This window comes from Euprymna scolopes, chromosome 14, assembly GCF_053919585.1.
Source record: "Euprymna scolopes isolate OS-2025 chromosome 14, ASM5391958v1, whole genome shotgun sequence".
NCBI lineage: Eukaryota > Metazoa > Mollusca > Cephalopoda > Sepiida > Sepiolidae > Euprymna > Euprymna scolopes.
The window spans coordinates 137,376,402-137,441,401 of NC_136495.1; the positions used below are offsets into that span (position 1 = coordinate 137,376,402).

At 33.1% G+C, this 65,000-nt stretch overlaps 2 protein-coding genes across 2 annotated transcripts; both read right to left on the minus strand.

Moving 5' to 3' along the window:
* Positions 1–26,498: 26,498 nt before the first annotated feature.
* Positions 26,499–27,617, minus strand: LOC145292810 (uncharacterized). Its single transcript, XM_080138850.1, has one exon. It carries the CDS (start codon positions 27,615–27,617, stop codon positions 26,499–26,501), a length of 1,119 nt encoding a protein of 372 aa, XP_079994976.1.
* Positions 27,618–29,345: 1,728 nt separating this feature from the next.
* On the minus strand, positions 29,346–30,299 carry LOC145292811 (uncharacterized). Its single transcript, XM_080138851.1, has one exon. The coding sequence runs from the start codon at positions 30,297–30,299 to the stop codon at positions 29,346–29,348; it is 954 nt and encodes a 317-aa protein (XP_079994977.1).
* Positions 30,300–65,000: the final 34,701 nt, after the last annotated feature.

A 65,000-nucleotide genomic window follows, 5' to 3' on the forward strand; every position in this document is an offset into this window, starting at 1 on the left:
TAATATATGTATTTATATGTATATGCATATATATATATATGTATATATATATATATATATATATATATATATATATGTAGGTATGTATTATAAACGTACACTAATATATATATACGGATTTGTATACATACATTCAAATACGCACGCACACACACATTCATATACATATATATATATATATATATATATATATATATATATGTATGTGTGTGTGTATGTGTGTTGGTGTGTGTATCACAGCTTTCCCCTCTGGAACAAATTACCGTAGGTTTACAACATATGATGTCACGTACAAATTTATTATGACCCCACCATTTGCTACGATCTGATTTAACTATATAAGGCCAGTTTGGACACATTCATTCTTCATAATGAGCCTTGAATTTCCTCCCAGTAGTAATATAATCACCCTACAGACAAGTAGATCCCAAGTTTTCACTTAATTACAAACTATACATCATACATATGTATATATATATATATATACATATATATATATATATATATATATATATATATATATATATATATATATATAGAGAGAGAGAGAGAGAGAGAGAGAGAGAAACGTTGTTTTAATTTGAATACAATAAATTACGCTCTAAATTCGCTTACAACAAAAATTACAACGTAATATAAGGAAATAAACATATATTCTATTTGTTGTAAATTTATATCAAATATATTTTCGGAGAAAACAACACACGGAGGATGGTATAACTTTCAATCAAGTAAAATGTTCGTTCATTTACTTATATTAATGTCATGATTTGTAAACATCAATCTGAAGGGAATTATGTAAAAGCTAGTTTGGAAACAAAATTCAAATCATTAAAAGATGTTAAATTAAAATAAATGGCTTAAAAACCAATATAATATTAAATTTAAATATGAACATTTGGGCACCTTTATAATTTATAAAATGATAAAATCATTTTATTTACTTTTTGTTTTGTTGAAATCCGAATTCTCGCCAAGTTTCATGGCTGCATCAAAGAGGGTAATCCGATGTAGTTTTCTTTTCTTTTTTTCCTGATGTTATTATTTAGAGGTCGTTTTATTTTGTGTTCAATAAATATATTTATGAATTGAAAAAATTGCTATACATTTTTTGGGGGGTGAACTATTGCTAGACATCAAGTTTGTTGAAAATTTACAAGTATATTCTTTCCGTTTTTTTGTTGTTTTTTGCAAAGTTATTAATAACCCTAAAATTAAGTTCACTATATCGACAAGTTCGGCCTCTGTTAGACGATTGCCACTCTGTAAACTGTCTCATTTTTGATCGAATATACTTTTCTATGAGCTTCATTTTCGAGAAAGAGCGCTCACTGCTGACAACGCGTATAGCTCGGGAAAGAGAAACGCGCAGTTAGATCACAATATTAAAGACGGAATCTCTGTATAAAGTTCAAAACTTACAGAGGTCCATTGATTTTCTCTTTTTCTTAAACTTTCACAAAATACTGCAATCACTTCCTTTCGGCAAATAATTTATCTTTTTATCTATCTTCCCCCGCTTCACCAAGCTGACAATAATCATTATCATCACACATATTTAACGGTGTAAAAAATGCGTATTTACTCGCAAGATTTTAGCTTTGTTGAAATCTGCCAGATATTTCTTTACTCAACTCTCTATGACTGACGGCATTTCCGTCTCCACTCAGTATCAACCCCCAGTGCTGCATGAGTAAATTGTTCACATCCTATTCGTTTCTTTTTTCAGATAGGATGATCTATGCTTATCTCCATTTAAGAGCAGAGATTTTTTGACTCGTCTACTGTAGTGTCCACCATCTTTTCTCTATTCTGAAGAAGGCAATCTCTCAACGGCGTCAGCCTGACAGAACGTTCTTGCCGATCCAGCCAGTTTTCCTGAAGATACTTCTGCACATCATTGACTTCTGGAAGAATAGTTTACCAAAGGCTACGAAATAGAAACGACAATACCGAGTTGAGAATAAAAGATTAATCTAATCTCATGGTTGCTGCTTCTTTTTTTTCTGTTAGCTGTTCCATGGTAATGACGACTTCCAATAATTTTAACAGAACATTTACAGCATTTGTTCGATTACTCCACCTAATTTCTTCAGTCCGCTTACTTAGGCCTGTCAACTGAATCGAGATGCCCCAGCGATTTTTCGATACAGAACAGAAATTAATATTTAAAGTAAAATAAAGAGCGTTCAAAACTACGTTAAAACACCAACAAATGATTAGAGGTAGGTTGCAAAGAGATGTTTATAGTGAATGGGAACATATATTTGTTGTATATTTTATCTTTTACTACTTTTTCGAATCTCCCTGTATTGTAAAGCTAACCTTAAAAGATAACCCAAACCCTATTACCAGAATTTATTCATCATAATAAACTTCGGTTTTATCATAAATACGTCAGTGATTATAACATTTTGTGAATAGCTTGAAAAAAACAATTACCTCTTGATTGTTTAAAACTTGACAGAAATTCGGCAGTATTTAAATTATCAAATAGAAACGCACTTAAATTGTAGTTGAGGTGTAGCATTTTGTTCCCATCTAAATAACATACCCTGATATAACAATCAGAAATTCGGTTACAATCGATTTTTGTTCCGTACTTTCTACAATTAAAAAATTACTTTTTATTTACTTTTATGATTTTTCGTTGTATCCTTTAATCCTCAGTCATTTACAATAATTGTTTTCTTGATAAACATGTGTTGTACAATTTTTACACATTTTTTTGAAAATGTAAATCAACTGCTTTCTTTGAAAAGTTACCTAGAGAATTTATGCCACCTGGTTTCAAACATTGTTTTACAAATAAAATAAATTGACATCGTATTTTGATGGCCCTATCATTTTAGTTTTAGTTATAGCTTAAAAACAATACATATGTATCATTAGTACCAACAATGAAAAATTAAATTTTAAATTTTAAGCAATCGGTTTTGAAATCGTAAATTATGGACAGGTATTTTCCGATTCCGATACCTCCAAAAGTTCCAATTTTTTTATTTTTTTTTTTTTACAAAATTTTCGGTTAAAAATTTCAAGTTTTTTTTGTCATCTTTTATTTAGTTTTATTTTTTTTCTCTATTTTTACCTTCTCAAAATGCCGCCCTAAGATGGGTCGTTCGTAAAATAGAGACATATTTTCTGAATCCGATACCTTGAAAATTTCAGAGTTTTAAACATTTTCGGTAAAAATTTGAAATTTTTTGTTAGTTTTTATTTATTTTTTCTATTTTGTTTTTAACCTTACAAAATGCCGCCTCTGACACGTGCCGCTCATTAAACAGGGATATATTTTTGGGATTCCTATATTTCTAAAAGCCCGTTGTTTTACAACCTATTCATGATATTTCATGATATCTCAGATTTTTGTTAACTTTCATTTAATTTAATTTATTTTTATCCTCTAAAAATGCCGTCTCTGGCACGTGCCGCCAGGGTCAGACCTTCCACTCAACGTTGCTACTAAACTGGCTAGATCAACACACAATTAACTAATCAACAGGACAAAATTGAGTGTCGATATTTGTAAAATCTTTCTTCGTTTTACCAGTTTTAGGCCATGCAGCATACGAATATCACATTAAGATTTTCCGCAATTAAGTATATTTCTAGATATTAAGCAATGCACCTGTAACGTATTATAAATTTATACATGAGATAAGTGGTTGCGATTAACGTACCGAATAAAAGATTAAGCTACATTAAAACCGAAAAGTTCTATAGTCAGATAGGCGAGTAATTTGTCATGATGTTGTGACATTTTTGTCAGTTGGCATCTCTAAACCGAACCCCCCAGAAAGATCAATTGTTATTTTTCATTTTTTTTTAAATTAACCTAGTTCTTGGAATACAAATTTTTTCTACATTATTTTTGTTGTGGTGAAAAGTGACATAACGTCAACAATTTATTGCAGTCATTAAAGATATATATATATATATATATATATATATATATATATATATATATATATTAAATACACAAAAGCCGTTTGTTGTCATTTTCTTCGCATAGCATTCCTGATTGCCGTCCCTATATAAATTTCTAAATACAACTTTAAGATTAACTATTTTTAGTCCCAGAGACTGGTCAGTAACCAGTAAACATTATAACAACTTAAATTGCTTTTTTGTGTCTTTTTTCATGCACGGTGCAAGTAAAACACCCTCAAAATATGAAAACACCGAATTTATAAGACCTACCATAAAACCCCACCAAGCAACACATGAGAGGAGAAACAAAAATGTTACTCTGAACCGTTCGTGATCATTTTTAGCATTTGCCAACTTGATTGCACTCGAACATACTTATATATATATATATATATATATATATATATATATATATATATATATATATATATATATGTATATATATATATATATATATATATATATATATATATATATAGTAGACATGGTAATTAATAAAAACTGAAGAAAGTAGTCAATACCGCTGTAGAGCATATATTTATTTGCCCGGGTGTTTAGAGGTGTATGCTGAGCAAAAAAAACGGGGGTAATTTTTTAAACTTTGACCCCTATTATGACCCCTGAAGATTTATTGTTTTGGCCTCAAATAATTTTATTACGTTAGATCCATGTCCACGGAACCTATATCTAAAATTTCAAGGGTGTAGACCTAAAATTTTCGGAGGAGTTTGGTAGAGTTCTTAAAGGTCAAATCGTTGAAATTTGACCCCTTAACAGCCAAATTCCTGGCTGACACCCGTCACATCGATTTTCCCAAATCTCAGTACCCGGTATTTCAAATTTCGAGTCTATAGACTAAAAATTGACAGAGTTATTGCGTAGGGAAATGTACACAGACAGACAGACACACAGACACACAGACAGCCAGACAGACATACACGTTCACTTTTATAGATATATATATATATACATATATATATATATATATGTGTGTGTTTGTGTGTTTGTGTGTGTGTGTTCTTTCACTGCACCGATGAAACTGAAGGATCGATCAAAAATATGTATCTGTAAAAAAAGTGTTTTAATGTTTTTTTTTCATAATATCATTTTTTTTATTCCTGCACGCCCTCAATTGAAAACGAAGAAAGAAAGGTTATAAGCTATTATACGTTTCGTATTCTTTTTTATACATTTCCATTAATATAAATATATATATATATATATACATAGATATATATATATATATATATATATATATATATATATATATATAGCTGTACCCGGCCACGCGTTGCTGTGTCTCAGTTTGTAAAAATGGAACACATTCGTCAATCACAATTGCATTGTGTTAGTTTATTTACTTTTATTATTTTTTGCAAATTGCACGGTTTTTTAAAAACAAATTTGGCAGTAAACATTTCTTTTTGAAAACGCATATTTTCTGATAAAAATACCAGGTGAATGTTTTACATGAACACTGTAGTTAGGTGACAGTAGAGAAAATTTGATTTGACGTGTCGAATGTGAACGATGAGTTGGACGTAATGTAAAAATGCACCGAATTTAAAAGGGAACGAAATTCAAATTTCCGTTCCATTTTTACAACATACAACATACAAATGTTACCTAACTTACTGTAGTAATGCTATTTTTTAAGCAAAAAAAAAACCCAAATATTTAGGTTTGGCTATAAATTCCTAAACTCATTTCACCCTAAAAAATTAAGGTGACTGAGATAGGAATCTAATTGAATATGTAATTTCCTGAATAGTATGCGAGAAATTCGTTTTTCTTCGACTTATATCGACTTCATTAATGCGGACTTTACGGACTTTTTTTCGTAACGTTCCTGTAAAAAATAGTTTTTATTGTAAAAATTACGATGCTTTATTTATATAAAAAAGCAAAAATAAATGCTTGCGTGTTTTATTTACTACTGAACACCATCACTTTAGTAATGACATTTTTGTTTAATCAAAATAAAAAAAAATCCACTAAGAGTTAAGTAACAATAATTCGTTCATTATATTTTGAGATGATTATTTGATAAATACTGAAATTTTCATTTAAATTGGTTAATTTTATGATTTTTGGTGAATTTTTAAGTAAAAGAAGGGGTCAAAATGTGTATACATTTTGAGCGTCGGCATTCATTCTGTCTTTACCTACAATTTTTCGATGAATATTTGATAGGAAAGCGATCACGTGTGGTTAATTTAAATTTCAATCACATGGTTACATTATCAATAATCATGTGATAAAACCCATTTAAAATGTACCAATATTGTAAAACATTCTGTGTAGTGGCGAGACCAAAATATCCTTTTAGTGATACCACATGGTGTTGGCAACTGAGATTTAAAAAACACGCGAGATAAGTGGAAAGGAATCCCCAGAAAATCGCAAGATTTTTAACTTTTAACGTCTGAAATTAGCAAAAATCGCTGATTTACGTCCCCCCAAAATTCGATATTTATCTTCCTACAGTACCAAATTATAAATATAGTATATTCAATATATTATCTCACCATATGGTTCTGGAATTATATTGAAGCTATTCGCTCACCAAAAAACTTACATATTTTATCAGCTACTTTTAGCTGTTTTTGCAGAGAGGGTATTTTTTTTTTGCAAGAAACAAATCATAAACTCAAGTATTTTAATAATGAATGTTAAATTGAAATATACTGTAAATTAAACATCACAATAATTATGCACACATATTTTGAAATTAGGAAAATAAAAAAAAAATAAAAACTTTTATTTTAGCATGTTAAATGTATTTAGCTTGGAAGATAATTAAATTCTACTGTATTGGTATTAGTTTTGTTTTTTTTTTGCTGTTGTTTCTTGGTTTTAACATTTTCGACTAAATACTTATAAGTTAAGCGGGGTTGCTTTGATGGTATTTTAAGGTACACTTCGGAGGTTGGAATGCCCCCTCTTCATCTAAAATGTACTTGGAAAAATCCATTTTATAGCGAAATTTAAGAACGGTTTGCCGAGAAAAAGGTGAAAAACAAAACAAATAATCAATAAATAACTGTTACCATTAAATGCTACTTTTTTACTAGCATAAATGAGTTCCTTTTATCTTTTAAGTAGTTTCAAGCGCTTTTCTTTATCTTTAATCTAAAATTGCGGGTGCGTGGGTGCCAAATATCTCCAGATTTTCTAGAATTCCCCGCTAGATTGCAAGCGAAATCTCCAGATCTAGCAGGAAAACCGCTGAATATGAAACAATGGTCACGTTACGGGAAGCGGTAATACATAATTGCCCCTAAATAAAAAAATGGCCTATCGGTAAAAAGAAAACCATATATTTATTATAGAAAAATTAGGTATAATGTTATAATTAAAAAGAAATATATAAAAACACACATGGATATAGTAAACCTATTATACCAAAACGTTGAAGCCATCCGTCCAGTTGTTCTTTAGACTATTAATTGCGGACGAACCAAGAGTTACATTTATTTATATATATATATATATATATATATATATATATATATATATATATATATATATATATATATATATATATATATATATATATATATATATATATATACTAGCATAGATGTCCGGTGTGGCCCGGGTATTTAGAGGTGTATGTTGCGCAAAAAACAAAAACAAAAAAACAAAGCGGTATTTTTTTTTACTTGGACCCTTATTATTGACCCTTAATATTTACTCTTTTGGGGTTAAATTCAGTTACTATGTAAGATCCATGGCCAGGGAACCAATATCTAAAATGTGAAGGGTTTAGACCAAAAATTGTCGAAGGAGTTTGGTAAAATCCTCAAAGGTCAACTCTTTTAACTTTGACACATTAAAAGCTGCATTTCTGGCCAAAAACGATCACATCGATTTTTCAGTATCTCAGTACCTTGTATCTCACATGTGTATGTTCAGCAAAAAAAGTAGTAGTAGGAAGACAGGCTGCAATCCGTAACGCAAACGAAAAAAAAACGGGGTAAAAGCAAACGTTCAAACGGGAAGCGAAATTATTTTTAAATTAAGGCTAGACAATCTAAAGGAGAGGATTACTTTTAAAATTATCGGCGAAAAAGTGACCCCCTACCCGTCCTGTGTGGAGAAGACTAGTATAAGGGGAACATATTAATTAGGGAGAAAACTTTAAAAAAAATAATACACAAAGAAATAAAAAAAATAGGCCTAAAGCAGACGTATCAGCCAACATAAAAATAAAAAAAACTTTATGTACGTCACGTTAAACATAGATAAAACACATATGAATCATACTTAAAAGATAACGCTACTCCAATTTACGTAAAACCTAAGTCCAATCACCCACCATCAATTATAAAACACATTCCTAACTCGATCGTAAGTAGACTCAGTAATAACTCAAGCAATGAAAATGCATTAAACACGTCAACCAATATCTACCGAACAGCTCTAAAAATAGTGGATAAAAACATATCGAGATCAAATATAAGCAACAAAATGCCAATAACTATAATAAAATTAAAAAATAGAAGAAAAAGAAATATAATTTGGTATACGGCCCCATACCATCAAATGTTAAAACAACACTTGGCAATACATTTCTGGATCCTATTCAATAACACTTTCTCGCAACCAACCCCTTACACAAAATTTTAAATAAAAATACCTTGAAATTATCTTACAGTTGTTGCGAAAATTTGGAGATGAGAATATAAGCACATAATAACAGAATACTAAATGGAAACAATGTAAACAACAACAAAATAAACAATAAAAAGTAGACACTATGACAAAAATAAAATGAACACTAGCAGAAATAATAATAATAATAATAATAATAATAATAATAATAATAATAATAATAATAATAATAATAATAACAACAAAAAATAATAATAATAACAAACCAACCACGGAGAAGAACAACCATACTATAAATAAAAAATACTAATAACGAACAAGATAAATGCAACTGTAGACACCGTACATTTTGCCCAGTAATATTAAATGTCTAACAAAAATTGTAGTTTATCAAGCAAAAATATTTGCGAAGGAAACCCCGAATAACAAGAAATATTACGTAGGCATGACTTCTTTAGATGTCAAAACCCGATACTCTGACCACAAAAGTACATTCAACAATAAAAAAACCCGTATAAAAACAACACTTGCGAATAAATACTCGGAACTCACAGAAAGCGGGCATTCGCCGGTAGTCGAATGGAAAATAATAAGACAAGCTACCACATGTAGGCATTTAGACGACCCATGTAGATTATGCCTTCATGAAAAAATTTGCTATCCTGTACTTTAAAGAAGCCCAAAATCTATTGAACTGTAGATGAGAAATAGCAAATAACTGTTTTCACAAAATAAAATGTACTCTAGGATTGCGATACAAAATAGTTTTAAAACTAACAAAAACATAGAAAATAAACAAACAAATAAATTAAATATACATGAATATACATAAACGAAACAGATCATTTGTTCGATAAAATGCATACCCATTGGCTGATAGGAAGGGTAGCGGTTGATACTAGAAAGCTGATTGGCTAACTAAATCCTCAATAGAAGAGGACTATATAAAAATGATAAACAACCACAGAATTCGCGCATAAGCCTGAGGCATCCTAGAGTGGACGAACGCCGAATATTCAGTGTAGCTTAATCGCCATATGTATTTTATAAATTACTATATATATATATATATATATATATATATATATATATATATATATATATATATACACTTGTGCCCGATATTATTCATACCCCTCGGATCTTTGAGATTTCTATAAGAATATTGCTTAAACCAGAAGGTAGACAATATTAAAGGGATTTCAAACAATAAATCAAGCATAAGCATTTAATTTAAACTCAACAAATAAATAAATTATGCAAGTTTGAAACATTATACAAAGAAAAACAATAATGCCACTAGTTCAAAATTATTCATACCTCTCTTACTAATAGTCAATAGCATGCCCTTTATTCTTAATAACTGCCTGTAACCGTTTTGGATATTTATCAACAAGGTTTTTACAAGCATCAACACTGTTTTTGACCATTCTTCAATGCAGTAGTTCTCCAAATCCCTCACATTTCTAGGTTTCCGCTTTTTAACCTCAGTTTTCAATATGTGCCAGAGGTTTTCGATAGGATCCAGGTCGGGACTCTGGCTAGGCCATTCCAAAACATTAATTTGATATTCCTCAAACCATTTCTTGACTATTTTGGCAGTATGTTTTGGATCATTATCCTGTTGAAGGACCCAGTTTGGTCCTAAATGGAGCTTCTCCGCATCCTGTCTAATGTTTTTCTGGAGTATCTCCAAATATTGCTCCTTCTCTATGGTTCCATCTATCTTGGCCAAACTACCTGGACCACTAGCCGAAAAGGAGCCCCAAAACATTAGGCTACCACCACCATGTTTCACCGTGGGTATGGTGTTCTTTGGGTTGTAAGCTTCTCCTTTCTTCCTCCAAACGTAAGAAGCATCCATATGGCCAAACAATTCAATTTTTGTTTCGTCAGTCCACAAAATACTTGAGAAAACGGACTCTGGAGAATTCACATGGGTCCTAGCAAACTTTAGACGTGCTGCAAGGTGTTTTCCGGTGTGCAATGGAGTCCTTCTTGGTCTTCTTCCTTTCAGACCATTTTCAGTCCTTTGCAATGTTTGCCTTGATATTCTTATGCCAGAAGACTCCAGGTTTTCTAAAATGTTCTTAGTAGTGGTGGTTGGATTTGCATTAACACTTCTTACAATATTCCTGGTGGCTCTAGCAGACAGTTTCCTTTTCCTTCCTCTACCAATCAAGTTGTTTGTTGTGTGGTGGCTCTGGAATTTTTTGATGATGCTCTGTACTGTTGCTGTAGGGACCTCAAATTTCTTGGAAATTGACTTGTAACCTAAACCATCCTTATGTGAATTCACAATTTTAGTCCTAAGATCATTACTAAGCTATTTTTTCTTCCCTATTCTAATAATTTTTATTCTTTTATTGGTTTTCAGTTGATATCATTTTAATTTCTGAAAAATGCAAAAACGAAATGAAATTAATCAAAGGTTGTATAAAAACATTCAAAATAAGAATCAAACAGGAAACAAACAGTCAGAAACTCGATTAATACTGAAAAAATAAGGGGGTATGATTATTTTTGAACATTGCAGATTTTATAAATAGCTGTATATTTCTTTTATTACAAGTATCCCGAGATTTTAAAATGACGAAAATGATCAGAAGAGGTTTATTAAGAATATGTATCAATATGGACGTAAACAATAAATTCTTACAAAGTTACACCTAATAAACTCAATTTTCAAGGGGGGGTATGAATAATATCGGGCACAAGTGTATATATATATATATATATATATATATATATATATATATATATATATAATAGCAATAGTACCCAGCGTTGACTTGGTTCAAAAACAGCCTACAGAAAATCGATTTTGATTTATGACAGTATTATAGGTTATGAAAAGGTAGGTTTTAATTTGGGGGTATCAAATCCAAAGCAAAATATGATGAAAGTAAAAATAAAATAGATAAACTCCATAATTTATTACACCATACCTGTTCACACTGAAACACTTACCACAATATTCTTTGGCTCTATATTAAAACACCTTATTAAACTTTTTGGGCATATTCCCATTCTATGGATGACAGGCGCGAACCAACACTCCATAATTTAATCATATAATATTTCTTTAAACGGAAACATAATTACCAAAGTATACTTACGCAGATAGATATGAAAAGTCTTGATTAAAGTGTGCGTATGTTTCCATTGCAGAGGCCAGGCGCGAACGCAAGCCCCACAATTTTATTATACCATACCTATTTTAGTTGAAACATACTTACCAAATATTCCTATGTGCAGCTATATCAAAACACTTGTAAATGTTTTTTTTTCATTTTTTTTCCATACTTTGTGGACCAAGCGCGAACGCAGACCCCACAATGTCTATGAACCACCGTTCTGCCAGATCAAACATACCCATCCCTATGTCTCGATACATCATCTATCATTATACGTAATCAGTTTTTTTTTTAAATAGTCAGCCATATAGGAGCCTATTCGTGACCAGACATTCACATACACAGATATACATTCAACTGTATATTATAATATATATATATATATATATATATATATATATATATATATATATATATATATAGAGAGAGAGAGAGAGAGAGAGAGACAGACAGACATACAGACAGACAGACACACAGATAGACAGGCAGGCAGAGACAGAGATACAACGTTCAAATTGCGGTCCTATCATGTATAACGTTACACAATGTTCCACGAGCGAGAGTGCACATGCGCCGAGGTTAAAACCACGCACTTTACTGATCCAAGTTATAACAACAGGGCAATTTCCAACACCTTTAAAAGGGAATACTGAGGTTCAACAGTTAAAAACAGAGGGCAACGAAGTTTTCGGCAATGGTTATGGCTTTGGTGTAGTTTTAAGTGAGTCTTTCCTCATTCCACCTCTCATATTTTAAGTTGGCTGGAATATAAACCCCAAGTATACCTGGATGTGCTGTAGAGATGGGTGATCTACTGGTTCCATCGGATGGCTGCAGACAGGTATTTGAAATTACTGCATGACTCGGCGCCAGGCATCAAGTATAAAAAAACGCAGACTTGTCTTCAGAAAGAGCGTTAAGAATCTGTAACTTTCTCTTTGTCCATATTCCCCTTGACCTAAACTTGTTCTCCTACTTCGTTTGGTTCTACCTAGCGAATAGCAGTAGCATAATCTCCCACAATATTAAATCAGCTTGATCCTTTCCCTCAGACGAATATTTTCCGGGCTGCTGCTGGCGCTTATGAATGGACACTCTTCCAGTTCTGGAGAGGGATGGAAGAGATGATTAAAGTTGCATTGAATAGATGTAAGCTCCAGTTGATACGCATTGTTCCTGAATTTATTTTATCAATAAAAGTTTAAAAATAAAATGTAGTTTTCTTGAGAGCGACAAATATTTCGTTCCACCTAATATATATATATATATATATATATATATATATATATATATATATATGTATATATATATATGTATATGTATGTATGTATATATATATATATATTTTATATATATATATATATGTGTATATATATATATATATATATATATATATATATATATATATATATATGTATACATGCACACTAAAGTAAACGAGAGAATGGGTCCGAAATATATTCTTGAAAATAAAAAATTGTATTTTTTAATACTATTATCACGTATTGCTGTACGCCCCAACAGATAACAAATAAAGAAAAGTTAGTATATTTTAATTGCAGAGCTTTATTGAAAAGGGAGTGTGTGTTAATATTCAAAATTTTGGACGGATTGATATGTTACTCAATAATTTGTAGTAAAAACTAAAACAGATACGCTATACTAGTGTATGGATTATCAACAAACATTGTGTTTTAAAAAAAAGGTAAATAATTCAGATTTAAATGCGTTTACTTTTAGCAGACTGCATTTGCGGTTCATACAATTTGGATATTTTATTTTTATTAAATAAATAAATTTTATTAAGCAATCATATATGTTTATATATTGTTTTTAATTTCCTTTTATGTAAAACCTCATTAATATAACATATTTTCTTTAATTAGAAATTTAGTGGAACTATTCACCTTTTTTCTCTATTGGAGTTTTATTTTGTTTCTCGAAACTATTGATAACATGTTGAGATTCAGAAAGATTTCTATTCCTTTGAAAATATTTGAAAATAAATGACAACTTGTATATTTCATTGTAAATTAACTATTTAAAAATTCTATTGCATCGAATTGCACATATTCCATGTAAACAACATGTTCCGACACAGTAGACTGTCCTTTTACTGTTTTATATTTCTGAAGGTAAAATTACGTTTGCATGTGTAAAACCGAAAATTTTACCAGCAAGTATTTATCATATAATAATAGATTTATTCTTAGATATTCATAAATTTATTTATTGCTCTCTCGTATTTTAGTCTCGATTAACTTTAACTTATTCTAAACAAAGCTATGTTTATCGACTTCCTGTAATGTGCCGACATTATATTTGCATTTGTAAGAATTCTGTGTGAGAAAAAATATCAAATTTCAGAAACCTTAGAAATAAAACCGTTATGGATTCGACCCGGGGAATCGGGCAAATTATTTTCTGGATATGGCCCGGATTCAACGAGGAAATTTTACGGAATCAAATAGACTTAGATATCAATAACTATCTGGTAAATTTGACTATGAATATTTGTAAAAAAACTTTATAAGCTAAATAAAATTAAATTAATGATACAGAAAAGGATCCGTTGAATGCATTCTTTAGAGAATGATAATGCCCACTGGGGAGCATCATTATGTGCAATCGATCATTGTGTACGAGGGTGTGTGGCAAAAACATTGACATAAACGTAATTTTTAATTGAAGTAAACAGAAACTACATATTTCTAATAGTATTTTTCTTTAGGCCATTAGGCACGCGGAGTTCGAAACCCACCTTAAGACAGTACAAATCCAACAGCAATTGATCAGCGTTCTCATAACACATGCAACAGAATAATTAGAACCCCACGAATGGAAAATAAATTCACTAAACTATTGTTTCAACTACATTTTCTATAGAGTAGTCGAAAACTCACGCACGCACAAAAAAGAAATTTAATAATCCAGCATTTCCATAACAATAGCAATACAAACATTCGAGGAATTTTTTTTTTTCACGTGGTAACCCCAAAGAATAAATAACTCTGTTAATTGACTTTAAAAAATTAACGGGGTAAAAAAACTTACCGGGTAGATATAAATTAATTAAAACGTATAAGAGTGTTAAGTACAACGAATATTATTTTTCAAACGTATTTTTCTCAACTCTTTCTATTAATATGCAAATAATCATGATCTCCTGCCTGTTATTTGTAAGAAGAGAAAATAAAAAGGCGAACTATTAAAATTCTCTTTCGAGTTGAAAAGAATAACTATATGTGTACTTTTTTTCTCTCTGAACTAAACAACGAGATATGACGTAGGAGCTCAGGTCAGCTTTGTGTCAGTTAACAAAACCGAACAATGGACAATACAGATGCAAAAAGGCTTATTGATGAAATGGGAAGAAAAGCAGGAAATGATGGCACAGCTTAAACAAAAGCATGTAGGAACAAGTTGAATTAGTGAAACAATCATCCGAATAATCAATGGGCAATCAAAAACAATGGCCTGAGAAACTAATGGAAACAAAAAAAAAATCGTCCGAGTGAAACAATTACAGATAATCTACTGACGAAAATTTGTAAGAGAAACGCTCACGCGGAAAATGATCCAGCTATTTCCAAAAAAACACATATGGTCCGCAATAGAAGACTGCAAGTAAGAAGATGAAAAATCATTCGCAGCTTATTTGAAACTTTTTCGGCTCCGATGGATACATGAGTTTAACTGTGGGACTTATCCTTCGCAAAATGTTACAAAAACATAGAAGCCTGCCTAAGCAAACTGATGAATTTATAATTAGCTTTAAAAAAATAATTCCTAGATGTTTTAACCCCTGGTCTTGAGAGGTGTACAAAAATGACCAGTGATTTTTAGCTGAAATCGGGAACACAATCGACTTAAGAAGGAAAGAAAACGCAACGCCCGTTTCGCATCCATAAACACGATAATTCAGAAACTGGACGGATTGAAAAAAGCGGTGGACTTTCTTAAATTTAATATAGTGAGTATTCGGCGCCGGCAGTCTACGTAAAATAAGGTCCGGGGAAATGTATATTTCAGCTAAGTTCTCGAGTGGACTCAACGGGTCGTTAGAAAAACTTCTCTATCCCTTAAACAGCCTGAAAGAAGTGTTCACAAATAAAATGGCCGCAAGTTTTTTTCTTAGATCCTCCCCGTGCTTATTAACAAATTCCGGTAAAAAAGAACCCCCCCCTCTGTATTAATATTCATCATTATTTGCAGAGATACGAAACGCTCGCATTGCAGGTCAAGTTTGCGACTGCTATATTCCAACAGGTAAAGTTTACCATGCTGGGCAACATGGACAGTGCCATCACATATGTCGATTACATCGTTTTAGTGAGCAAAAGTATGGAGGAACTCTCAAACGATATCAAACAAGCATTCAGTCGAATACAATATTATGGTTTTAACGTCAAAAAGAAAAGTGAATTATTCTTACAAAAAAAAAACAAGTATCTAGAACATATCATTGATAAAGAAGCCGATATATAAAAGTGAAAAAAATAGAAAATGATGAGAAATAATTTGGGTGACCTATTCTTTAAACAAAAACATCAGAAATGTATTGTAATATTTATTGTCGTGTATTATTCTCGTGAGACGTTAGTTTAATTTAATATAATAAACGCGTTCTGCATTACAAAAATCAGACGCGCTCACGTTCTTAATGTGTAATCATAAGCCAGGCAAGAGAAAAGAAAAAGTAAGGGGCCAAGACCCCCTGAACTGTTTTTCGTCTGTTCCTATGACAACATCTGCAGCATGTCCGTCAACGGATTATGATAGGATTCGCCAGTATAATCTTCATTTATTTATAAAGAACACTACAGAGAAAATAATTTATAATATATTAAATCTACAATTATATATATATGGGTGTGTGTGTGTGTGTGTGTGTGTGTAAATGTGCAAGCTTTCGCTCTTTGTCTAAGAAACTGTACTGGATAACCAGAAATGAAAGATAATAAACTCGTAAATTAATGCATTGGCTGCTCGAATGAACTATTACGTAAACGCATCCTCATTTATTTACTTCAAATGATACCAAAATTAATGAATAGCAGTAAAGTATCATTGATTTAGTTTAATGAATTCCAAAGTTTAGCTGAGGTTTCCAGGAGCATATGCGACTTCCTCCAAGTTAATTGGATAGATCAATCTCTTAAAGAAATTTAAGAGTTCCACCCATTACACGAGTGGCTAAACTATAATTTGCTAAATTACAGAAAAATGATATTAAAAAAAATAGGTAGGCAGGTTTTCGAGGAAAAAGATTCTAACTCAATATTTAAGATTATTTTATTTGCAACTTCCTAGAAATCTAGGCAAATCTATAAGGGTTACTTTGTAATGAATTTCGATTTAAGAGAAATACAACAATAAAATTAAACATAGATTAAATTATGTGCACGATATGTAACCAAGCACACTGTTTTTTTTACCAACCTTCACCCCAAACAAGGTATTGTCATTTGAACGTAAGGGGCTACTAAGTTGGCCATGACTAAGAAAGATAAGATGTTTATATATGTTACATTTGAACTTCTCCATATAAGTACCATTTCGAAAGCTGGAAGAAAAATCTAAATCTAGCCGACTATGGAACGAAGTTATGAGAGAAAGCAAATTTGTAAAATCTAGGTACAGTAACGATGTTAGGGGGGATGCTATTGCTAAACGGATTTTTCATAGTTTTGTACATCGAGTTGCCAACAAACGCAATGACTAAACTAGAACACATTCCATTAAATATATGTAAAACTGGAATCGCGATGCAATACTGTGGCGATGTGACAACGGTTTGAGTTTATTTGACAGTTGCATTAATTAGATACCCTGTTTAAACCCTTATCAAAGAGTAATAAACCTGATGTATATGCAGCATCTCAGATGTGAAAACAATCCGCCATGCTGAGTGACTAGTTTTCTTGTAAATGAACATGATACTCTCAGGTTAGCAGTTTTCTAGCACGATAGATGGAACCCTCCTTCATTTCAGTAAACTTCGAAATATCCTGAAGTTATTTATCTTTGTTCATATTTTCTGTGAATGTAAAACCGAGTAGTTAGAAGGAATAATACTTCGGTCAGGATGTATTTGTAATGGATATTGGTGGATGGAAAGGTTTCTTGTAATTGTTAAAAGGGAGAAGCCAGGCTTACTAGCATAAAAAATACTTTCAATTTATATCCCTATTCCACTATTGTGGAAGTAATTTTCTAAGAAGTCAGGCATTTTCTTGGATGTGTACATCAGATCTTCCCTCATGCATGTTAGTGAGCGTTGTGTAATCAGCAAATATTATCATCATCACCTTTCGGGACTCAGCGTAGATAGAACTCACTACACCTTTCCAGTATTCTTTATCTGCCATAGCACCTAAAAGATATTCCTTGAGATGAATGCATCTAGTGTTTTCTTATCTGTATATGTTAACTTAAGTGAAGAATTGTGGTGTGATGGGTAGTAGTTGTAATATATTTTACCTTATACACACACGCCCACCAACACCCACATACACAAACATATATATATATATATATATATATATATATATATATATATATATATACATATAGATAGATAGATAGGTAGTTATATATATATATATATATATATATATTATATATATCTGGGGGCTTAGTTGTGTGTGTACGACACAATCCCTTTCACGCACCGGTTCTTCGCCAAATCACCGAAGTAAAGCTAAGCTAAGCGTGGAAAGTACCAGGTTGTTTACCATTTTAAAGGCTAGGCGCTGGATGTACCTTCTGGTTTGTTGAGAGTTGGGTATCGCGCTCATCCCGCAAAAAGAACTCACCACAAAAGCATCTAGCAAGATATACATGGTGTATGCCACTACAAAGTTCAAATATATGTGTAGATTGATTGAAAACTATATATAGTCCAAACTTTAAGTAAGGGTATGTAATTGAAAGAATTACTATTTATTGATAATTATGCCAAGCAAATGCACTACGTTTTGTTTAATCATCTAATGATTCATAAACGAAAAGATTTAGACAAAATACAAGATCTTATGTAAATTGAAATTGAAAAGTAAATTGCAAATTGAGATTCATTATGAATAACGTAATACTACAGACTTCCTCTAAGAGTTCTGCGAATATTTTGTTGGCGAGCAAATGATGTTCTTGTTAGTGTGAAACGAGAATAAAGAAAATATACATACGATCGAATTAGATTAAATAGATTATTTGTCTGACACCTCGAAAATGGAATCTATCAGTGTGAACTACAAGAAGATAATTATCTGATGAATGCCACCTTAAAAATAATAAATATTATATATTATTCAAATGTATATTTTCTATTGGTTCCAATTACGTAAAAAGAATAATATTAGCACTGTTATCAAGATATGAATAGGCTAAATTGTTTATATATATATATATATATATATATATATATATATATATATATATATATATATATATATACATATATATATATATATATATACATGGCAGTAATATTAATTTTTCATTAGGTGATACAGTGTATTTTTGATAACCAATTATTTGGTTTTGTCAGTTTTTTATAAATATGTTTGATAATAACAAAAACGTTATTGCAAAATACCCAACAAAAGTTAAGTTATTTAATCAAAAATACTTATATACTGAATATTGTATTCCAAACAAATATATGGATGTTGTATACAGATTAGCTATTTGTAAATGTACATAAAATTTTATCGAGAAACAGTCATGACTTTGTGTTTAGGAAGCTTGTTAAGTACGATATATACGGTCTGTACATTTTCCTTTTCTTCACTTTGTACCACCGCTTATGAAGACCTGAACGTAATCTTAGAAGCTCCTTCCAAGATGTGAAAACAATACGTACTCCACCTCAGGGCGTACTTGACTCTGGTATATGTAGACACACTTCGTACTTCCTATCTGAATCTCCAATACAGATACGACTACTTTCAATTGACCATCAATTGACCATACTTTTGTTGTAGGAGAAGCATATCTGTGTGTATGTGATTTTCACTAGATAACTTGATATGATAGATATGCGGTCGAAATAAATATTCTGTTTACAACAACATAAAGTAATGATATTCGGCGTTTTTCATTTTAAACTTTTATTGAAGCCACTAAACAAATCAAAAGTGGATTTTTCACTATTCAATGTAGACTGAAATTTTATGTAGATGTATTTACATTAATTGGGGGAGGGGTTCTAGGTCCTCAACTAGAGCCGTCGGTCAATCGATATGATGTAAACATGTGACATGTTACCGATTGGATATCAATGAAAACTTCGATAATCATTATACATTACCGAGCAACGTGGTGCAAACTTGCTAATATGATTATATCTTTAAAAGTTTTAGTTTTATCCGTGCGATGCTCATATTATCGCCTACTTTTTTCTATTAAATATTAGAAACGGACTCTATTAAACAGTAAGACGTAAAGTAATTTTCATATAAAAAACCCTTCCATTAATTTATTAACCATTCCGTTAATTAATTAATAATTTTTCGTGATTTCTTTCATTTACCTAATTTCAACTGATTTACAAGAGACAATTTAACTTAAACGTTTGCTTTGCAAGAAATGACGTAAATAACAGGCTAAAACTATATCGTTACATTAATGGCTTAATTCCGACCGATTTAAAATATGACCGATACATAAATACCTCCGGCGGAAAATACTGTGAACAATTCCGCTTCTTTTTTCCCTCGACCAAAACACAACTTTAATACGTAAAAAGCGGCCAAGGAACTCATGATATATAGAACAAAATACAAGTTGGCCCCAATATCGTTTTTTGATGCAAACTATTATGCCTTTTTTTTACAGTGTTTCAATGCAAAATTTTGCTTATTTTACAAACATCTCAATTGGTCAATATGTTTTTGACAATTTTTTTTTATCTTTATGCTCAAAAAGTAGTTTAGTTTTATAACACGGTGCATTTGTACAATGTAGACAGAAAACAGACGCACACACCTATATATATATATATATATATATATATATATATATATAATCATCGATATACAGTCCTGTTTCGTTGTATCACAACTCAACAGTGCCGCTTGACTAGCACCTCTTCCAAGCCTAGGATTGAACCTAGAACCACCGCGTTGAGCGTCAGCAGTTCCTCCGGTCGACCTACGGGAGCGGCGCCCGTAAATTATCGTGTCAAATGTCTATTTGATCATTATATATATATATATATATATATATATATATATATATAGTTGATAACATAAATTATGACACCCCTCACATTTTACAGTATATCCCTTGATGTAACAAAATAACGTACTCTTTGTTCAGCTTATAATAAATCTATTTTTTTCTGAAGATAACTCAAAACATAACCATTAAAATCTAAACCACTGCCAACTAAATTAGATCCGACCTTAGGGAACTGTGTCAATATCAATATACTCCATGCCAACGGTTAAAATCTACTACCATTATTTTCAGTACTGCTTATAGGCATAGTTAAGTAGAGCTCCACATATAGCAACTTGAACGGTCTTTTACTTCTCTATGATGACTTCGCGGGGCTGACGGATATTTGAGATTTTGCACACTACTACTTATAGCTTGGAGACTCCCTAAACATAATCTGTAAGTGTCAATCCTGGATACATCTTGACCAGTACATCAGTATTACTCTCAGCTTCTTCAGTAAATTAGTGGCCGTATTGAGAGTTGTTTTGGCGTAACTTTTGTCCTGGAATACCGCCATTCGACCCAATATCTTGATGAGTGATCATGCTCTTTTGCAGTATTTCATAGTGCATTTTAGAGTTGGTTTCCCCTAATGAAATTAAACTCTCCAACAACTGCAGAGCATGCCACTCCCACAGTTATGTTTTACTGTATAGCATGACACTTGTTTATGTGTACTCCTTGAATATACACGCCCAACTTGTCGAAGCTGTCGGAACCAAGAGCATTAATCTTCCTTTCGTCAAGCCATAAAACATGGTTCCAATAAGCCAAGTGTCTTGTTGACCAATCTTCAGTAAACTGTTTGCGAGATTAATTAAATATCATCTCTAGAATGTCTCCCTCCTAATGTTGAAGCCATGAACATTAATTTGATGTAGAGTGCATCGTATTTTGGAGCACTAAAAGGCGTATCGCAAAATTCTCTGCAACAACGTTTACCGCGCTTCTACGCTGATCTTCTAAAGGAAACAATTCGGTGTTAGACTTAGCACGTACGCTCGACTACTTAGGAATACATAGGCGAGTCCTGTTTTGAGTTGATAATTCCCTTTTTAACTGGTACATGATATAAGCAGTTGAGTTTCAGCTCGGTTTCCGGGGAAATGCAATATTCTAGTTGTAGTCATTTTATGATTGTAAGTATGTTCTTTGTCACCTAGAGCCATGTTGGGATTTCTGTAGTCATTATGATACTGTATGAGAGCTGCACGGAATCTTGAACATACCTGATCCTTATCCACACATTGGCCGAAGTATGCTAATTATCCCTGTGGGATTTTCGAGACGTCTCAATGTGGGCATTTAGGGTTATAATTTTCTGGTGGTATACTTACTTTTGTTTGCCGTGGTTTATGTTTAATGATAAGGATTTGTGATATTTAGAAAGAGCAATAAATTCCCTTTATTACAAAAGCTACACGTACTAGTTTTCCTTGAGTCCAAGTGTACTTTCGCCAGTGTTGTCCTGCGGAGTGTTATAATTAAACATCTGCAAAAATGTATGGGCTGTACCTGCTACTGTTATACAGCCTATACGTATTTTATTCAAGAAATATTTTAATTTATATTTCAATATTGAATGAAAACAATGTGTAAAAAAGATAGTGTTCTTAAGTGTTTTCTCATTTTTGTATTTCAGGTGTGTATATGTGTGTGTATGTATTGTTATACATAAACACATATAGTGGGTCATAAAATGAGATCACCACTCACATTTTCAAGTATTTTAGTATGTCTCATAATGGGACGACACTGAAAAGATGTCTTTTTGGACGCAATGATAAGTAGTCTATATGCAGCATACATAACAGATTTAATTAGGTTGCCTTCAAAATTACTCAAAATCTTTTGTCTGCAGGGATTTAGCTTTTGACTTAGTCTTGTCCCATGGAGAAATATATTAAATATGTAGAGAGAAATGATGGGCCATCTCACTTTTGTGATACACTGTATATATCACATGTAATAAAATGGCTTCAGAAATGTCTTTCTGGACCAAAGTAGCACGGTTTTCCTACCACTAATCTAGATAGAAATGCAATATATAGGATAATAAACAATATCTTATGTAACTTGCAACACTATTGTATACATAATTTGTCATTATAATAAAACGCTACATTGAAGCAACACTATCACAATCGGAGCATTGTTAGAATCAGGAGTCGCTATTTTTCTCTATAAATATATAGTCTTACCACTGCTACCTGTTGTAAACGTAACTTTTTCGAAACGTTCCCCCGATTCTCTGATTACAACTGACTATTAAATATATAGACCTGCAATAATGTTTCACATTTCCTATACATAAATAATAATTGCTTTTCTGCGAAGTCTGTCAATTCTGATTGGCTGAGCCATGAAAATTCTCATATTTCGGAATCCAATCTCTCGCTTTTAAAACAAACACTTACTAACCTTAAGTATTTCCCTCCCAAAGAGATATATCAAGATGTCTTCCTCCAAAAAACAGCATCATTGGCCATCCTTTGCGAGCGAATTTTAGACAAATAAACACATAGCTTTGATATTAGTGATGTTTGAAATCGACATATTCCACATGTATTTATGTATTGAAGATCGTAGCTCCCCAAAATGTGAGACTTTTCATTAAGATATCTAGAAAAAATACAATAAAAATATGCAGACATTTATTTGTAAATGAGTATATATTTTCCATACGATTGGACGACATCCATAGGTAAAAATACGGAAGAAATTAAACACATTTTTTACACAACTATTAATTTTTGCAACATATTGTATTTAATGTCATTCCGTAATTATTACAGAACTTATCGTACTAATTAACACGCGATTATTTTCAAGCTAATATCTATGATATATATACCTATATACACACATATATATATACTTGTATACATACATACATATATATGATGATTGCAACGTCTTGTCAGACGAGTGCCACTCCCTCAGACATTAAAAATCCATGATCCCAAATGTCTGAGGGAGTATCCATACAAATATGATGTTACAGAGTCTTAGCTTTGTACAACAGCTAACTCTCTCTATCTCTCTCTCTCTCTCTCTCTCTCGGTTCAAAATGTTGAGATCCAGCAACAAGCAAGAGCAAGATAGCCAGCAACAAATTAAACTGCAGACCAGCTTAATGCGGGTACTGGTCTTCCGCTTTATGGTTTTTTAAATCAGAGATTCCCTTCTCCTAGAAAGGTTGCCTTCATCACGGCTTACGAGAGCCCTCTCTACCCCAATACACATATACAAACACGCAAATATGCACGGTGCTAGTTGGCCGTTGACCCAGAAAAAGAGGTCATTCGCCCTTTGGAAGGTCTTGTTTTTAATCCTTCAGGGAGACTAACCGCCCTCCTCACCAAACAAGTCTTGGGGGGCAGTTTAGTCGCTGGTGACCCGACCATGAGGCAGGTAGTACTGAGTTACATGGTACCAGTAGCATATGACATGCCCTGACATATATATATATACTTATATACACACATACATACACACACGTATATATATATACACACATATATATATATATATATATATATATATATATATATATATATATATATATATATATAAAATACTTCGTTTTAAAATGTCACAAATCAACGAAACAGAAAGAATATATCTATAATTACGTGTAATTTACTCTGGGGTCAATTGAAACTGTTTGGTTTTACACATTTGCTTTGTTAAAACTACTATGCTCACCCAAAGAAATACAGAAGTTTATTGAACGAAGTACGATTACCAACAATATGAAAGTTTATTGAACGAAACACGACTGACAAAAATGAAATTTACGCAACATATTTTTTTTTAATAAAATTCCGTTATTTTTTTTTTTACTTTTGATAAATGCGTCTTTTTAAAACATAGCAATCTATTGAAGTACATAAAATATTACTATCTTAAAGGGTTAAGTTATCTGGGCTAAATTGAATAGGGTAGCTCTCACACATTAGAGTTGTTGTCGTCGTCGTCGTCGTTGTTGTTGTTGTTGTTATTATTATTATTATTATTATTATTATTATGATGATGATGAAGAAGAAGAAGAAGAAATACGTAAATAAATTGAACGAAATAAAATGAAGTTATTTATTGACGACTTTACTTTGACAACATATTCTTGTATTAAATTTCCAGATAAAAAAAAAAAATAAAATAAAATAAATAAATGTTAGCCTCCAAATATTTGCGTGTTTCTCTTATAATGTCGAAACAAAAATAAGGAAGATTATTAAACGGAATAAAACGAATTTTTTTGCCAACGGTTTTATTTCCAAAATATAGATTTTTTTTAAATAAAAGACCGACTTGTTCGGAACATATCGTAATAAAAAAACATGCGATTGTTTTGAAGCTAAGCCTTTTAATAAATAAATGTATTTACAATAATGCGAATTTACACCGGGTGGTTGGCCAATTTTTGCCTATTTTCTTTAACATTAAATATTTTATATGTATTAGAGTATTGCAACAAATATAAACGTGTTTATAGAATCTTAAAACACACACATAACTTTCATATAAAAAATAAAATAAAATAAAAAATTGGGTGACATAAACAATTCTGCCCCTACTATTTATTTTTTTTATTTTTAACTTATGCGTAAACTTTACAGGCGATTATCAGCGATCACAGATCATAATTATTAAGTAAACGTATATTAATACTACAGCTACTACTACTACTATTGCTGCTGTTGTTGCTATTACTACGGTTGACACTCATTTTCTAGCACTGAAGTTGTAAATGCTGCCAATCGCATTTAGATTTTTGTTTTTCAGTTTATGCCATATATCTCTGCGTTTACCATGGATTACAAGCATAACTTTCTCATAATTAAAATACTTTGAAAAAAATGTATACAGCTTACCCACATAAATGAAAACATTTAAAGGCTTGGAAAAGCATAAAAACTGACGTGACAAAATATATGTCTAATTTATATAAACATTATAATTGCAAATTGAGCACGACTATTACAGTCATTATTGTCGGATTTTAACCGACTGAAGGGGGGGAGGCGTTTCTGCAACTCAACGGCTAAGCCTGAACTCGACGTAGAAGGAAAAGACAATGAAACTCTTAACTTGTGTGGAGAATCCTTCTCGGCTTTTCTCGGCTAACTGGAGTTGCAACGTATTGCCTCGTTGCTTACAACGAAAAATTGTCTTTGTAATAGTAACTGTGAAACGTGTAACTTGACTAAACAAAAAAGTCCAACTAACACATCAACGATAGGGGTGTTTTTATAACCCACAAGTTGATGCTACGCAAAGTTCAGTCCGACCCACGTGGTGGACAACAAAAACTACTACTACTATAAAATCAGTCGACCAAGCACTTTTTTATACCTTTTGCTTGAACGACTGCCTCCCAGAATTCCACTGCCTCCCCCCTCCACATCGAGTTCCGGTCAGTAATAATTACCACACATTCCCATATCAAAAAAAGAAAAATGAAAAAAAGAAAAATGTCTTTTACGGGATGTGAGATAGGGAAAAGAGAAGGGAATTCATCTTTTAGTTACAGTTTTTAAGGTCTTGCCTGATACCTTCACCTGAAATTTCTGGTTCTTTTTAGACCCCTAACAAACTGGGTCTACCCCGACGCCTTGTTCTACAAGTTGGACAATACCATTGTTCTTCTTGGGGTGCATCTACCAGGCCCACACAACCAAAGTGGAACCAGTCATTACACTGATCACAAGCCACCATTGGTCTGAAATCTTCTGGTTTATCACATGCAGGGCAAATCCAGATTCTAACACTCTCATCAGGTCGGGACGATATATTTTGATCTGGCTCATCCTCTGGTTCATGATGAATTTCATTATCCACATTTTCAGAAAGAGAATTAATCTCCAGAGGAAATAAATGGTTGATTGAATGGGTTAATGTAGCTCCATTTCCTTTTCTCACTCTTGCTGAACGAACCAACCCATCCTTTCCTTCAATCAACTCCAGGACTTCACCTATATACCAAAATGGTCTAGTTTTAAGAGGGTGCTTTATTAACACTATGCCACCCTTTTTGATTGCATTATCAAAGGAAGGGTCAGATAACTCAATAGTTCTTTCTCTCAGGCTCAACAGGTAATCTTCGTGCCACATCTTTCTAAACTTTTTTAAACTTTCTTCACGAAGACGGAGCGGTCTCTTTAACTCGATCCTGCTTAGTGGCTCTGTTAGTTCCAGTTCTTCATTGTCCAATCTTTTCATTAAACCTTGACCCACATTTGGATTCATGAGAGGGTTGGGAGTTAGGCAATCCATTTCATTAGAGCTTTTATAAGTCAGAGGACGACTATTAATGGCACGCTGGATACCTGATAACATGGTTAATAAACCAAAATAGTCAACCTTTCCCCTTCCTATAGTTTTGTAGAGACAGGATTTAACTGTCTTGATTGTCCTTTCCCAAGTACCTCCATACCAAGCTGAATAAAGTGGAATGGTACAATGCTTAAGGTGATAAGAACCAAACTTCTCCTTGAACTCATCAGTGATCAATCCCTGATCAATTATTTTGGCTGCAGAAATGAAAGTCCTTGCGTTGTCACAGTAGAGGTGAGAGGGGATTCCATTCGCATTTGTGAAACGAACAAAGGCCTGCAAGAATGAAGATGCACTCATATCTGGGACTAGTTCTATGTGAACCGCTCTGATAGCCATGCACGTGAAGATGAGGATATACATTTTATAGTCCTTCACTTCTCCCTTAACCCAGATGTGACTGGTGTAATCCACACCGGTATGGAGATATGGTCTTACAAAATTTACTCTAGAGCTAGGAAGGTCTGTTGCATTCGGTGTTGAGAAGGCAGTGGCATTGTATCTTTTGCACTTGGCACAAGTGCTCACAATTTTTTAACAGCCTGTCTGGCTTGTGGTATCCAATATCCTTTTAACCTTATTTCATTTAAGGTTGTTGCAAAATCCCAAATGTTGGTTTCTCTGATGAGTGTCCTTTATGATCAAATCGGTTAAATGGTGTCTTTTTTCTAAACGAATTGGATTTTGCACCTCATAGAAATGCAATTCCGAGCCACCTATCCTTCCTCTTGACCGAATGATATTGGAGGGATCCAGGAATAGGTTTAAGTTTTTCACTAATTTTGGTGGACTCTTACCTTCAGGATCCAACAAAAAATCCAACTCTGCGGCAAAAGATTCCCCTTGCATCAACTTTATCAAATAGATTTTTGCCAGAAGGTGATTGTCCTCACTTCTCTTCAACGTTTTGTTGACAAACTTAAAAACCAAAGTAATTACATTAACTAATCTGTTGAAGTTGGAAAATCTTTCCACAGAGACTATAGGGGAACTTTCGTTGTGTCTCGTAAACAAATTCATTGCAGGATGAATGCATTCCTTTTGTTCTTCCGAGAGACAGCCTAACTCGAGCTTGTTCCACCGAATTTCTTCCTGCTTTATCCATGCAGGGCCTTCATACCAATAGGAAAGGTCTTCCTGAAATTTTTTAAAGGAAAGTCCTCTTGTGATCTAGTCGGCTGGGTTCTCCTTAGTTGGCACGTATTGGAAACTCAACTCCAACTTCATCTCTTACCTGATTGTTGCAGACATTTGCGTTATATCTTGCAGCCTGTTCCGCGCAAAGATGTTTATGTGGTTATCGACTTTGATAGAATCCAAGCCAATACCACTTGAGCGTCCGTTAGAACATATACTTTTTCTATCAGGGAGTTCTTCAAGGCTTCCTTTATAAAGGGAAAACATTTCAATGCTAGAAACACAGACAAAAGCTCCAAAGTGGGTAGAGATTTACCTTTTTAGGGTGCTACTTTTGCTTTAGCAAACACCAGTGCAGACTGTCCATCTTGTACAGCATATACTGAAAAGCCATATGCACTTTTGGAGGCATCACAAAATAGGACTAATTTAGGGGCTTATTGTCATCTAGGACTCTCCTTGGCAATGATGCAGAGCTCTATTCTGTTAAGTCCTTTGCCAGAGGTTGCCAGGTTTTTTTTTGACTCTTCTGAAACTTCCTCATCCCAATCCAACTTTTGCCTCCAAATTTCTCCTATCAGCATTCTGCTTCTTACTGTCACTGGAAGATATAGGGGCAAGGGATCAAATATTTTGGAAGCTTCAGACAGCATTTTCCTTTTTGTTGATGCGGTTACATCGCATTGGTGCGAACAGACCTTCATAGTATCATGTTGGGGGTTGTACAAATACCCTAAAACTTTCTCCACACCAGAATAAAAAACCTGACAGAGTTCCATCTGCCGCCATTTTTTCTTGTAACACTGCACTGTTCGAGTTACAGGATTGTATCTCAAAGTTACCCTCTTGCAGTCGTTTCTTCACCGCTGAGTATAACGTAGATAGAGTATCTACATCATTTCCTGTTTTCACTAAATTATCCACATAAAAGTTTGACTTGAGTACTTGGGAACATTAATCTGCAGGAAATTTTTCTGCATGATATTTTAAGACATAATTTAATATAAATGGACTTACATTGAAACCGAATAAGATGGTAGAGTATCTGTAACAATGCAAGTTGTCGCCTTTTTTCAAGGAGAAACAAAAACGATTGCGGTCCTCTTCTAGCTCTAGACGAATCATAAGGAATGCTTTCCTTATGTCGGCCAATAATACATATTTGTTGGCCCTAAAGCGAATCAACAGTTCTAACATGTCTCCCATTAGGTTGACTCCTGGATAGGCTGCCTCATTCAAAGATGTAGCATTTGCCCCCTTGTAGGAACAATTGAACACAGGTCTCACCTTCGTGGTCGTCTGATCAGCCAGTTTGAGTACCGGCCTGTGCGGAATCCATATGTACTTTTGAAAGTCTTCTGGAGTCACTGTTATTTCCTCTATAATCCCTTCGTCTTCCTGTTGTCTAAAGATGTCTACGTATTTGTCATAGAGGCCTTTCTTCTCCAGGTCTTTAACTACTCTTTCCAGTATTTTAAGAGCAGCATTGTGGTTAGAAGGCACAGACTTCACTTTGTCTTCATACCATGGCAGCTGTACATGGTATCGGCCATCTTTGTAGGATATAGTGTTCCTAAACTTTTGTACCATCTCTTCATCCACGGTAGAGAGTTCCTCTGTGATAGGTAACCCTAGTGACTCCATGCTAAACATGTTTTCTAGTCCTCTCTTGACGTTTCCTTCTTCAAACCAAGCTTTTAACGGGTCTGGGTATTTCTCCTCTGGATTCAGCACAAAATTAATTCTGAACTCGGAAAGTGGAGGTGTTTTGTCCAACAAGGAGGGATAATTAATGTTTGCCCCTCTCTTTACTTTGTGTCTTGGTTTTAACTGATTCTCATACATGGAGCAACGGCTGTTACCAAAGGGTACAAGTCCTCTCGGTGTGGAAAAAGCGGCTCCATACATGCAGGGGACGATTTCAAATGGTTCTATGAATTGAATGGCGTCAACTCCCAACAGCCCCTCAAGTTTAATATAACTGTCCCGGGAATTGTACTTAGTTGCTAACTGATGTTGTTTCAGGTTTTTAATTATCTGCGGAAGCTCTAGTAACTCATGCGAAAGATTCAAATTACTGGACAGAATTTGAAGAGTGTGAACTTTCTCAGGGATAAGTCTTAACTCCACTGTGGCCTCTTAAAAAGGTATTGTCTCTGCGCCCAAAAAGGTTTTCACTTCCAACCTACTTTCTTTAGCTGAAGAAATGCAATTCAGTTTTTCCAGCACAGAGGTATCCAAGTAGGTCGTTTGGCTTGCGGTGTCCAGGAGACAATTTATTTCCAACTGGCTATTTCCCTTTCCTACTACTATGTTGATTACAGGAGACATGAAACCATAGCTGTAGTCATTCGTATGTACACAGGTGTCCACACGCACCTTGCCTTTCTTTTCTGGGCACATTGCTGTCATGTGGCCCTTAACAGTGCAGCTGCTACAGCTACTATTTTTAGCTGTTCTCAATGGGCACATTACGCCCCTATGTGTCTTTTTTAGACATCTAAAACACAGCCAAAGTTATTTGCACCTTGTAATCCGGGTTTCGTGGGAGGTGTAGCAGGGACAATTTTCCGAAGAATGTCCGTGCTTTTTACAAAACTCACATTTTTGTGGTTTTGATTCCACTTTGGCATTGAAAGCCTTCGGGGAGGAATGTGATTCTTCTTCACTTTCTTTCCTACGTCTAAGTGGGGGCCTCAGCTTGGTCACAGGGTGCTGTTCAGGGTTTCTAATAATCAAAAAACGCTTAATAATTTCTGGTGTCTTCAACAGGATTATTGATACTGTTGGATAGGTTTTTTCCAGAAAACCTGATCAGTTCATTTTTTATGTTGGATGGTAATTTTGCAAACAATACCTGAGAAATTATTATGGCACTTGCCGACTGGTTATCATATAAGTCACAGCTGTATGATGTTCTAAGTTCCCATACGTCCGCCTGCGTTTTTATCATAAAGTCCTTCAACCCCACCAAGTCTTTTGGACTCTCCAAGCGAAAATCTAATATACCTTGGATTATTTCGCCACGTATTTCTTCCTCATCCAAGTATTGGTCTTTCAACAATTTTAGAGCCACTGGGTAACTGTCTTCGGAGACGGACAAGAGGTCAATAAGTTGAAGGGCTCTACCCTCGAGAGAACACCTAAAAAAATGTAGCTTTCTTGATGCCGATGGTATAGACATTGCACAATTCTCAAACTTTGTAATAAAGTCCTTAAAACTTCTTCTATTTCTTTCAAAATCCCTTCCACTGAAATGTGGCCCTTTCAGTTTGATTTAGAAGGTTCTACTGAAAAGGAAGAATGTGCGGTTGGGTTGAAGGATTTGGTTGCTTCTGGGATACTAGTGGCTTCCTGACTATGAGGGTTGAAGGTTGGTTCAACGTTGGTGGACCTCCTATCTTCTATAAGGACCTCTGAAGTATTTCCTTCACTGACTGTCCGTACAACTCCCAGTCTCTGTCGTACCTCTCTCTTAAATTTAAACGAAGCTTGAAAAAGTTCAGCAAGCGATTCAGCGTCCTCTTCTGCAGCCAGTTGCTCCACCATACCTCAAGACACACCCTCTAGCTCCTCTAGCCATCCTTCTATATCCTTTTCAAAGGATAAAAACAGATTCAGGGATAGAGGTTCTTCTTCCATACGCACCACAGTCGCCCTTATTTTTATTTGAAGAAGGGATAGCCTTCTCTCTAGTTCCCTCCGAGTAATAGGGTCGTTCATTTTTTTTTTGCGTTACGTTGCAAAGTGTCGGATTTTAACCGACTGAAGGGGGGGAGGCGTTTCTGCAACTCAACGGCTAAACCTGAACTCGACATAGAAGGAAAAAACAATGAAACTCTTAACTTGTGTGGAGAATCCTTCTCGGATTTTCTCGGCTAACTGGAGTTGCAACGTATTGCCTCGTTGCTTACAACGAAAAATTGTCTTTGTAATAGTAACTGTGAAACGTGTAACTTGACTAAACAAAAAAGTCCAACTAACCCATCAACGATAGGGGTGTTTTTATAACCCACAAGTTGATGCTACGCAAAGTTCAGTCCGACCCACGTGGTGGACAACAAAAACTACTACTACTATAAAATCAGTCGACCAAGCACTTTTTTATACCTTTTGCTTGAACGACTGCCTTCCAGAATTCCATTGCCTCCCCCCTCCACATCGAGTTCCGGTCAGTAATAATTACCACATTATAATTACTACCTTTAGTGTCTGTTTAATCTGCCAATTAATCCGGTAATCGAAGGTAATAGCCGAAAAAAACACGACAAAGTGTAAACATTTCAATTCTAGGCTATGGGGATAATTGTTTCAGTCTACGACAGTGTATATTGGTTGTTTCTTCCTCGTGAAACATTGTTTAAAGGTTAGGTGAAATCACTCATTAATTACACCACATAATAAAATCCCCATATTTAGAATAGTTATACAGATACTAACATTGTTACTTCAGAAGAGTATAATAAGTAGTGCTGGCTATTTTACTGGACCAGCAATAGCTTCCACAAACAACCTTAGGTTAATTGATTTTTTTTTGTTATTTTCTAATAGGTGGTGAGCGGGAACAACTTTCACATGAAACTCTGGTTCATTGGTTGTGCTATTATAGTAATAAAATGATCTTAATCATAGACTTAAATGATAATGCTTTTTCTTCTCTTATGATGACAAGCATTGTATTCTGAAATACCGTTGCGTGAATAAGTGTCTGTCTTGTGTACCTTTTCTGTAACTCTTATTGGCATGATAATGTAATACATTTCTTATATAACTTAGCTCGTAATCTTAATAATTTGGCATTCACTAAGAAACACGCGCATAATACTTTCACTCTCCTCAATCACTCCATATATATATATATATATATATATATATATATATATATATATATATATATATATATATGTATATATAAATATATATATATATATATATATATTTATATATATACACCAGTGTATGTTTATTAGTGGTTACACACCATCTGATCATATTCATATTTGTTACACTCGTGTGATAGACATCATATTTATTAAAATGATTATTATGTATTTATATTTTACTGATATTGCGCGTGTAAAATTAAATCTAGTATTTTTTCAAAACGCGAAATGTGCCGCATTGTAATTTAGTTAACCCAGAGGAAAGGTAATATTCACAATTTCTTTTATCAGTCTTTGATGAACGATTTTTTTACAATCCGAGGAAAATAGATGAAGCTATATGTCGCACACACATACTACTATGATAATACAATCATTATTTGTAACGAAGAAAAATAACATTGCTGGCATTTTAATACCAATTGAATTTTGATGAATAGCGTGTGAAACGAATGTGCAATAAAATATAATGAAATATATACAGGCATAACGATGTATGATCGAGCTTATTAAGAAGAGGAACGTTTCCTATGAAAGGACGGCCGATAATTAGAAGCGTGATTTCCAAGATCGTTATGTCCGTTGTAATCAATAACGCCAAGAAGTTGATGCAATCTGACGATATACACAATGGCTTGGACAAGGGAGCATTGACCTGGAATATATCTGTCTGGCAATTTCCAAAGTAATAGTCTATCCATTGGGAACCCGAACATTGAAAGCAAAATGTCGCAGGCAGTATTATACAGTAATCATAATATTAGAGAATGCTATTAATGGTCAACTAGTTCTGTATAATTAATGGAGCTCTAATACTACTACTGCTACTACTACTACTACTACTACTACTACTACTACTACTACTACTACTACTGCTCCTGCTACTACTTCTGCTGCTACTACCACTACTAATATTATCGCTATGCTTATTGCAATATTGCGATAATACAAGTTCTCAAACTACGGAATAATAAGCTTGCAAAACAGAATACTTTAGAACAACGGAGCTAAATGAAGGTTGCCCGGACATTACCAGACCGGTGACCATGTTGATATACCATCCACTGTAGCTAGGAAAAGTCGATACGGTCTTGCTAACACTTCAGCTTCTCCCCTTACTGTCATATAGAATTATAGAATTTCATAATTCATAGAAACTGATTTCTTTGGTGGATCTCGGGGAGTTAGAACACCACTGCTTATTATCTCCCAATGTATTTTGCGGGGCCATTGTGAATTTTTGATAATCTAAAACTGCCACGTGTATCAGTGTTTTCTTTGAATCATATACGTTTCTTGCACTGTTACAACCCTTTGGATATTTTCTTTAAACAATTCGTTAGCCACAACGATTAATCTCTTTAGCAACTTGAATGCCAATGACCCTCTTCACAATTCGAATATCATCAGTTGTTGCTTATTCTAGTTATTTTTCTTCGGCATTTTCATTCACTCATTGAAACGCAATGACAGCTCAATGTGTCTCCGTCATACAGGGTTTATATTTATTTACAAATTTATTTATCTATTATTATTATTATGTGTAGTAGTAGTAGTAGTAATAGTAGTAGCAGTAGTAGTAGTAGTAGTAATAATAGTAGTAGTAGTACTAGTAGTATTAATATTCTTATTATTATTAATATTCTTATTATTAATATTGGTTTAGAAGGAGCTTTCGCACAGGTCATCAAAAATATTTCCTTGAAGACAACCTATGGTGTTCCCTAACCGCAATTCTCCCAAGGTGTACAGTTCTCTCACTCTATTTCGATAAAATTCGCAAATGACTTTCCGTTATCGCAACAGCCGTTTATCATTTATTTCTCGCTGACAGTGGCCATTAGTCTCCAATATAATTAGAGTCGCAATAAGCCTTCCCTAATCACAGTTCTCTTTGCGCTCGTCCAACGGAGGTCGAGATAGTGCTCTCTTTTCAGTCTTTTCATCCTTCTTGAGCCTTATCGATCATTTGACAGCATTCTTCGAGGGGGGGAGGTGATTGACCAGGAGGGAGTAGAGGAGTATATTGAGAATTTATACGTATGCAGCGTCAATGTTCTTGGTTCTATATAACGCTTCTTCGCGTTTTGCCTCTGCAGCAGTTTGTCTGTCTCGTTCATGCAGCTAATGAATATTAGTCTCCGCATTAAATGTTTTTTTTAATCTTTCAGATGTGTTTAATTATTGTTATTGGTTGCATCATTCCCGCCATTTGTCTGATTCCAATTTTGCCTATTCTTTTTCAAAAGTTTTTAGGAATTGTTTCCAGTGCTCGCACTAAGATCAATTTTATCTATAACGTGAACTAAAATCAGAGGCGCATAAGATAATCTGGTTGATCATGCTTTTAAAACCAATACACATTACACACATTTGTCCTATAGCGTTTATTATTTTACCATAATTAAAATGACAGAAATGCAAGCATAGATTGAAATCTGCTAAATAAAATGAATCAAATTCCAATTTAAATGAGTGCACACTGCAAAAGACTGGTACCTGCGTTAGAATACACGTTAATACTACATTTGTTTTGTTTTTTTCTGAAAAAGGTATGTTTTAGTATACTATTAATGGTACACGACAAAACGCTGCTCAGTTTTTTTTTTAATCGAAAACGAGTAAAAAACAAAAAAGACAACATTTATGTTTCTAAAGTTTGTTTCCAATACTTCTGAATGCACATTATTGGTGACCTTTAAATAACTATTACAGACACCCAGCAAATTGTGTAGAGTATTACTTTAAATGAAAATGGTCATTAATTGCAGGTTCACATCCCGCTCCTCCTTAAGTTGAAAGAGAGTGAAGCATGAGGGGTTAATTTTGCTATCGCCATATGAGTACGCGCTGGAAAGTATCGTAAATTCAATATTTAGCCGAATTTCTTTTTATGATTGTGTAGTGTTTTATCAATAATAACTCCGTAGAAAAATCCAAAATAAGAACAGAAACTGCTTCAAGAATAAACCCAGCAAAGTAAGTGGGAGACTGGTTTTCATTCAGAAGGAAGACGGAGAGGAGAATGGAAATTTAAACAGTTTTAGGATAAGTTAAAAAAAAGAAAATTGATTGGCAGACTGTTATTTATCTAGTTAAATAAATATGCTTTTTGAGAATGTATTACTTTCATCTGTAAAGATGTCTGTGATTCTTCGTTATTTTCGCGAAAGTCGAAAATCTAAATATTGATGTTTAATTGAGACCAGTAACATTGAATGGCTTTTCATTTCACAGTAATGAAAATATCGACAACGCATGAACAACATAAAGATAGAAAATAATTAATAAGGGGGAATAGTTTCCGAAGAAATTGGACATTTTAGCTAGTTTCCTTGTATTTTCAGCACATGTTGCGGGACAAAACAAACATAGCCGAAATAATTTTTCGTGGAATCATGGAGGATTTAAAAAAAATGGAAATAAAAATATAGTAGACAACATTGCTTACTATTATAATTTATAAAAGATCTAAGAAGTTTCCATTGTGGTTTTGACTACAAATACATTTTTCGTACCCTTGCAGAATTTTACTTGTATCCTTTTGATTCTTCCATAAATATGGGTCAGACTCGATCGGGCGTCGCCAGATACAACCGATCAAAAAACAGACGAAAAAGTAAAGGCCACACATGAACAGAAAAATCTACTGTATATATATATATATATATATATATATATATATATATATATATATATATATATATATATATATATATATATATATATATATATTCTAACAAAAGTACCCGTCGTTGACGGGGTTTAAAACAGCCTACAGAAGATGGATTCTGATTTATGAAAGTATAATATGTTAAAAAAAGGGAGGGTTGTAAACAGTTAGCTTCGAATTTGGGGGTATTCAAACCAAAGCAAAATATGATGAAAATAAAAATAAAATAGATACACCCCATAAATTATTATACCATAGCTGTTCACATTGAAACACTTATCCAAATAGTATGTGGATCTATATAAAAAAAAAACCCTGTTCAACTTTGTGACATATTTCCATGCTATGGAAGTCAAGTGCGAACGAACACCCCATAATTTATTATACCATATTTCTTAAACTGAAACATAATTATCAAAGTATACTTACGCAGATAGATATAAAAAGTCTTTATTAAAGTATGTGCCTATTTCCATTCTATGAGGGCCAGGCGCGAACGCAGACCCCAGAATGTTATTATATCGTCCCTATTTAAGATAAAACATACATATCAAAGTATTATTATGTACATCTATATCAAAAACACTTGTAAACGTATTTTTTTAATTTTTAATTTTTTTATTTCCATACTTTGTGGAGCAGGCGCGAACGCAGACCCCGAAATTCTCATGAACCACGGGTCTGCCAGATAAAACATACCCAATCCTGTGTCTCGATACGTCTTCTATCATTATATGTAATCAGTTTTTTTTTTTAAATAGTCAACCATATAAGAGCCTATTCGTGACCACACACACACACACACACACACACAAACACACAACCATTCAGCTTTATATTATATTATATATATATATATATATATATATATATATATATATATATATATACATACATATATATATATATATAATTTTTCTCTGTAATATTGCATTTTGTATTGTCTATATACATTCAAACCAAACTCATGCAGACGAGACATAGCGATGGAAAATGCATGCAGTGAGGTAGAAGAAGGTGGCGAATAACACCGGTACACACACAAAAACAGGGGGCAGAAGGCCTACAGCTACATAGAATGTAATAGAATAATTTGCATTGTACGAAAGCACATACACAATACTGTAATTATCTTAGCATGAAAAGGACTCGTCGTCATAAGAAATAGTATGTCTCTTAGTGATGGCATAATTCAATTTAGTAACCGTTCGTGTATAAAGCAAATAATCGGATTCCGGGATATGGGAATTTTCAGAATGGACGGATTTTGACGAGGGATCCTTTATAATTTTACACCAGAAATAAGAAAGATGATGGTTGATCTATGCACGTATCAGCCAGTTCCGGTCAGTGAAACCCAAGAACATGTTTACCGTGTAGAATTAGTTTCTTTAATAATAGATAGCTGTGGTAAGACTAAGTATTTGGAAAAAGAAAAAAAAACTAAGTATTTTCCTCTATAGATTTCGCAATTGTTATAGTGTCAATTGTAGATTTCAATGTAGTATTTTATTATCATGTATGGATGTGTCAAACATTGTGTTCGAAATCTACATAAGACAGTGCCTTTTGACGTAAACGTATTGGATTAGTATGTGATATGTGTTGTTTAAAAACTAAAATATTTGGCTTAGAGGGGGCTTTCTGCAGTCATTGTATTATATATGGTGATAACAAATAGTTCATAACTTTTCGTTCTGAATGAAAATCAAATAATTCTCGGTTTAAATATCAGTTGGTCTCGTAACTCCTTTGTGATGTATGCTATCTTTCCGTTTTATGTAACATAATACATCAACCATTATATCCTGGTGTATCTTAATTTGAAATATTTCTTTCTCGCAAGAATATGCTGTGAGAACTCTTTGGCATATCTTTCACTGATATTCCTTACATTCCGTGTAAAACTATCGAAAAATTATAATTTTAATGAAAACTGTCTAATTCAACAAAACATCAAGAACTAGATTTTCATATCCTTGTGCATTAAAAAAAAGAATGCATTTTTAAGTGTTGCACAATGTAATTATGAATTGTTTGCAATTTCCAGATGCATCCTAAGTGAAGAAAATATTCAATTGTTTTGGCGTTTTTTTACAAATTATTCATGCCATTATGTGGGTTTCTTACAAAAATCCTTAGTGGATGAAAACAATATCAATAATAGACACATATAGTCACTGCATTTTACTCACTTTTTCAGATTGATATTTTATTAGTCCAACGTTAAATTTGAACGCTTAAATTGTACGTGGTTTATATCCGTTAGAACGAACATCCTTAAATAAGCAATCTTCTGGTTCACATTTATTTTTAGCTACCAATCTTTGGATGTGTTTTTATCTATCTTTACAAGCGAAAGATAAGCATAACTCGGATCGATTTATCCAGCCTTTCGTACCGTTAGAGTAGATCAATCGAATTTGCTTTGCTAAACATTACGTGACTTTGGAAATCAAGGCTTAAACCCCAGAGAATTTCTTTCTTTAAAAAATCTTGGTAGATTAGGAGAGCAACGATATAAGAGTAGAATGTAAAATAAATGAAATTTTCAAAACCGGATGCTTCTATTTCTGATCTGGCCCAATGCGCACTATAAAAGGAAATGTATTCTTTCAGCCGAGAAGTTACATTTTTGGAAGTAGCACCGTCTAATTATTTGGTATCATCTATTTGAATTTTAAGCATGACAATCTATCATAATTTAAATACTTTTGTCAGAAAATGGGTAATAAGTAGTCCGTTCTCAGGTCTACAATTACTGCCAGCGCAGATTGCCACAAGATAAATATTCGGGAGGTGTTAAGTCACAACGTTCCCACTGCATTTACTGAATTGTGTATTTTAATTGTAAGTTATATCTCATTAATAATCGATCAAGTATACACATTATACGTATGCTAAAGAGCATAAACTAGCGGGGCCTGTGGGCATTCCACAGGGTATCATTCATATGTAATATATTGATGTTGGCATATTCTAGACGTTCAGTAAATAGAAAATCTCTGATATTATGGTACCTATTTTTATAAAACTTCCAAAGTATTTATCAACCTAGCACGAACGCTCGGCGAAGCCCGGTCGTAAAGTACGATTGATATATTTTAATTTTTTGCAGATTGCTTATATAGTATTAAAGAGTTTCTCTCAGCCATAATGGAACCTGAAACAAAAATATGAGGAATGTTTACATAGTTATTTATTAAATATATATATTATTTGAGTGCAATAAAAGATACTTTAAACCGAAACAAAAACTTCTGAAGGAGTCGTGATATATTAATTTATAAAAAAATAGATGATTAATAACCCTCACCTATAATCGAAATAGAAACCAAAACTTATGAGGAACACTTCGTAAAAGTGTTTATGACAAGAAATGGAAGCACGTAACAATTAAACTACTCAGATGTAAGCTTGACACTAACAATAATTTAAATGTCAGCGTTTGATGGAACCGGTGAATATTATTATTTCAATTTCAAAAACGTATCCAGCGGTTTTTATCACTTAGCATGAAAGATATGATTGTAAATCTGACTCAATATGTAGATGAGAAATAGCAAGTTATTATTCGCCCACACTAGTACTAGTGGGCATAAAAGATTTAAACAAAATCACACAAGTGGAGTAATTTCATTGAATATTTTATTTCCAGACTTAACGTCGGAAAACTTTTGAAAAGACTGTGAGTTCTGATAATTTATGAGTCATTAAATTCTTAAATAATCAAAAAAAAGTGTAACCGCTTACTAACCCTATGTGTATCGCGTTATTGCAAGGCAATATTTTTTTTAAACTTAGAAATTGCTATGAAACGCAAAGAAGTAATATCCGAAACAATTGAAAAGCATAACAACGTGCATTTTTCTATGATTTTTGCCGAAATGTAAAAATAATTTGAAATTTATTCTATTTATTTTCTATTTTCTGGTAATTTAAAGTGTGTATCACTTCATTTCACGTGTTTAAAATGTATATTTTTAGTAGTCAATCAATATTCTAATTCATGTTTCTATTTATATGAATTAAGAACATATATACTGATAATATTAACCAAAAACTAAAAACGATTTTCACATTATATTTTTATAAATATTTATTCATCAACATAAGTCCTATGCTGAAATCACTTTGAATAGACTAATGTAAATCGATTATGTCCACTGGTGCATTTGAGATGATGTGATGCTATGGAAAACTTCCAAATTCTTCTTTCCAAAGTGTGTCCTTCGACAAAAATTGAATACTTCCTTCATAAATTGCATTCAATTGGGTTGTTATTTGTAAAGCAAGGCTAGTATGTTTTCCAATTCTTAAGGACTTACGGAAGGATGCCATAGCATTGGCTGAGTGGGATGGCTCATTGTCGTGCATAAAAATCAATTGGTTTGACACGCCAGTATAATGCCATCGAGACACGGTTTCAAATGCTTATTTAAAATGAGTTTGACATCTTTTGGCACTAGAAATGTTTTAATTAGTTCATCGCAGATTATTCCATCCAAAAACATGATACCTCCACCTTCCTATTTGCGACGGGATCGACGAGGCGTAAGAGATTTAAGAGGACTCCCAACTTTCGCCACCCATCTGGTCAATCAAGGGATTCACTAGCCGCATCGGTGAAAAGACATTTTCCAAACACGATTTAATGCATTTCTGAACCAAAGTCAAACGCTGTTCTTTATTAGTTTTGTTTAAAACAGATCTTGTAATAAACTTTATGCTTCTAGGAATTTTCTTTTAAAATTTGCAGCGTGTTTTTCTTGACAAGGATGGTATTCCAGCCTTGTCAAATATACCAGCATTGTTGATGCCTGGCTGCTTGATAAGTTGAAGCCCATTTATTTTTAACATCACGAGCGGAAATAGAATTTCCTGTGCGTATGCCATGCCTTGGTTTGATGTTTGGTTTTCAAGTAACGAAGACAATGTTCTTCGACTTCTTTCAACTCATGGCTAGATTCACGAAAAGTAAACATACTGCAAGACCTGAAAAGCACGTTCTTTTTCACTAGCTTTTAATCGATGTTTTTCCCCCTTTTAAGAGACCGACAATAAAGTCATACGTACTTTAAATGAGCAGATAACAGAAATATTAGCATATTTTTAAACGTTCATTCCAATTTGACAAAACTCAGGTAAATAACGCATCTTGATATGTTCTTCTATTGCGCCATATTTTATATCTCTGCGTTTCATAGCAATTTCAAAATTGAAAAATATTGGCATGCAATAAAGCGATGCACAGTGTTTAATATAATTATATAAAATGGCTTAGATGTGTCGGATATTTAATGTTTACTTACTATTAAAAGTAAATCTTGTATCACTGCCTATCTTATTATGTAGAGCAAAATATTTTTTATTAATATAACGCAACTGCATCGTGCATATAAAAATAATTACAACATGTTAATAAAAATACTAGTAAGTCAAAGTAATTTTTACAAAACAAGAGTGTTTATTATGCTAACTTAACTCTAAAGTTTAAATATTTCCGATCAATATGTTTCATTTTGTTAAATATGTTTTAGTAGTTTGATTAATGTGTAGGTGAATGATTACAATATCGCATTTATAAAAGAACATATGGTGATATTTTTAACTTAACTTACATTCTGCATTAACAGATAACACAACAATAATTTTAATTCTAACAATTCAACTTTTTTTATTAGCTTGCAATATCATTTTTGATTTCGTGGGTTGGGTGCGTTTTTATACTGTACTAAGTATGTGGGCACAATTACACCATTCGACCAAATAGCTATGTAAGTCATGCTAATAAGATCTACTAAGCATTTTCACATAATTGATCAACATATATTCTGAAATATGTAAATTGTGTACACCTGATACTATATATGTGACCGTGTCTGATTGTGTGCAGTGCGTCCTCTCTCAACACACCCCGTCACTTCTTTTTTTAGAGACTGGATATTCTAATGTATGTTGAACAAATTCAAGTTTAATTTTAATAGATAAAGACGCAGTTAATACTGTAAAAATATTGAACATTACAAGATGTATGCCGCGTTACACTGTCATTTTATGTATGCGATGCTCACACATTTATAACTTAAATTGCGTTACTATTAAGATTGTGTATATACGCATGGTCTGAAATGCGAGGATAACAGAAAATCGTTCAAATCCCAATATCAAATATTTATTTTACTAAAAATATTGAAATCACTAATCTATAATACGTACAATATAATAGTGGTCAGGGTTCTGGCTATCTAATAATACATACGAAATATGCGTGAATTTAATATCACATTTAGTAGTATATTGCGAAAAGGCTACGGCTGGATGCTAGCACCATATATTGGATTAGATATAAGATTTGAAGGTTACTAGTATATGCATTGTATAACTATATATATATATATATATTTATATATATATATATATATATATATATAGTTTATATATACTTTCCAAATGACACGTTGATAAAATGGTATATGCAGCTGCCCATTTAATAAGTATCTAATTGATAAAAGGGAAATGTATTCCCCAGTCGCATATATGTAAAAAAAGCATTCGTATAAATATTTGAATGTATACAAAACATGTTGCAAAAACAGGAACAAGTGAATAAAACTTGTCTCTCTCTCAGTCTCTCTATCTCTCTCAATATATATATATATATATTTATATATATATATATATATATATATATATATACGTATATATAAATGTATATATATACACATATATATACTTTGTAACTATAAAATATATAAACATATAGTCTTTATATATATATATACATATATATACACATATATGTATGTGTATTTATATATATATATACATATATACACACAGACATACATACATACATACAAATAGATATGTCTCTCACTATCTTTGAAGTATTTAAAAATTATATGAATAATATATGTGTGAATACAGCTACATACAATTCTCTCGGCATACTCTTATTATGTACACGAAACTACATAAAACAATAAATATGTAAATGTATGAATCGTATTGCTTTAAAAATATACCCGAGTGGATAATATACTCGAAAGCAAAGACTGTTGCTTTAATGTGACCATCAATAGAAGCGTAAACGATATCTATGAAATGAGACGACAGACGGCCATGATTAAAACCCTATTCAATTGCACTTCATTTTGATTGGAAACCAATCTCTCTGATCTGAACTAAAAATGTTCGGTCAGTTTATTGCGAAGTCGTGCATTGTATCTTCAGTTTAGGCTCAGTGGCAAACGTATAATAAAACACCCTAGCATTAATCTAAACTTCCTTTTATCAGAAGATTGTATATTTCTCAGAAACATCATGTGGACTCAACTCAATGTCTCCCATTGAACACAATTGTAGTGCTTATTATATGTGCATCCGATCGCCATCATGAGCGATAATTGTTATATTTGTTGTTTATTTTTTCTTTGACTCTTTTTGTAATTATACATTTTCTATTTACTACACAAGTGAGTGCAGCCTGGTTAGGTCAAGTTATTTTTTTTCATTCTGATTGTCTTCTTTTATATTGTATTTATTTATTTTCTTGTTAATTATTACTAACAAAAATATACTTAATTTAACTATAACATAAGACCATCGAAATGTAAAAATATATGTGTATTTAAACACGTCTCATTTAACACGGCATAGATGTATTTTTAGGGTTTTTTTTATGGATATCTTTTCAAATCTCCGGGCGGTATTTTTATTTTATTTTAGATGGCATGTTGTATATATGGCGCCAAAAAGTTGTTGTTATGCCATATTTTCCCAGGTGCTTCCTATCGGGGCATCAGATCGCGTCAGGAGCGATTATTGTTGTTACCTATTTTTTTTTTCTTTTTCGTTGAGGCTTGGTGTATCTATAGTTATAAAGGATGGTGAAGAATGGGTAGGGGCGAATTATTTTTATTTTTAATTTCGATTCTTGTAGATTATTATTTATGTAGTTTCCTGTAACATACATAAAGAAAACTTAACAATTCTTACCGGTGTCATCACCTATTTATATCGCTTCTTAGCGTAAATAATCACTCATATTAATAGTTTATCGCTCTCTAACACGCTCATATATGGTTTTACTAACAGGGATACACTCACCTGATTGTTTTCTTGTCTTTATACCTTTATATGCTTGATTTTTTTTGCTGTTCTCGCTATGTAGGCACGCAGAGAAAAATCACGTGTATACGTCGGTTCAAACGCTTACGAATATGGACGATTTGGATTTGTTTTTAAACAACTTAAAAAATACGGTTATATTTTACACACTCATCGTCCATACTACGCTTTCTCTTCGAGTGAACAATTTTCACCAAATTATGTATCTCTGAATGAAAATAATAATGTGCCAACTCATTGAATGATATAACGTACTTTCATGGATATCAACATACTAAGAGCGTGTTATAATTAGACTGATTCCATGATTCTCAAATAATTCCAGATTGTTGTATTTTAAAATTAATAGCTAAAATATTTTTCTATAGAATATAAGTATACTTTTAAACAAGTTTATGTTTTTTTTAATTGAAATACCGAATGTGTTGCGTACATTTTTATTTTAGAAAAAGAACAGTAACGATTTATTCTTAAAAAAACACATTGACATTATAAACATTAGGGCAGGTTATGTTTTGTTTAAGATTAAAAAATAATGTTTATTATTGGGGAAAACAATAGTTAATTCTTAAAATATTATTCATAAGTGAATACAATTTTTTAAAGGTAATACTATGAAATAGAAAATTTTATGATTACGAAGTACCGTAGAAATGCAAGAGTTTTTAATAACATATACTATTTCATTGTAAGGAAACTGCAATTGCACCTGTGTTTAACCTAAATATGTGCCTACCAATCCGTACACTCAATTTGTCAGTGCGTCCGCATAAAGGGCATTATATTGCAAATCAAATATCAAAAGTCAATTATTTGGAATCAAACAGCAATACGCTATATATTTTCATGGTTCAGAGATACCATTTCTCGTTATTAATTTATTTTTACCGATTTTGCAATATTTCCGATATTATTACTATGGCGTCTATATTTATCGCCTATAACGAGTTCAATATCTTTTTTACTATGCAGAAATCCTAGCGAAATATAAAGACCATATCCGACTACATCATTAAAAAAGATGCATCGAGAATGACTTTAACTTGTTGAGATGGTAATCTATTTTTCTGAAACTCATCTTTGCTTCAAATAAAAACTACTAACCGCCTAAGAACATGAAAATGGAGATTAGTAGGTCGCATGCGTGAACGTGCAGATAATATGGACACGTGTGTTGGGGGGGGCGAGTGCATTTTAGCTACCAGTTGTAAAGCTGGTTCCCCTCTTTGTGGACCGCGCATAGGGCTCAGTTCCTAGAATAAGGTGCGTGTATAAACCGGGTACTAAAATAGGTTGCGTGTTTAAACTGGTTATTATAATGGGTTTCTGTTCGGTAAGTTGGAGAGTTAGAGATCGTCTTTGCTAGGGCAGCCTAATTAAAAAAAACAATCAACAATGAAAAGTATGTTTTACAAGTACATTTAAGAAGACGTTAAACGAATAACTTTAAAAAAGATAACGTAAGAGTCGAGTTACTTATATATATATATATATATATATATATATATATATATATATATATATATATATATATATACACACACGCATATATATGTATATATAGATATATATATATATATATATATATATATATATATATATATATATATGTTTTATTTTACTAGAGAGGCTGAGTACATAAAGTGAGCATGTATGGATTTAATTGTTGTTGTAATTATGAGCACACAATGTATGAAGTCGGAATGTTCGGTGAAGTGTGTGCGTGCGTGTTTGAATACGAGGGGGTGTTGCACTCGTTAGACGTTCCTTGTGTATACAAAAATTACCTTAAGAACGTAACGCCATGTCGAGGCGTTGACGGGAGTCGCGTGCCACACATTGAGACTTCAAATCGAAGATAAAAACGAGTTATCAGATCGATGTCTCGAGTGCTAAGAGATTGAAGAGAGAGAGAACAGAGAGAAAATGGAGAGCTCCGCCTGTTTGGCAAAGCGGAGGTTACCACAAGGGTGACAACCGATGCGTTTTTTAAAGGTGGATGCATGGATATGCGTGCGGTTTTCTTAAATGCAAGTTAGATCCAAAGACATGTTTCTATAAGGGTATCTGCGATGCAACGGTCCCTTCTCTGTAACGTACTGCCTCAGCTATGCACCCTGATACACCTTATGAATGGAATAATAATGAAATGACTCAATTAAAATATGTGAAAACATCTGTCGACATTCGGAACACACGAAGCATTTAAGACTAAATATAAATAATTAATAGAAAAATATAGCAAGCAAAAATATATAGTTTGAAAATAAATAACATACAATAAATACCAACATGGCTTCGTCAAACATTATAATTCCATAACACAACAATTATGTTTACTTACTGGAAACAAGTAAAAGTCATACAAGTAACTATAAAATAATGTATTAAGCTTTAAAAAAATATGTAAATGTGCTTAATGTTCAACGTCGATCTATATAAACTATTAAATTCCATGCTTGCTACATGAAAAATTGTTCCTGACAAAGTTTTCGTGTGTAGCAGATATTGTATTTCAGAGACTAACAGATTAGTACACTGCTACTTTACAAAAGTAATTTGGATGATAAATATTAATAATTATACGTGCTGTAGACAGAATTAAGGAATACGTAAAGTTGTTTGAAATAACTGAAATAGAATTAGAATTCGGTATCGAACTAATCTTAAAACTGACCGTGATTTCGACATGAGACATACAATCTAACAGTGCAAATTCATCCCAAGATGAGTTAATAATACTCACCTACCACACACAAATTAAAATATAGGAAAAAAATAAAAACAAATTAAATTACAATAAATCTAACTGCGAAAATTATATGAATAAACGAAATAATGATAACAGAGAAATCCGTTTGTTTTCCATCCGTAAATAAACCAGACAATTGCAGGTAAACTGTTCTCACAACGTAAAAACCCAGCACTAATATTAGAGGAGGTAGAAAGCGAAATAGGAAAGCAAGTCAATACGTTCAGTGAAAGACTGCGAAAGTCACTTTTATATTTAAAACAATATAACCTCATACTTATTCAATCTATAAGGGTGCAACACTAGGAAGGCCGAGGAAAAGTTATTGCGGTAATAAATAAGCTCCATGAATATCGGTGGTTACTACGTTATGTATCGGTGTAGATGTCCGAGAAACTTGAAAACTGGTAAAATAAAACATCGTCAATCAGCCGTCTTAGAAGGCTTGCACTGCTAGTATATATAACGGATATATCCTCTTAGGAATTCTCGAAATTCTCAAATAAGTAATCATATATAATATTGGACATACCTGCATGAGAACACCGATTGAAATGGAAATCTGTATGCGATTGCCTAAATTCGATTACAATAAAACATAATTGAAGTATCTCGAAAGATTTGAAACTATGTTAAAACTCTAAACGTTAATGACTCGTGCATTCATATTTTTGTGTATAAATTAATATTAATATACATTTATAAATTAAACATTCTATATTATTATTATTATTATTATTATTATTATTATTGTTATTATTATTATTATTAGTATTATTATTATTATTATCATTATTATTATTCGCTTACATATAGCTTTCATAGGTCTGATTGAAAACCTGGGTGTTTCTCGGTAGCTGAGTGACAACAAGGCCCCCATACGTCCAGCACTTTCCACCTCCTTTCTAGAATTCGCAAATAAATGTGCGTTACCTCAACAACCTCTCACCTTTGTATTTTCGCAAAGGAGGTCTGGTCATCACCCTCTCCTCGGTCTTGGAGTATTGTCTATTAATTTTAATCATTTATGATTTCAGTCTGAGTAACGAATCATCGGCTTACTTCAGTAATAATTATTTTTCGAAACTATTCCCCAAAGAATCACCATGAGTATCTATATGGCGTTTTGTATTCCTCATTTCATAAAACATGGTTAATTTTAAAAAAATAATTAAATGTTTGGAATGTGTTTTTTCTCTATGATTTTTTTTCGGTGTACTCCTATTTCAATTTATTAAAAAGAGTTTGAAGTTGATCCTTTAAAAAGTTACTTTTTAAATATTTTCAATTGTCTAAAATTGTTATTCGTATATTATCGACATATTTAGCTATTGTATTAAACAAAGTTGCATACTTAAATAGATTTGATTCGCGAGTGAGTTTTGGACCGGTGGTTCTGCTGAGTTGCATGAATCAAAGCTTCTTAATAGACTTGTAAGCTTGAATCACGCTCATGTGAACACGGTTGTTGAAGAAAAAAATACAGATTTCCTTTATAACAAATAGATGAATGAAGAAAAGATAATGATTCATAGCTACGGGCTTACAAGTGTTTCCAGATGCGATAAAAATGAAACACATAAATCGAACGCTTTGCTGTAAATTATATCTCCCTCGCTACTTATTCATTCCAACTAAGTCAATTTTAGGTTTGTTTTTATAACTAACTAAGAATCTAGCAAATCCTGAATACCAAGCTTTCAATTTAAATATATTGCTCTCAGATTACACCAAATTACTTCCTCAGTAATTCTTTCCTGATATTAATGTTAAAGCATTTATCTCGGGTTCATATGATATATGATTTCATCTATTTCTATTTTTGACATACTGACACTTATATTTAGCCTTGCGTCTTGCGACAATAATGCGTTGAAACATAAAAGCTTTTTTATTTTATTATTCAAAATATCTGCTTCAATAAATTGAACAGCGTCTCCCTTACTACGCATAAAAACACATTACAGGCATGAAACATTACAGTATGTAAAAATACAGTGGGGCTTGTTCTCTGAGAAACGAAGCAACTAAAACATCTGTTATATTGAGGTTGACTTTGTCATAAATACAAAGTATACACGAATAAAATGAAATAAGTTTTAACTACGTATGGGATCAGGCCAACGTCGCGTTTAGAAATAAGATAAGTTAAAATAATCTTGTTTCATGCGGAGAATGTTTCGATTTTCACCTAAAAATATGTAAATGTTATCTTGCATAGATTTCTGTCGTTTACAGTGCGGCAAAATCGTTCTAATATAATCGATGATATCTCTAGATTTGTAATGAAAATAATGTGTATGTGTATTTTGTAAGATATGTTCTCAACTACCAACAGAAGCGGTAAGAATGTCAATAGAATTCAGGTAGAAATTTGACGAGATAGGTTACAACTAAATTACAGCCTATTTTCTAAATTATGATTGAACAGTCAACCAATCTTGTCCGGATTTCTGCTTACTCTTCTTCTTGTCGCAGTTTGCGTGATAAAAATTACTTTTCCCTCTCGATTAATTTTAACATGACTACATATTCCTAAGTTATCATAGCGCTACCGTACACAATTTTGCTTTAGGACACATTACGTATGCACTCACGCGCGCGCAGACACACATACACACACAACTATATATATATATATATATATATATATATATATATATATATATATATCATATAATGATAAGTCATTCTGAGTGACGCTAAAAGCTTTGAATAAAAACAGATGTTTGAATTTCAACTGGAATCCCTCGGGGTTAGAGGAAGCCTAGTGGTTCGGTTCCTTGCTAATGAAGCGTTAATCGTGACACCCTGCACTGATGATTCCCAAAAGGATGAAACACTAGTGTATGTAGGTATTCAATCATTATTATAGTAAATCATAATGAATCCCCTTTACGAAACTTGTTTCTTATCGTTGAGCACTTTCAGTTGAAATAAAGTCGGTCAACTTAGATAATACGCGCAGATCGTCATATAATGATAAGAACACTCTGACATATGCTAAAATATTTAATAAAACTAAATGTTCAATTTCAACTTGTATCTCTAGCGGTTTGCGGTAGCCTTTTCTGTTGGGTCCTTGCTAATGAAGCCAGACATAATGCTGTTGTCGAGGGTTTAGTATCTCGCTGGCGTTAATCGTGACACCTTGCACTTATGATTTCCGAAAGGATGGAACACAAGTGTCTGTAAGTATTTTGTAATCATTATAGTAAATAACATTAATAATAATAATAATAATAATAATAATAATATAATAATAATATAATAATAATAATAATGTTGTATACATATGTGTGAGTATGTGTGTTAGTGTGTGTGTGTGATTTTTAAAACAGGGGGAAACACTGTCATTTATTCTTTTTACTGCGGGTGACGTCAGCACGTGCATGGTAATAAACACAAGTCCGTTCCTACATGAATATTTGCATACATGACCCACAGTTCCATTGTTGCATTGAAATTATATTATGATAAGATTTAACGAATATATTAAAACAGGAAGGAAAGTGCTTCGCCTATTTTTACAGTAACTTTTGATACAACACCTTTCAAACATATTATTTCAAATTTAACTCATATAGTGCAAGGTGCCAAAGCAAATCGTCTTCGCGATTAGATAAAATATGTTTTTATTTTTCCCCTATAATTTTATTTCTACCTCTGTCTGTGTATCTCTTTCTGTATGTATATATATATATATATATATATATATATCGCTATATATATATATCGCTATATATATAATATATAATATATATGTATATATATATATATATATATATATATATATATATATATATATATATATATATATATATATCAAGCTGTTTCCGCAATTATAATTACGAGGTTTCGACTCGGCAGTAATATGGGCAAGCCGTTCATCGGCGATTGAGTTGACGGTGCGTTGCTGAAGTAACTGAGATGGGAACTGACATTTCACAGGGTTAATTGTGTGACAAGTTTGTTCGCATTTTATCTGGAAGCGGATGTATTGCTTTTTTACTAGGGCATTGACGAAAGTGATTAAATAGATGTTTAAAAGATTAATCCCCGTCGAAAAACAGCATTCACGGATGGTACGTGCATTGCATGTCCGTAGGTAGATTCGGTGTTTTTTGTTTTTTTTTACACAGTGATCACCACTTATCAAGGCCCGGAAGCCACTCAGGGATAAGGGTTATTGCAAGTACATCACGTTAGTGAGGAGATTTTATGAAGTGTTTAATCAGGGGGCGGTTCATTAGGAATTTGTTAACATTAGACTTGAAGACATCCAAGTTGTAGTCCGGAGGGAAGCAGGCAGACGGAACAGAGTTCCACAGGCGTGCAGTTCTAAGAAAGAAGCTTTGCTCATGAAATCCGCGTTTTGATTTAGGCACAGATATAGAGTGGGGGAAATTTTTCACAGTGGATTCAGCTAGACGGGTGTTTTTCGGGAAAGTTTGGCGAGGGGGGACCAGGGATTGGAGTTCAGACGAGCACCTGCCATGAAAATAACGATAAAACAAGGATAGGCTCGCAACGTCTCTTCTGTGGGAGAGGGGTTGCAGGGTAGAGAAAAGGGCACCCCCCACTAAGTCACGAAGTCTATTTTGTACTCTGTCAAGGCATGATAGGCTGTTTTTGGCAGCTCCTGCCCAGATATGGCAACAGTATTCCATCCTTGGCCGTACTTGGCTTTTATATAGATAGAGAATTGCATCAGTAGTGAGATATCTTCTGGAGCGGTAGAAGGATCCCACCATCTTTCCTGCGACCTTGGCAACAGACTTGATGTACGTGTTCCATTTCAGATCAGGAGTAAAGGTCAAACCCAAAAGCTTGTCAAAACACGGGGCCTCACCCAGACGAGAGCCATCCATCACAATTGATGCCAGCTGGGGATCAGAGCGTTGATGATGTAAGGATAGGAGTTTGGTTTTAGATGCATTAAAAGTAACTAGCCACATCTTCCCCCACTGAACCACGCGCTCGAGATCAGAGGAGAGAGAATCCGAGAGAACTTCGTCATTTACAGCCTTTGATGTGTTGCCGTAGATGGTCGTGTCATCAGCATAGATGTCAACGAATGATGTAAGTATGTGTTTAGGGAGGTCATTGATGTAGATCAGGAAGAGAGTTGGGCCGAGGATTGACCCCTGAGGGACTCCAGCATTTATAATGTAGGCCTCCGATTTTTGTCCATCTACCACTACTCTTATGAGCCTATCGGAGAGAAATGATTTATTGATTGAGAAAACATTTCCAGTTATACCGTAGCTGGAAATCTTGTGAAGAAGACCCTTAGGCCATACTTTGTCAAAGGCATTTGATATGTCAAGAGCAATTGCCCTAGAAAGGAAGCCTTTGTCAAGAGATTCACTAATCCTGTGGGATATAACCGTCAGCACATCTGCGGTAGATCTTGCAGAGCGGAAACCATATTGTGTGTCACTAAGAAGGTTGTTTCTGCTGAGGTGGTTGACTATTTCTCTATTTAATATTGATTCCAGTAACTTACTCATAACACAGAGAAGACTTATTGGTCTGTATTGAGAGGGAGATGACTTATTACCTGAATTCTTAAATACAGGGCAAACTGATGAGGTCTTCCAGGGGGTCGGAAAGCACTTCTCCTTAAGGCAGCGCTTAAATAGTTTCGTAAGTATGGGAGCAAGTTCTGGTTGAAGCTTTTTTAACACTATAATTGGGATGCCATCAGGGCCAGTTGCTTTACTGGAATCTAGGTTTTTTTATTAGCTTGGCGACCTCATGCACGAATATTTGTATATTACCTAGCTTGTTCTGTGTTATAGGAGGAAATATGGGGAGTTGATGGCCTTCGTCGCATAGGGTAGAATTAGCTGCAAAGTTATTTGCAAATAGTTTGGCCTTGTCTGACGCTGACGAGATAACCTCTGGTCCATTGATAATGGTTGGGATAGAACGCACACTTCTGTTCAGGATCCTATTTGTTATTTGCCAAAACTGGTGGGAACCAAGCCGTTGATCAGCTACCTTGGATTTAACAGACTGGGCATATAGCTCTCTTGCATTTTTTATTACTCTTTTACCGTGGTTGGTGGCAGTCCTGAAAGCAGCTTTAGTCTCAGTGCATCTATTACGTTGGTAGTTATGGAAAAAGTGATTTCTGTGCGCGATAGCAGCAGCACATTCTGGGGAGAACCATGGCTGGCTGTTAGGTTTTTGGTGGAATTTTTTGGATGATATGAATTGGCCTATGCCTACAATTAACCATTCGGTCAGATCTGGTACTATAGAGGACACTTCCTTTTTAAACATGGAGTGCAGAGGTAAATCAGATATGAATGTACGGAAGCTATCCCAGTCAGCCATAGAGTATCGGTATACAGTACGGTGGAGGGGTACGTCTGATGGCTTCTTACATTTTGTTTTTATCTTAACTGATACGATGGAGTGGTCGGAGGATCCTAAAGGAGAATGGACGGTACATGAACATAGCTCAAGGGAAGTTGAAAGAAAAAGGTCTAAGAGGCTTGCGTATTGATTGGGTGTATCGGGCACACGGGTGGGTTCGCGAACAATCTGAGTGAGGTCATAAGCAATGGCAAAATCATGACAAAACCTCCCCTCATCATCTGTCTTATTTGAATGGGTCAGCCATTCCACGTTATGGACGTTGAAGTCACCACAGATGTGGATGTTAGCCGAGGGATGTGAAGACAGTATGTGGTCTATTTTCTCAGATATGCTCTTAAAGATAGTAACTCCGCTGTTGTGGGGCCTATAGAGGGCAAATATAAATGCAGTGGTGTTAGAAAGTGCAACCCTGAAGCACATATAGGGTAAATTAGGATCTTCTCTAGAGATATCCCTGCCACATGGGAAGCCATCCTTAATGTAGGCACATATTCCATGCCCATGGCGATCTTGGGAGTCAGATTTAGCTGTTAAACAAGATGAGATAGTTTGTTTGCTTGGCTGCCTTCGAGAAGTAAGCCTTTAAAAACCTAGTACCTATTTACAATGCCTCCCCACGGGACAGAGTTAGACACCAGGGTCGTTTTTTAACGTGGAGAAAAGGAACAAAAATAAAAAATTGTCTCAGTCGTGAAGGATTTCTCCTCCACCGAAAGAGAACAAGAAATAGAAGTGCAGCATCTGAAGAACAGATGGTATTTATTTGCTCCCCCACTGAGCAAATTAGGCACAAGGCCGTTTTTAATGTGAGGTAAAAACCAGCTCCCCTAAAAGGGGTCACTCTGGTTACCAAAAATAATAATTGTCCCAGTATAGAGGGTTTCTCCATTGACTGGTACAAATTATCTTAAGTGCAGTATCTGCCGGAACAGATGGTATTTATTTGCTCCCCCACTGAGCAAATTAGGCACAAGGCCGATTTTTAATGTGAGGTAAAAACCAGCTCCCCTAAAAGGGGTCACTCTGGTTACCAAAAATAATAATTGTCCCAGTATAGAGGGTTTCCCCTCCATTGACTGGTACAAATATCTTAAGTGCAGTATCTGCCGGAACAGATACTACACTTTGATCTTGTCCCAATGGCCAAGAGTAAATTGGTTTATATTAGAGGTTGAATTATCACACAAACATCATACTCCAGCAGTTATCTAAAATCGAGATTGTTTACTCTTCTACAAATATGGAAATCTGTCTGAATATTTCACTCAGTGGATCTTTAATCCAGTCTATATTTGACCACCACTGGCGGAGGTGGATCTTGTAATAGAAATATGCAGATTGCGTCTATACAGTGCAAACATATTGAGTGGCTTCAGATATCCGATTAAAATATAATCGGGCACATCTAACATGGCTGAACAATGACTAGAGAGACTCATATCCACGATAAAAAAAAAAAACTGATCTTTCGGATACTTAATACCAGTGATGATATTTCCACGGAATTAGGCTAAACTTCCGCTAGTGAAAGATAACCAGGAGCTCAAAACATGTTTATTCATTCAAGTCCTCGCGGATGTGTGCGATTAAAAACTGCTCGACTAGGTCCATTATGACGTTCCGTGTCACTGCTAAAGCGCAGAACAGTGTATCTTTGATTATATATAAATAAAAGGCAGTGACTATACCAGACTGGACAGCGATATTTTCTGACACGTTTTGGCTTTATATTGAACGTTGTTCCCTTTTATAATGAAGGGTTTCTGCAAAAGGGAGCTACGGTAGAAGGTAGCCGTGGATTTACAATATCAGCTTATATCGAAGACATATGGTGCTCGCGTCTTAAGTCTAGAGATATTTATCTCGATTTACATTAGAATGCAAGGATCCCGAACAGCTAGCGGAATACATGCGTTGGATGGTGTTGGTGGTCGCAAGAGTCCTCCTGTGGTAGCGACAAAACTTGATAACAGAAGGCAAGGATATAGTAACACCGATTTACCACTACATCTTGTAAAGAGGGTCTGTTCAGCACTAATCTATATGTGCGTGTCTGCAGGTAACAGACGGGTTGATCAAGATGTGGGGTAATTAGATCACGCACAGTTCGAGTGACAAGCTGAAAGATGACCCACTCCAGCATGTGATGTATGAGACGGTCCATTCAGTGATACTGGTGCGTTGACGCATCGCATAAGAGACTGGTGTGTCGACCTCCTGTAACCAAACGTATTTGCTGCTGTCAGCGCGGTAGCAATGGTGGTATTAGAAGGAGTGTACGGTTGTTGAGGACGCTTGTCAGTTGCGACCTGGAAATTATGCTAACATATTAATCGGACATAACAAGAATTATATTTGCGCTTCAGCGGCAGGCCAAGGTGTTGAACGTCAAGTAAGACTCTGCGCGTGTGCAACGTGGTGTCTGACACTCCCAGGTACAAACAGGTATCCCTACTAAAATGCCAGTGAGCTTCTCATTCGGAGAGGATTAAGCATACTGAAAGTACTGCGACGTACCACTTATTTGTAAAAAGACATTACACTGCAACGAAAAATGATTGGCCATTTTATTTACTGTAGATATGTTTCAAATTAAAGTATTTCATGCTATGAGCTACATTATTACACTTGCGTATTACAGAATTGTTTTAGAAAAAAACAATAAATTTAAGTTGAGTCCAATACATCGTGATTTTATAATGTTAAACATTTACGACTTTTTAAAAAAATCTTATTAAGAAGAACAATTGTGTAAAAAAGATTCTACTGATATCAGCATCTTATATTGAACACAGCAACTACAGTAATGACAGTAATTTATATATATATATATATATACATATATATACATATATATACATATATATATACATTTATAGATGCATGTATACATAAATATATATATACATATATATATACATATATATATACATTTATAGATGCATGTATACATAAATATATATATATATTTATATATATATATATATATATATATATATATATATATATATATATATATATATATATATATATATAGTGTATACAATATAATCAACGGCCAGTAGTGGGCGTTATTTTGCATGTCTTCGATTGAGTAGGAATTTCTACTGCTGGCAAATTATCTGGCAAGCTATAATTTAGATCCGATTAAGCTATCTGTATTTTGAAAAAAGAAACGCACTTTCCTAAATTAAAATACGCCCCTACAATTAACACTATTATATGCATGATCAGATAATGACAGATTAAGTCATGCAGCCTACAAACCACAAAATCAAATTTTTAAGAATATATCAAAGCAAGATATTTTTATTGTGTATGATCTATGTTTCTCTTTCTGGTGTCTTTTTATTTTATTTAACATTTGTAATCTGCATAAGGGAATGTGTTTTCGTACTCTATTGTCTAAAATAACTGAGATCGTTCGATTTATTGGAATTTTGTTTTGAATTATGCATCCACGAACAGAAGAGTCGTAAACAGTTGTCTGCCATATTAATATGGATGGAAACATTCTGGTCTATAATAGCATGTATTTGTTGTTATAGTACACTTGGGCACATTCAATTCTGACAGTATTTGAGAGATAATAGTTATAATTAGTATAAACAACAAGAATGAATAATAACAAAATTTACTTACGGTGATTATAATAGAATTCTGCCGAGAACTTTTTCAAACTATACGTAAGTATTATTTAGCAGTGAAATAATTGAGGTAATACTATTAATTCTTTTTTATTTATTTTCGTAGTTCTTTTAATAGTATTTGTATGTTGATACTTGTACGAATTTATATCGTTGACTAAATATAAGGTGTGTATATTATTTTTATCTATGCGGAAATTCTTATAACACTAGTAGTATTAGTTATAGTAGTAGTACAATATGCAAAACATTATATAAAGTGCTTAACCCAGAAACAAATTAGATAAATATCTTCTATGCCAACTATGTTACTAGTTAGTATTTCTACAATGGTGTATCAAACTAGTGTTTTATTTTTAACAGATTGCCCTCATAGACAATGCTGCGTATAACGGCTTATTCTTTCTTAAATCTGTAATTAAATATATGTTTCTTCTTTATCTGAATATTTCGCTTTGTAAATTCTTCGAGTAAATGGCAATTACCTGGTATAATATTATGGCCTTCTAAGTTTTCCTTTTCAATTTTGAAATGTCCAAAAAATACTTATAACTCATCTTACTTTTACGATATGCTCTGTTGAGCTATGAAAATACATTCGAAATATGTAAGCTTCTGATATTTATTCCACTGTTGAATACGCATGTATATTTAGACATTTTTCAACTAAGGTAAATAAATAACATTTTTAAAATTAACTGCCGGTGACAACATGCTATATACAATACCAAAAATGTAATATTAAAATCGAATTACTAAATATAATATACCCAATATTAGCTGATATGTTACCAGACATTAAAGGATATACCAACTAGCAGAGTAAAACTAAACAACAAAACTTTTACTTCGACTAGGGTCTTGATAATGGGATATTATATAGATAATTGACACACACACTCTTTAGAGACACAGTAAAACTCATCGGATTTTTACCATTAAACATACTACTGCAATAATGTAAGGGAGTACGTAACGTTTCTAAAATAAGTGATAAATATGTGAGAAAATGTATGATTACTATAGGCGATCATTCACAACAAATGCCGTTCAAATATTTATTGAGAGCATTATAGGTTTGGAAAATGTATTAGTAATGCCCAATATTACTACTACTTATACTATAAAATATCAATGATATAACTACTACTACTACTACTACCACTACGTCTACTACTACTAATACTACTACTACTAGTAATAATAATCCAAAAAAGAGAAAAACTATATATAGTACTTGAGCGAAACAATACTGATGCTCAATAGAGAAATACAATGAGAACAAATACAATTGCGAACAATACAAAATTCCGCTGACAAAGCACAGATAAAGTACAATAATATGGTATTGTAAACGGAGTAAAATACGATATATCGAAGACGCAAGCTAGTAAGACTGAACTAAATAGACGAACGATTGTATGAAAGAATTAATTTGTATGAAGAGTTATACTAATGCACTTGTGAAATGACAAAAGCAAAGAAATACTCGACAAAAATAAAAAAGACATAGTGGATATCTAAAGAGTCATATTGTTAATGCAACTATAGAGATACCGATTGACGTTATTATCAGGCGTATTATGACGAATGGCAGTTAGGAGAAGACAAATGTATGTGTAACAGGATTTGCGTATTGAACAAATGGTTAAATATTTATCTCCTCGAGGAAACCAATCTTGTTAAAGCATATAAGAGACTACATTCTTCTATAGGATCTTAAGTGCTAATCATATAAATAAAACATTATATAAAAAGTCAACCTGAAAATTGCAAGAACAATATAGAATACATTTTTATAAGACATACATTGTTTGTGTTTAGTACGTACTGGAACGATACATTTGTTGCTCTAAAGAAAACGCACTACAGTTTTCCTTTAACACTTTTATTGGAAAATATCCTTTCCGGTTATTTAATTATGTAGTAGAACTGGTATGTGTTAAATGTATCTTTCAGCTTTAATCACTGCCTTGATACTGGTCTGGAAGTGGGAGCATGTCTTTTCCAAAGTGCCTTTAGGATTCGGCCACTACTCGGCGATCAGGCTGGCATTGCGGTTGTCGGTGGTCATGGATGGTATGTTCTTGATGAATGAGAAAACAAAGTAGCCCAGCGGGTGCTGATCAAGGCCTGATGAGGGCCACTGCGATAGGGTACACAGGCATAACATTTCTGAATACAGGGGATCTTACGTATTGTGGGCCGGTTCTTAATCCTGGTGGCACACTTGTTACACGAGAAGGGCTGTCCCCTTCTAATGTAAGTACGAAGCGCACTAGATAATGAAAATAATATTAGTAGGCAAGTAAATATATGAACCATTGGGAATGCAGTCCTTTGTTAGTTCTATTAGAATATGTAAATATTATTAATGCCAGAAAAAGAGTCGATTGCCCATTCTTTTAAAAATCTGGATATTAAATATATCAGTTAAAAGCATGGACAGTGCGAGTTTTTTTTTTAAATAGGTGAAGTATTAAACAATTAGAATTGAGAGTTCTTTTTTGCCAAAAGTTTTTTTGGACATACATATGTAAACCGACGTGAAAAAGTAACTTTTGGAACCATACTTCTGACGTCATAAACAAAGGAGATTTCTTAATATAGGAATCGAGACAGTGAATTGAGAATCAGATCATCAGACCAGATAACACACGGTAATAGTCAGTTTGAAGGTGTGAACCCCTTAGAAACGAAGGAAGAAGAGTAGATCATGGAGTCGCAAAGCTTTGAATCCCTGACATCACTCTTCAGCCGGTCGAAGAATTAATCCATCATTTACATTTTGTAACTGTGGTGCCTCGTGTCGTCTTTAAAGCAAAAAGGTAATTTTTTATCATTATCTTATAACGAACTCTTGTATAACACCCTTACAAGTAATGTGCCTCCTTCCTCATAAGTGAAGTATCTCATCCTCTTTATATGCATTAACATGACTAATCCTATCAGATATAAATATCTCCCTCATAATCGTTATGGTCGTCATACATGTCTTTAAAATGTAACATAACACAACCATACCCAGTCTGCAAATTGCCACTTAATTTCCCAAGGGTATCACCACACTCTTAGCGACATCGATATAGATTTTGATCTGGACTTATAAGCCGACTTCGAAGTTGTAAAGTTGCATGAGGTGAGCTTTATTTGAAAACCGTAACCATGGTCGGAAACTTTAATGGGCTGTGCACTAATGCATTGGCCATTTTCGATTTAGATTTGGAGGCTGCTGGCAATACATCTGTTTTTATAACATTGATCAATAGAGTACTACCGCGGCGCATCTCCGATCTCGTTCGTGTAACATGGGTTACTTTCAGAAACGAGAGAACGCTCCTATCGCTTTATGATTTGTACAAACTGGTCAACTAGTAGATAGTCGTCAATAGTAATACAAAACCGTTTTAATTATAAGAAACAGAGTTATGTCGTCATGTCCACGGCAAGTCTTATCAAATATTATACCTCATAATACGATTTGGAAGCAAATTATTATACTGGTTCAAAAATACTGATTTTGTATATAGTTTTACGTTAGATAAAACTACATTATTTTGCACCAATCTAATAAATAACAAAAATCAACCGGCCTATAGTATATAAATGCATACATTTTTGAGTAAGGAGCAATGTAGTTTAAAAAACATAATGGTTTTTAAAATGCATTTTTACATATATAATTTATATTTAATCTTATGAGATCACCCAACCTATATTATCATATATTTAGCATTGCTCGCTTACGGTGAGGCATTTTCCTTTCGAAATTAAATTAGCATTAACGATCAGAAGATTTTATATCTATGTCAGTCATATACACATCGTATTACCCATATAATACTGACAAAATTAGGTAACTAAAAAATGTAATTACGACAATGTGTATAGTCAGAATTATTACTCGAAAAATAATGTTAATACCGATATGATATCATCTCAGAGATGTAAAAGAAGAATACGAAAACATGTTCATATATGAGGTGATCCCATTATTAATTTCATTAACTAGGCACCCATATATATATATATATATATATATATATATATATATATATATATATATATATATATATATACACATATACATATATATATATATATATATATATATATATATATATATATAAAGATATTTGCATAGGATCCCAAACCCTTGACGATAAAGATTATGCTATCTTTTACAAGTAATTATACTCCAAAAAAAATATCAAATTATATTTTTCAAAAATATTGTTTTATAAAATATACTGAAAGATTTATTTCCAAAAAATTCGAGTATAATATCATTAAGTGGTAAAAGTGAATTTTAAAATGTGTTTCACTTTGAAAATTGAGTAATACAATATTACCTCTTCTTGAATAAATAATATGATGAATAAGTTTTATGATAATATAAAGCAGTTTAAATGCAACTCGCCAAATAGGTGTTCTCTATATAGATGTGCATATAAGATAAGGATATGTTCTTATTCTGAGCAGAGATTAGGGAACCATTCTAGACCTGAATACATTAAATTCAATTCAATCCAATCTAAGGAGGTGGATTTTTGACGCAATGTATAAAGACTTTCCTACTTAAAATAAGGCTTTTAAAAATAGAAATTTGTTTCTATAAGTCGTCAAATATGTTAGTATATTTGCGAAAAATAGAAAGCTATGCACTAGTAATTGTAATTCATTTTTTGTTTTATAATTTCTTCTATATTTCTGCAAATGAATTAGATTTTTTTTCTTTCGATAGTGATAATGATGTAGACGTTAATCGTTAATTTTCTAGTTGCACAAAATTTCTAGGATACATCGCGATATATAGCAATACACCGTGGGGAAGTGTTACATTCTAATTATCATCGATAATATGAAACAGGAAATTTATTGGATATATTTGCCTGAGGTTATAAGATCACATTCAAGCATGCAAGCATGGATATGGCGGAATATTAATATGTCCCAGGTTTAAAATTAAACGCTTAAAGAAGTGAGGTGTATTTTAATTCATATTATGCGATAGGATCATATAGGCATTAGACTTATTTTATTTTCTCATGAATCTAATTTATTTTTACTGTCCTTGTCTTTCCGTGCGGCTATAATCATGTCAACATGATTAAACAATGAAAAAATCGAAAGAAAAGAGCATACGTTATATTAAAGCAATTTGCAATTTTCCGTAAGATATATACACGGACATTATTTGAGGTTAAAGGTAAACGTGGTATACTTTTAAAATATTACTCTTGATTAAAACATACTCCTGTTGAATACAGAATATTGTTATAGACTGACTGGCGTATTTTTGCGATATATCTGCTTATGCACCCAGCGTAAGTACGCCTTTCTCTTAGAGTAGATAAACATTGCTTATAATCTCCAAAACATCATCCTTTCTATTATTGTTTAGATTTCCTACGTTGTTTGTTTTACAATTAATTTATTGAAATGTGATCTAGCGAGATTGTTACACTAAACACCTACGACAAAAATATCCTAGCCAAAATCGCAGTCAGGAAAGCTTATAAATAAGCTAGGAATTTTCCAAATGTTCTTTGTTTCAACGATTGTAAATGCCTTACATATTGGAATAAAATGTAAACAAATAAATTGCTACTTAAGTTCTGACTAAGGATAAGCCGGTGAATAGGACACACAATTTCCAATAGATCGTTTGTCTTGATGAAAGCGTGTTTTTATTTTAATAAAGTAAGTTAAAATATATATTGTTAAAAAACATTCCTGGCTTGTTTCGTTTTTTTTTGTGTGTTTTCATTTTGAAAATGCTGTTAATCTGAATAATGCAAATCTCTAAGTATTTTCCAATAAAGTGACACGGTCTATAAATGAGGTACTGTCGGCAGAAGATTAAAAAAGGAATACATATAGTGCTCCAGTAAGTAAAGCTATGCGTTTTACAGTTCCATTTTTTTAAAGACTTGGTGTAAACTTCTAAGGCATTATATATATATATATATATATATATATATATATATATATATATATATATATATATATATATATGTATATATATATATACGTAATGACTTAGAAGTTTACACCCAGTCTTTAAAGTCTGCGAAAGTTTTATTAGCTGGCTCGTATATTTCTTTTTATATAACCAATTGTGCAGCAAACATAATTGTTTACTATATCATTAATTTTAAATCACAGCAAAGGGGCTTTGCCGGATTCACCAAAATACTGAAAATAAAAGTTAATTCAATTATGTCTATATACAATGCATAGGGTTTCGTGTAGATTATATTAATTTCTGTATCAATTTTTGAAAAACGATTTTAAAAAAAAATGATAAATTTAGTCCTGCATAATTTAAAAACTAGAGTAAATTTACGACACATTTTGACGAGCTTTTACAAGCTATATATCACGAATAAAAAATTATGTATAAGGTTTTATGTTGTGCAGCACGTATTCACGAGTATTATTATATGTATTTTATTTATTTGTAAGTTGTAGTATGAGTTTAATAAGTATAAACAAATTTATTATTTGAATTGAATTTGATTGATGAAAATTTGTTGATCGTTGCTCGAAGTCTCGCCCTCTCTCTCTCTCTCTCTCTCTCTTTCTCTCTCTCTCTATATATATTTATTTAGTAGAAATGGTAATTAATAAAAATGAAGAAAGTGCTCAATACTGTTGTAGAGAATATATGCGTTTTTTTATTAACGTATCTTTTTGTTAAGTAACATTTTTGTTTCAGCTACTCCGCCGTTTTTTTGCCGTCTGTAGCTTCCTCAGACTTTTACAGAAATGTTCGTTGTTATGGGATGGAAGAGTGAAAGAGTGAACAAGGGGGGATGCGAGAAGAGCGGGGGAAAACGTATACTTATATATATATATATATATATATATATATATATATATATATATATATATATATATATATATATGAGAGAGAGAGACAGACAGTCAGCGACAGAAATTTATTACCATGTTTTATTCTGGAAAATCTAACATATTTAAATATTTTCGCATCTTTAAGTTAGTAAATAAATGGTGTGGTTAGAATGGTCACCGTATCACTGAATAAGAAATCGATACGAATGTCATTTATCAATACTTGATTCGGGGAGCCTGGTGTGACTAGTGAGCTACATTAATAGTTTAATA

Coding starts and splice junctions, on each gene's coding strand:
- LOC145292810 (XM_080138850.1), bottom strand. CDS start 27,617: ATGTATATCCTCATCTTCACGTGCATGGCTATCAGAGCGGTTCACATA.
- LOC145292811 (XM_080138851.1), bottom strand. CDS start 30,299: ATGTATGGAGCCGCTTTTTCCACACCGAGAGGACTTGTACCCTTTGGT.